Raw genomic sequence first — 69,622 nt, forward strand, 5'->3', positions numbered from 1 at the left:
CTATGTCTTCTTTAAAAAAAAATTTATTTACTTATTATAGCGGGGAGGGGCAGTGCGAGAGGAAGAAAAATTCTCAAGTGGACTCCAGGTGCCCCTGAAGAAACTATGTCTTCTTTCTCTGGCTGCTTCTAATATTTTTTCTCTTTATTTTGGTTCTAAATACTTTTATTATGATATGTCTAAGCGTGGTGTTCTTTGTATAAATCCTGCTTTGATTTTGTAGGGTTAATGAATATGTAGAATAATATCTTTCATTGGTTTGAGATAATACTTGGCCATTATCTCTTCAAGTTCTGATTTAGCCTATTTATCTCTTTCCTTTTTTTTTTAGGAACTCATACTATGTATGTCTCTATATCTTCAGTCTCTAACTTCATTTCTGATTTTTCTATCCTTTTTCTCTTAATGCTTCACTCTGAATATTTTCTACTGATCTGTATTCTAGTTCACAAATTTTCTCTTTAGCTATTTCTAATCTGTAAAATTCATTCATTGAGTTCCTAATTTTAGTCATTGTAGTTATAAAAAGTTACATATTATTCTCTGTATTACTTACACATTTCTGCTAAAATTTTTTTTATAATAATATTTTTTATTATGTTATTCACCATACAGTACATCCCTGGTTTTTGATGTAAAGTTCGATGATTCATTAGTTGTGTACAACACCCAGTTAACCGTGCAATACATGCCCTCCTTACTACCCATCACCATTTCTGCTAAATTCTTAGTCTCATCTTTTGTCCTTTAAATTTAAATTCAATTAGCCAACATATAGTATATTACTAGTTTTTGATATAATGTTCAATGATTCATTAGTTGTGTGTGTGTTAACTCCAAAATCTGCAACCTCTTTGGGTTTTCCTATTTTTTGTTATTTTAATTCATATTGCAGGAACTCCTCAATTTTTGAATTGTGTGCCTGGCAGTATATACATAAAACTTTTGTGGATAACACTGAGGTATAGCATAATGTGTCTTCCTCTTGAGATATATTTATTTTTGCAAGGTGTCAGAGACACTAGCACTCAGATCGCATCTTAATACAATTTCAGTGATTGAAATGGTCAGAAGCTGAGCTGCCTACCCAGTCCTTATTTAACTCACTCTTATGGTGCATCTGCCTGGTTCCTAGTAACCAACCACTGTCAGCATTAGCTTTATAAGACATAAAAAAACCCTCACTGCTTAGCCACCTGGCCTCTCAGACTTCTTCTTCAAAATTGGCTTATGTCTCAAGGGAAAAAGAAGCTCTCAGTAATGAAATCCCTGGGCCTCTGTGTTTATCTTGAATTTTGTTTAGTAATTCTTTACTAAATCATTAACTCTCTTATACCTTGAATTGGATTTAGTTTTTGTTGTAGATTATCTTTTCTTAACAGTCTTCAGCAGGAAGTTTAGCTTGACCTACTTATTCTGCCAATATTGGAGCTGTAATTCTCCTGGTGAGGACTGAGGCTCATGCCACCCCACAGAAATGGAAACCTCTCCACGGTCTACTTTCAAGATTTTGTGCTGGAGGGATTTGAGGGTGGCCTGGAGACCCAGGCCCTGCTCTTTGCTGTGTTCCTGGCCCTGTACATGGTGACTGTGCTGGGGAACGTCACCATGATCATGGTTATCACCCTGGATGCCCACCTGCACTCCCCAATGTACTTCTTCCTCAAGAACCTCTCCTTCCTGGATCTGTGCTACTCATCTGTCATAGCCCCCAATGCCCTGGCCAACTTTTTCTCCCCATCCAAGGTCATCACCTTTGCAGGCTGTGTCACCCAGTTATTCTTTTTCTCCCTACTGGTCACCACTGAAGGGCTCCTCCTGGGTGTCATGGCCTATGACCGCTTCATGGCCATCTGCAGCCCCTTGCGCTACCCCATCACCATGTGCCATTCTGCCTGCATTCGCCTGGTTCTAGGCACCTACTGTGGAGGCTGCCTCAACTCTGTTGTGCAGACAAGCTTCACATTCCACCTCCCATTCTGCAGCTCCAACCACATCAACCATTTCTTCTGCGATGTTCCCCCCCTGCTCCAGCTTGCCTGTGGCAACACAGCCATCAATGAACTTCTCTTGTTTGGCATCTGTGGGCTCATCATTGTGGGTGTGACATTTGTGGTCCTTGTCTCCTATGGCTACATCACAGTGACCATCCTGAGGATGCACTCAGTAACTGGGAGACGCAAGGTCTTCTCCACCTGTGGCTCCCACATGGCTGCAGTGACTCTCTTTATGGGGACTGTCTTTGTCATGTATGCCCAGCCAGGAGCAATTGAGTCCATGGAGCAGGGCAAGGTGGTCTCTATCTTCTACACGCTGGTCATCCCAATGCTCAATCCCCTCATCTACAGTCTGCGAAACAAGGATGTGAAGAAGGCCCTGTGGAGGCTGGGCCAGAAACACACAACCATGTGAAGGATGTGCTGGAGGCAGACAATGTGTTCTGCAGGCTGGATGGAGGCCTCAGAGAGACACTGAACTGTGAGGACCCCCTCAAACCTCTTTCACTTCCAGATGGAACTGAATATGTTAAGAAACTCATTCATTTACTCTTTCAATCAATGTTGCTTGAAAGCATTTAATGGACCAGATGCTTACTAAGTGGGAAATGCATACACAAATAAGGATGTTCTTCACCCAAAACTCTAAATGTTCAGAGAAGGAGCAATGACTTGAATCACATGAAGACTAGGCAGAGCCATCACTGGGCATCAAGGCAGGGGTGAGTCTTCTGCCTATGACTCATCACGGTTCTCTGGGCCATCCATGAGATTCAGTGGGAGAGAAGTCAGATGTTTGTGCACCTTCATCAAACTTGGAAGGAAAAAATGTCTGTAAACACAGTACCTCCACCCTCCTGTCCTCCAGATGCGGGGCCTTGCTCTCTCCTGTTGGCCAGACATGAGCATTTACCTCTCATAAATGGGCTGCCATCTTCAATACCATTGCCAGAGAGATCTGTTTAAAATAATAACGTAATACATGGCCAAGGCATTCCCCATGGTGGGTTTGGTGTCATTAGGAATAGGCTTGGCTGGAGCGGTTCGGGTCTGATGGTAGGGCCTCTCTCACAGAGGAGTCAGGTTGGTGGTCTGAGACAAATGCATTGGTTTCATTCAGGGGAAGGAGCTCCCTTGGGCTCTGCTTCATGACACCGAGGGCATGGAAGACACTGTTACTAGGAAAGATGACCCAGAGCTCCAGCTGTGACATCCACCTTCCTAGTCACAGAATGGGAGACATGAAGTATAAACATATAATTTCTATGCATCTACAGAAAATATATCAAATCATATGCACTCAGGGAGATCACCACTACCCAAGTCAAGAAAGAAACCTACCCAGTTTCTACAATACCCCTGCCTCCTTCTACTCATTGCCCTGCGAGGTTAACACCTATCCTCCCTCTAACACACCAGATTAGTTTTCTAATTTTGCCTGATGTGAACTTCCTATGAATAGAACCACACAATTTTTCTTCTTTTGCTTTTTTTTTGTGTGCTAATATTCTCTCTGTGAGGTTAATCCTTGTGATGGTATATCATAGCAGTTCTTTAAATTTCATTACTATATAAATTTCATTAAATGAAGACACCTTAATTTATCCATCTTACTGTTGATGAACACTTGGGCTGTTTCCAGTTATTGTCTTTCAAAATAATGCTATTATGAAATACATTTATTGATTTGTTTATTCATTTATTGCTGTGAATTAATTCCTTTGGGCATTCTCAGGAGTGGAATTGTTCATTTTTTTGGCAAACTCAAGTTTTCCAAATATGTTACAGCAATCTTTGTTCCCAAATATAGTGCCTCAGAGTTCCTGTTGCTGCACAATCATCACAAACAAGCCATGTTGTCTATCATATCAATTTTAGTCATTCTGGTGGGTAGACAGCCACATATCATTGTGGCTTTCATTTTCATTTTTCCAATGGCCAATGGGCTGACCAGATTTTCATATATTCAGAAGCTATTTGGATGCCCTTTTGGGGAAGTATATATGTTTTTCTCAGTTTTTCTACTATATTGTTTTTCTTTTTCATATTGACTGTAGAAATTTTGTCTATATTCTGGATATGAGCCCTTCACCAGTTATAGGATTTGCAAATATCTTCTCCCTCTTTGTGGCTTCCACATCTGCACTTGTATTGATTTAAGACTTTTTCTATTAACGGAGGTTCTTAAATTTACTAAGTAAAGTTAGTTTATCAGTCATTTCCTTCATGGATACTTCATTCTGCAGCATGTTTAAAGAACCACTGTCCATACTAGGTCCAAAAGATATTTCTCTTTTTAAAAAATTTTTTTATTATGTTATGTTAGTCACCATACAGTACATCATTAGTTTTTGATGTAGTGTTCCATGATTCGTTGCTTGCATATAACATCCAGTGCTCCATGCAATACATGCCCTCCTTAATACCCATCACTGGGCTAGCCTGTCCCTCCACCCTCCTCCCCTCTAAAACCCTCAGTTTGTTTCCCAGAGTTCATAGTCTCTCATGGTTCATCTCTCCCTCTGATCCCCCCCCTTTTATTTTTCCCTTCCTTCTCCTAATGTCCTCCATGCTATTCCTTATGTTCCACAAATAAGTGAAACCATATGAGAATTATCTTTCTCTGACTGACTTACTTCACTTAGCATAATCTCCTCCAGTTCCATCTATGTTGATGCAAATGTTGGTTAATCATCCTTTCTGATGGCTGAGTAATATTCCATGTATCCCAATGTTCATAGCAACAATATTCACAATAGCCAAACTGTGGAAGGAGATGAGCTATCTTCAAACAGATGAATGGATAAAGAAGATGTGGTCTATATATACAATAGAATATCACTCAGCCATCAGAAAGGATGAATACCTACCATTTACATAGACATGGATGGAACTGGAGGGGATTAGGCTAAGTGAAATAAGTCAATCAGAGAAAGACAATTATCATATGGTTTCACTCATATGTGGAATTAAGGAATAGCACAAAGCACAATAGGGGAAGGGAGAGAAAAATGAGTGAGAAGAAATAAGAGAGGGAGACAAACCATGAGAGACTCTTGACTCCAGGAAATAAACTGAGAGTTGCAGATAGGTGGGTGGGCGGATAGCATAACTGGTGATGGGCATTAAGGAGGGCACATGATGTGATGAGCACTGGGGTGTTATACGCAAGTAATGAATCATTGAATACTACATCAAAAACTAATAATGTACTATATGTTGGCTAATCGAATTTAAATTTAAGAAAAGAAAAAGAAAAGGCAGTAAAAGAGTAGAAGACAAAAACAAGAACAAAGAACAAGGGGAACAACAGAAAACAGTAACAAATATGGTAAATATTAGTCCAAACATATCAATAATCACTTTGAATGTCAATGGTCTAAATGCACCAATTAAATTATATAGATTGTCAGAATTATCAAAAAACAAAACCCAATTATATGCTGTCTATAAAAATCCCACTTAAAATATAGATTAAAATTAAATGAATGGAGAAGGAGAATCTAGGCTAACACTAACCAAAAGAAAGCAGGAGTAGCTGTATTCATTTCAGACACAGCTGACTTCATAGTAAGGGAAGTTATCAAGGATGAAGACAGACATTACACAATAATAAAGGGGTCAGTTCTCTAAGAAGACACAACAATCTTTAATGTGTATGCAACAAACAGGAGAGCATCAAATTGCATGAGGCAAAAATTGGTAGAACTGCCAGGAGAAACAGATGAATCCATTATTATTATAGTTGGAGACTTCAATTTTTAAAAGATTTTATTTTATTATTTATTTGAGAGAGAGAGTGTACGAGTGGGGAGGTAGGAACAGAGAGAGAAGTAGACTCCCCACTGAGCAGGGAGCCCAATGTGGGACTTGATGCAGGGCTCAATTCCAGGATCCTGGGATCATGACCTGAGCCGAAGGCAGACACTTAACTGACTAAGCCACCCAGGCGTCCCTATAGTTGGAGACCTTAACACCTCTCTAATAGAAATGGACATATTCAACTGGCAGAAAATTAGTAAGGACATGGTTGAACTCAACAATGCTATCAGTCTATTGGATATAACATACATCTATAGATTACTTCATCCAGCACCAGTAGAAAGCACATTGTTCTCAAAATTGCTTGGAACATTCACCAAGATAGATTACATTCTGGGCTATAAAACACACTTAACAAATTTAAAATAATAGAAATCACACAATGTCTACTCTCAGCCCCCAGTGGAATAAACTAGAAATCAATAACAAAGATAGCTAAAAATCCCAAAATACATGGATCTTAAACACACTTCTAAATAACACAAGGCTTAAAGAAGAAATCTCAAAATAAATTTAAATATATTTTGAACTAAGTGAAAATGAAAACACAACTCACCAGAATTTGTGGGGTGCACAGAAAGTACTGCTCAGGGGGGAAATTTAAAGAATTGAATGCATATATTAATGTAAAAGAAAGATCTACAGTCAATCATCTAAGGTTCCATCTTAGAAAAAATAGGGGGGGGGGGAAAGCACTAATTATATCCAAACTAAACAGGAGGAAAAAATAATAAAAATTAGAGCAGAAATTAATTAAGAATAGAAAAACAGTAGAGGAAATCAATGAAACCAAAAACTGTCACTTTTAAAAGATCAACGAAATTGATAAGCCTCTAACCAGACTAAGAAAAACAGAGAGAACAAAAATTATTAACATCAGAAGAGACAAAGAAGAAATCACTACAGATCCATGGACTTTAAAAGGATAGTAAAAGAAAACTAAAACAACTTGATATCCAATAAGTTGGTAACCTAAATGAAATGGACCAAATTCTTGAAAAACAATTTGCCAAAACTCACACATGAAGAAACTGACAATCTGGACATGCCTGTATCTTTTAATGAAATTGAAAGCAATAATTGATAACCTTACAAAACAGAAAGCATCAATCCCCAGATGCTGATGAATTCTACCAAACATTTAAAGAATAAACTGTACCAATTCTCTACAATCTCTCTCAGAGGGATACTTCCCAATTCATTGTATGAGGCCAGAATACCCTAATACCAAAACCAGATGAAGACATCACAAAAAAAGTACAGACCAATATCTCATCTGTCATGAACAAAGATACGAAAATCCTCAACAAAATATTAGCAAATTGATTCTACAATGTAAAAAATAATTACACACCACAACCAAGTGGGATTTATCCCACGTATGCACGGTTAATGAAACATTTTAAGTCAAATAATATAATACAACAAATCAACAGGCTAAAGAAGGAAAGTCATGTAATCGTATTGATAGGTGTAGAAAAAACATTTTTCATAATCCAACATCCATTTATGATAAAAAAAACTATCAGTAAATTAGAAATGAAAGGGACTTCCTCAACCTGACAGGGACTGTCTAAAAGAAACCTAAGCTAACATCATACTTAATGGTGTGAAATGTGAAGCCTTCCCACTCGGATCAGGAGCAAGACAAGGATACCCCCTCTCACTACTCCTTTTCAAAATCATGCTGGAGTCGTAGCAAACTCAATAAGGTGGGGAGAAAAAAGGAAACAAAAGACATCCTGATTGGGAAGGAAGAAATAAAACTTTGTTCACAGATGACACAACGATCCCTACAAAAGCCCAAAGAATCAACAACAAAAAACTCTTGGCACTAATAAGCAATTACAGCAAGGTTGCAGGATATAAGGTTAATACTTAAAAGAAAATCTCTTTCCTGTATGTCAGCAATAAACAAGTGAAATTTGAAACTGAACACACGATACTGTTTACATTATCACTGCTTACATTATCACCCCCCACAAAAAGAAATACTCAGGTATATATTTAACAAAACATGTACAAAATATATATGAGGAAAACTACAAACTTCTGATGAAAGAAAACAAAGGAGAACTAGATGAATGGAGGGATATTCCATATTCATGGATAGGAAGACTCACTATTGTCAAGATGTCAGTTTTTTCCAACTTGGTCTATAGATTCAATACAATTCCAATCAAAATCACAGCAAGTTATTTTGTGGATAATAACAAACCAATTCTAAATTTTCTGGTAAAAGACTCAGAGAAAACAACAAAATATCAAAGGAGAAAAACAAAGTTGGAGGACTAATACTACCTGCCTTCAAGACTTCCTATATAGCTACAGTGATAAAGACAAAATAGTCTGATTATTTGATACTACTTTCAAATATAGAAATCAATTGTTGGACAAACTAGACATTGTTGTGAAAACAGAAAATGATCCTCAACTCTTGCCTTTACTGTGCATAAATATTAATTTGAAATGGATCATAGATGTAAAACAATATAACTTCTAGAAAAAAATAGGAGAAAATTTTCACAACCTTGCAGTAGGCAAAGATTGCAAAACCCAAAAATACTAACCAAATAAAGGAAAAAAACATAGACTCCACCAAAATTTAAAATTTCTGCTCCTCCAAAGACACTGGTAAGAAGGGCAAGCCGCAGAGGGGGGGAAGATATTTTTATCATACATACCTGGCAAAGGACTTGTAGACTTGTATGCAAACTATATAAAGAACTCTCAAAAATGGGGCACCTGGGTGGCTCAGTTGGTTAAGCGTCTGTCTTGGGCTCAAGTCATGATCCCGGGGTCCTGGGATCAAGCCCTGCATTGGGTTCTCCACTTGGTGGGGAGTCTGCTTCTCCCTCTCCCTCGGCCCGCCACTCCCCCTGCTTGTGCGCTCACTCTCTCTCTGTCAAATAAATAAATAAAATCTTTTAAAAAAAAAAAAGAACTCTCAAAAATCAATGATAAGACAACAAACACCCTCCAAAAACAGGGGGCCAAACATTTTAATAGATACTACACCAAAGAATATATACAAATGGCCAATAAACGAGTAAGATACTCACCATCATAAGTCATAAAGGAAACAGAAATCAAGACCACAACGTGATGGTTACTATTACACATTCACTTTCAGGGCTTTAAGTAAAATTCTGACAATGTTAAATGCTGGAGAGCGTGCGGAATCCCTGGAACTGTACATCACCACTGGAGACGTACACTTACACAACCACCTTGGAAAAGCATTTACCAGATTCTTGTAAAGCCAAACATACGTTTCCAATATGACCTCCACAGTTCTACTCCTAAATATATAACCAAGAGAAATGGAAACACATCTGCAAAAAGACTTGTACATAATGCCAATGCCAACTTTATTCACAGTACCCAAAAACTGAAAACAATTCAAACGTCTGTTGTAGGTGCATAGCTAAAAAGTTACGGCATATCCATACAATGGCATCGTATTCAGCAATAAGGAATGAACTGCTGATATATGGATCAGCACGGATGAGTCTTGAAAATGTCATCTCAGCGAAATATACTAGATGCAAGAGAGTATGACTGTGTTTGTATGAGATGCTAGAATTGCACAACGTATTTACAGAAAGCAGGTCAGACGTTGCAGGTGGAGGGGTCTGACTACAGAGAAGTAGGAGGGGATGTTTTGGGTTTGGGGATAATGGAAATGTATCTTGAATGTGTTAGGAGTTATATGGATACATACATTTGCCAAAACGTCACCTGTACTCTTAAAATGGGTACCTCGAACTACATGTAAACTATATGGCAACAAGTTTGCTTACAAAGAAAGAACCTCTTGAAAATTCTTGTTTTTGCCTGGTGACTAGAACAAGGACAGCTTCTTTTCTTATTTAGGTGAATACAGACATCTGGAGCAGGGCAAAATTATAAATCTGTTTGCTTTCTTTCTCTTTCCTTAAATGTCCACATCTCTCCATAGAACACAGTTCTAGGATTCAACAAGTTCCTTGCATTTTGCTTCTAGGGGTGAGCGGCAAAGGTGCCCAGACCCAGATATGGTTGGACGACCATCCTTCCTCTGATCTGCAATCGAGGGCAATGCCCTTGGTCAGCAAGCAGCTCTCGGAACAGAAGCACAGGCAGAGGCGAATTCCATTGATAAAGTGGTCCTTCCTGCCCCAGTGATTTCATGCCAGACAAGCAAGGACCCACACGTGTTCCTGGTTAACAGTCCCTAAGAATGGATTCAAAACAGCATGGCCTTCCAAAGCAAACTGTGATGATGAAAGCTCCCTCTTATTTAGCGTGCGTGGGGCTCCGGCTCAGGTCTTACCTCCGTTGTGCAATCCGTACAACCACTCTGCAAGGTAGGTGTTATTTTTCCCTTTTAAAAACTCTCTTTGTTATGAACTGAATTGATTCCCCCAAAGTTCACAGGTTGAAGCCCAGCACCCCCACATGACTGTTTTTGGAGACGGGGCCTCTGAGGATACGGCTGAAGTTAAATGAGGTCTAAGGGTGGGTCCCCAGTCCCATAGGCCTGGTGTCCTTATGGGAGGAGGAGGAGACACCAGGCACTCACGGGGACGAGGCCACATGAGGACACAAGGAGACAGCCATCTGCACGCCTACGAGAGCGGTCTCAGCAGAAACCCTGTCCTGGCAGCACCCTGGTCTTGGACGTCCTGCCTCCAGACTGTGAGAAGAGAGGTTCCTGCTGCCGAAGCCGCCCGGCGTGCGGTGTCTGCCATGGCCGCCCAAGCAGGGTAGTAACACTGCCTGTTAAAAAAATTACTGAGGGGTGACTGACGTATAATCAAGTGCACAGACCTAAGTGTTCAGTTTGATGGGTACTGACAATTAAATGCAACCATGTAACGACCAGCTGCAGACAAGGAAGAAAATTCCATCCCCACCAAAATGTCACCTTTCACTCCCAGTCGACCCCACCCCTGCGTCTAACCTGCGCCCTCCTGTATGAGCTTTGTCTGCACCCGGACTTCACATACATGAAGTCCTGATTACGGGCTCCTCTGCGTCTGGCTGCTTTCTCTCAGCACCATGCTGCTGTCCGCCTGCGTTCTCACTGTGGGGCGCGCCCCGCCGCTGAGCGCACTTGGGTCAGCATCCCGCGTGGGGCCACGGTGTGGAATACTCCTGCACAAGCCTCTCTGTTCCGTTTGGTGCACACAGTCCTCATCTCTCTTAGGCAAACGCTGAAGGTGCAGCTTGCAGACAGATGGTCTGTAGGCGAGATGCAGGCTTAGCCTTCTACGGCACTGCCAAGCCACTGCCCAGACTGGCAGGCTGGATCGCCCACCAGCAGAGTCCTGCCTCCGGACCCTGCACACACCCAGGCCACTCTCCTCTCCCTCTCCTGATGTTCCCTCTCCTACTCACCTTGAGGACCCTGATATCTTCAGTTGTCATTTTAGACTGTGGCCATTGAAGCAAGTGTGAGATCCCATCCCGTCACCATCACCCTGACTGACGACGGCGAGCATCTTTTTAGGTGGCCACTGGTCATTTGCATACCTCCTTTTATAAATGTTCTGTTCCCATGTTTCATTAGGTTGTTCATGGTTTTATTGCTGATTTGTAGAAGCTCTTTATGTATTTTGAACACGAGTCCTTTGTCAGTTAAATGTACTGTTAATATTCCTCAGTCAGCAGCTTGATTATTCCTCAATGGCATCTTCTGTCAAGCAGAAATACTTAATTTTGTCTTGAGCTAGACGTCTCTCTAGATGGGAAACAGAGGCAGGGAAGTTTTTCCCAAGGTCACACATCTCAGAGCGTAGAACTGAGACCTGCACCTGAGTGCCCCGAGCATGGTCGCCGTGCCGGACATCTCCAGGACAAAGCCGGGCTCTTCCTGTCCTCAGAGGTCCTGTCTGGGTGAGTCATCACCCTGCTGAGCCTCGGTTTATTCATGCAAATGGCACACGCCCTGCCGCTCTGGAACATCCCAGGGAACTTAATGGTAGAATATAAATGCTGTGCTCCAAGTTGCCTTTCAGTGAATGCCATCCTGTGGGATTGTTAAGGTCATCAGCAAGACGCTAAGAAAAACTACAGCTAACTGTTCCAAATGTTGTTTTCACAGCAGGTCTGGTGGTTTTCCTGTCTCAGCAAAAGTTCTAGCAGGTTCTTTCAACATTTACTTAACTGCACTGGGCACAGTGGGGGACAGAATTCTGCCCTCCTAGTGACAGGATAAATTAAGTCTCAGCAAAACAAAATCTAAAGTTGAAAGAGTAAAAAGAAAAACCAAACAGAACAAAACCGACAACACGATCCAAAGAGTACAAGCTAGGACAGATCATCCCGAGCCCTACACAAGTCCCGTCCTGTAGGAAGCCTCCGTCTACCGACCCACAAGTGACCTTCCAATTGTGCAAATTCATCTCCGTCCTGCCACGGCATAGACGAAATCGCCGCTGGGCACAAAACCCTGCCGTGCGGGGCAGACCGCAGATGAAGGCCCAGGCGCCATGCCTGGCAGAGCCCGGCACACCCTCTTCCTCAGGCAGCTCCCACCCACCCGCAGGTCTCGGCCAGGCCCTGGCGCTGACAGCTTCTCCACGCTCTGGGGACTCAGCCTCGAAATCACTTAATGGTACTTGATCTTGAAGGCTGGACCTTCTTTCTCTGCTTCAGCTGGCGACCATGGAGCTAAAAAGTTGGAGTGCGCCCCAGCGTGGGGCAGATCCAGGAGACGGGAAGAAAGCCATCGGAGTGCTGCCCCCCACACCATCCGGGGCTCACCCCAGGGGCTCCCTCCAGAGTGGGGCCTATACCTGCCCCAGCACCTGCCCTCACACTGTTTTCACAGGCTCCTCCACCCTCTGTGACACACTCACACACACGCATGTGTGAGCATGTCCCAGCTGCATGATCACGGCCGCACTGAGATGGGTGCACGGGAGGCGTGTGGAACTGTATACACACATAGGTACACTCTGCACACACGACAAAAGGTAAATGCCATGTAGCAGATGAACAGGCATAAATGTGTCACTAACAGCACCCAGCTCTCTGCACCTCACCTTTCCCACACACACACACACTCTCACGGTCCACACCACTCACCCACGCCTGTGCACGCACACACACACACACACACACACAATGGAACATCACTCAGCCATACAAAAGAATGAGATCTTGCTATTTGCAATGACCTCGATGAAGCTAGAGGGTATTATGTTAAGTGAAACAAGTCAGAGAAAGACAACTACCCTATGATTTCACTTATTTATGTGAAATCCAAAAAAATAAATGAATAAACAAACAAAAAGCAGACTCAGACCCACAAATACAGAGAACAAGCTGGTGGTAGCTAGAGGGGTGGGGCGGGGCGGGCAGATGGGGAGGGGATGAAGAGGCACAAACTTCCGGTTACAGAATAGCGAGTCACGGGTGGAAAGTACGGTGTCGGGAGTGTGGCCAACGATACTGTCGTCACACTGCGTGGGGAGCGCTGACTCCTGGACAGAACCTCCGATCACTATGTCGTACGTCCGACACTGATAGCCTACATCAGCTATACTTCAAGTAAAAATGAAAGTTTCTTAAATGTTTGCCCGTCTAGTGGGCAAAGTGATGTCTTGCTGCCTTAGTTGACATCCTACCAGCTTTGGGAGACTTTGAGTACCTGTAACGATTTACTGCCACTGGCCGTTGGTTCTGTGAGTCGTCTTCTGGGTCCCGCGTGCCCATCATCGTCTGATGCGTGGCTTCATCTGCCATTTGGCACAAGTGCCCTACGTTGGTAGGTATCAGCACTTCGGCCCTTTGTCTGTGATGCACGGTTCCTGTGGCTCCTTCCAAATCCACCGTCTGTCCCCCGGCCTTGTCTGTGATCTCTGGGGAGAGAGAATGCAGCCGGAGTCCAGGACGCGGGTCTGGAGCCTCCCGAGAGCCGTGCGACCTGGGGCGAATCCGTGTGCTGCGAGCAGACGGTGACTCCAAGTACAGGAACTCAGGAGAGAGGGGGGAGCCGAGGACAGAGGACACAGCGCTCCTGCGGCCCACGAATGTGCTCACGGCACCGGTAGCTTGCATTGCCACATGCGCAGGGGGCTGTCCCAGGTGTGACTCGGGGTCACTCAGGCTCAGCACCCCCATTTCACAGGCTCAGGCACAGAGACTCCAGTTGTCCCAGGACCACCCAGGGGACGAGCAGCTCCAGGGAGCCTGGTGATGCCATCTGTGCTCCATGTGCCCCCGCCTCTGTCTCCTGACCAAGCAGTGCATGGAGCACGCGCTCCGGTCCCGTCCCCCATGGGCCGTGTGGCAGGCAGCCCCTGCACTGGGATGTGTTTGCACAATGCTCTGATCCCAAGGCACCCCAGGACACCAAGTCTAGGAGGTCACCTGGGGCTGATGTGAGGACCCCATCTCTTGCAGTCTTGGGCCTGCAGGGCTGGAAATCCTCAGGCCTGGAAGACCCGTGGCTGTGCTGTCAGCACAGCTGCTCGGTTACCTGTCCCTCCTGCCTGACGCCTGTTTCCTCTGTCGCGCATCTCACACACGGCTGGACTGGCCCCACCAACATCCGAGTCCACAGCCTTGCAGCTCAGCCTGGAGCCCCGCTGGCCACAGGGTCTGTCTTCTCTCTGGGCAGCCTCTGGGCCACGGTTCACCCCCCGTCTAATGATCTAATGAACTGGGTGGGGGTGGGCAGCAGGGAGGGTTGCCACATGGCCTGTTGCCCCCAGAGCAGGAATGGGGAGCTCTCTCCAAAGTGCAGGCATGCACCCTGGCACCAGGAATCCAAGGCCTAGAGTCTTACCCAGGCCCCTCGAAGCCTCTGGCCTGTCCCCAGGCAGGGTCAGTGCAGCCTGCACTTTCTGGAGGCAAGGGGACAGCAGTTTCCATTTGGCTAGGCCTGTGGGGTCCAGGTGATGTCTGGCCTGTCCCACCTCCAGGATTCTGGGTCAGGGGTCCGTCAGGGCAGCGTCTCTCTAGCCAGGCGTGACTTGAAGACCAACAGGAATCCAGGTTTCCCAGCACCACGTCCCAGCCTCTCCCCCGCCCTGTGTCTGGCTGTGCGCGTAGCCGTGCCCCTGCCTTGAGGTGTGCTGGGCCCCACGAGGTGTCGAGTGTGGACACTGGGCCAGGGCGCAGAACCTTTCCGGGCTGCTTTCCTTCCCTCTCCAGCAGGACCCAGGACTTGGCTATTTTCAAAGTCCCTTGCATATCAAACACACCATTATTTATTTAGATTTATTATCTTTACTGAAGTGTAGTTGACACGTGATATCACATTCGTTTCAGGTGCACAACGTAGCATCGCTACCATGTCACCAGACACCATCACAGGATCACCGACTGCTCCCCACGCTGCGCCCTTCACTCCCGCCTCCCCGCAGAGCTGCAAGCAGCACCTCCCCTCTGGCAGCAACCAGCGTGTCTTCCGTGTTTATAGGTCTGTGTCTTTTTGTTTCATCATTTATTTTGTGTTTTCGATTCCACATACAGGTGAAATCATATGGTATCCGTCTTTCTCTTATTTCACTTAGAGTAACACCCTCTAGGTCCACCCATGTTGTGGCAAATGGCCAGATCTCATCCTTTGTTACGGCGAGTAATATTCCATTGCACATGCATGTGTGTATGAGCGCGCGCGCACACACACACACACACCCCTTCCCTATCCACTCATTTGTTGATGGGCACCCAGCTGCTTCCATGTCTTTGCTATTGTAAATAATGCTGCAATAAACATGGACTGCATGTACCTTCAGATCAGTGTTTTTGTTTTCTTTTTTTTTTTAAAGATTTTATTTATTTATTTGACAGAGAGAGACAGCCAGCGAGAGAGGGAACACAAGCAGGGGGAGTGGGAGAGGAAGAAGCAGGCCCCCAGTGGAGGAGCCTGATGTGGGGCTCGATCCCGTAACGCCAGAATTACGCCCTGAGCCGAAGGCAGACGCTTAACGACTGAGCCACCCGGCACCCCAGTGTTTTCGTTTTCTTTGAGTAAATACCCAACAGTGGATCATTTCTCACAGAACTAGAACAAATATTACTAAAATCTGTGCAAGAGCTCAGAGGCCTGCCCCCTCCCTGGCGGTATCCAGGAGTCCAGATGAAGGCCACAGGCAGGTCTCTGCTCCAACGAAGGGCCAGGACCAAGGCTGCGTGGGGCGAACGCCGCCCCTGCCCAGGAGACACTGAGGGCTGGGAGAAGAGACGGTCCCTTCAGAGGCCCTGACTGCAGTCCTGCGAGAGTGTGAAACACGGACACAATCTTACTCTCCAGTTGCTTCCCAAGCCCTACGCCCACGTGGTTGGTCACAAGGGCTAGAAAGGGCTCCCTCTTGCTAGCATCCTCACATCCAAGAACAAGCAGCTTCGGATCCCGAGGATTCTGAAACAGTTACCGTTAGCACAAATTTCCCCAAAGACCCCACCACAGCCTTGGAGCAGTGGCCGTCCCTCAGATGCCTTCCCCTGTACAGAAAGGTGCTTCCCCAACTGCGGGGCTTTGAGTAGTCCCAGGGGACGGGACCAAGGGTGGGTGCGCCAACTGGAGGCCTTCTCAGGGACACAACCCCCAGGAGGGGGAACACCAGGACAGATAGAGCCAGCACCATCAGAACCCTGTTTCCACCTGGCCAAAGAAGCCTGTACAGAGGAAGCCAGGAGGCGGCCTTGTCCATGGTCCCTGAGCCCAGGGCAGCTGTCCTCCCCTCACCCGTCCTTCCAGCCTGCCAACAAATCCCTGCTCCCACTCTCCAGGTGCTGGGGCGTAAGCTCCCTCCTGTCCTCACTGAAGAGTCTCCTCCCTGCTCCCAGAGGTCTTCCTCACCCTCAGCCAGTTCTCCAAGGAGCCAGCAGCCATTCCAGCCCAGCTGTGCCTCACCTCCTCATGTCCCACAACTTGGCTGGCAGCCGGGCCTGGGGTCAACTGTGGCGTAACTTCCACAGCATTTTTAAATGTGGCAGAGATGGGCACATACGTCCCCGTGATCAAGGCAATTAGGTATAAGAAGTGAGAAAAAGTGTGTTTTTGTCACTATCAATGAAAATATATTACTAACAACAGAAAGAGTTTGCCAAAGGAGTCAGCACAGGCACAGAAATAAGCAGGAGCTGCCATCTGTCTCCTAACGCACCCGCCGCTCCCCCATGGGGATGGATCCAGGCGCAGCCGCATGAGCGAGGGAAGAGGTGCAAATTCTGTCTCTGGGCCTCACGGTCCCGAGGCCCAGGGTGCTCTACAGCTCAAGTGCTTAACCAGGTCTCACCGCATGCAACACACACGGGGATTACCATTCCCAGAGCTGCCTGGACCAGAGCAGTCTGGAATTCTAAGGCTCACACAGAGCCCTGTGGGGTCCTCACGCCAACTCCTCACCGGGGCCCACGGTGCCATCGAGCTCCTGTGCTCGGTTCCCCTCCCTTCACCTCAAGTCACTCGCTCCTGCTGAAAAGCAGAGATCCAAGAACCAAGAGGCACCTCAGGGACCAAGGGCCTTGTTGGCCAGCAAGGAATGGAGGCCCAAGAAGTGAGGCGTTTGGGCAGGGCCCACAGCTCCTCGTGACACGCAACAGAGGGGCCGCTGTGGGGCTGAGCCAGGGCCAGCCCTAAAACAGCGCAGCACAAGCCTCACGGGACTCTGTTGCGAACCTTAACAGACGAGGACTGTAGGGTAACCGCCGAAGAACTCACCCCAATACCTGGTGATCCCCACAGACACCTGTGGGCCTGTTCTGAGGAACCCACTTAGGAAATGGTAAAAACTGCTCGTGAGAAAGCTAAACCTGAGAAAGCCACTCTCAGAACGCAGACAGCGTGCAGCCTGCCTGTGGGGAAGCCTGTCGTTCTGAGTCTCTGACACAGAGGCAGCCCTGAGTCCCGGCCCAGGCCGAGCCTCAGAGGAAGGGGCCTCCGACACCACAGAGCACGTCTGTCCCGTCACCGGGCAGTGACCCTGTTCTCGCTCCGGCTCAGGGAAGCGTGCCTGACTAGTTCTCCCAGGGCCTGGGCTGTCGTGCCCTCAGGACAGGAGCACCGTCTCAGCCACAGACTGCAAACCCGCACGCCACTCACAAGATCACAGCAGAGGTGACGTCACCTCCGGTTTCAGACTTCACGTGTCTTCAGGCCATCAGGGTGAGGCTATTCAGCACATTCTCCCAGGGGGAGGTCGGCATGGGCCCTGCTTAACTCTAAAATATGGGGACTGCAGCAGTCCTGTGTCGTGGGCGTTTCCTGGTCAAAGAAACACTCTTCGCTTTGAGATCAACATGAAATAGGAATCTTAATTTTTATAGCCATTATCTATTGCTGAGCTGGGCCAGGTAGAAAGACAAAAACACCTTTTAATCCCCTCCACGTTACATTCCCTCTGGAATGGCCCAACATGCATTCTCACGAGAAAGGCACCTCTGTCAGGGTCACTGTCTAGCTGTCCTGAGTCTCAGAGCCTCAGGTCTCGGGACGGCAGCTGCTCTGGGGCTTAGGCAGGCGATGTGAGGCCCAACGGTGGTGGGGGAAACGTGCCACGCACACCTGCCCACCACAGTAAGGTCTTAACAGAGTGCCACGAGGAGGGCCCCCCGCATGCCTCACACTGCTCACTGACCTAACACGAACACCACTTCGCAGGCTGTGAGCCTCACAATTACTCAATACGCGTTCAGGAAAAAAGCACATGGCGTATTTATAAGCTGACAAATGTGTTTCATTCACTAAGTCAACACACACACGCACCCACACGTACGCACAGGGGCTTTTAGGGATTGTAACATTTGCTCAAAAATCCAAGAATTAAAATTACCCTGCAAATGATGGCATCGCTTTTTAATTGAAGGACATAAGTTGGTCACATTCAGAGATCAGCGGGCCTCATGCAGATAGTTAAAACCATCCTTCTCTTCCTTGGTTAACAATCTCCTAATTTCAAGTAACGTCCACGAGTTCTTTAGGACCATCTGAAATTGTCCCCTGAGGCGCTCTGCCACACCACCTCGCAACAGGCAAGACCACACGCGCGGTTGGACGGCGTCTCACTGGATATCATCATCATCAAACAGGTCTTCAAAATCTATGTAAACGAACAAAACCGCGTATTAACGGGGCACAAGGTAAACAACCAAGAAAATAACTTCAAAAAGAATTACAGTCATTCAAAATAGAGAAAGAGCAGGAAATGGTCTAAATAAAGGACTCTTCCCATGACAGACACGATTTTATCCAGCAGTTTGTATCATCCAAGAGGACAGTGGCGTAGAAGACATCTTTATTCTTCCATTTAGGTGACAACCTTAAGAAAATGCATGGAGGTGGAGGCGAGGCGGAGGTGAGGCAGCCAGAAATCCCAGGAAAGCATGAGAATGCGGGGGCCAGGCAGGAGGAAGGTGCTAGAAGAGCAGGGCCATGCAAGAACGGCTGTCTTTAAGGGAGTCCAACCCATGGTCATGCTTGAGAGACAGTCCGAGCCCCTCCCACTAGAAGAAGGGCCACACCCTCACAGCGTGCTATTTACTGCGATGGATGGCAGTCAGGGTCACTGTGCCCTTCTGTTTACTTGTCTATGGGTTTCCTAAACCGTCTACCACGGGCATGCCCCGCTCTCACGATGGGGAAAGGAAAACTGAGGGTCCTCTCAGTCCCACGAGTTCAAACTGTGCAGGATAAACAGTGAGCTAGAAGGAGGTGAGTGGGAGGCCCTGGTGGCGTCTCCGCATGCCAGCTGTCACAGACCATCTGGGAGGGTGGTGTCCTAACCACCTCTGCTCAGCACTGACGTGGGTGGTCCCACCGCAGCAGGGCTGGCCTGTGCTCCTACAGCTCTGTGCACTTTCTCCTCCCCCAGCCCCTAGCCCCAGCTAACTCCTCACACCCCCGCCCCCGACACTGCCCCTGATGTGCTCCTAGAAATAAAACCACCCACCTCTGCCAGGGCTCTCGTCACAGCTGTCCCTGCATGCTGCCTTGTCTAACACTCCCCTACTTTATCAAACACAGTGAGTGAAGACAGCAAGCCTTGTTCATGGTCTGAACCCCAGTGCCCGGGGGGACCAGAGGTCAGAAGCTCTGCTCCATGAACAAGAAGGACTCAGGAGAAACTCTATCCAAAGCACTCGTGGCTTTCTCACAGTAAGTGGCTTTCTGAACACATGGGGCTGCCACAACCTGATGGGGCAGCACGTGCTGTGTGAACTCTGTCGGTGGGCAGACCAATGCAGCACCAAGTTCCTCTGCGTTCTTTCCCTTTCCAGCCCTGACCCAGAGGGAGGAAGGCCCCACACTGCTTATGTTGCTCACACTCCCTCGGCAGGGCAGCCCAGGTGCCTCCCAGATACCCTTTTGGCAGGGCTATTAGGGCTATTTTCAGAAACCACATGAACTTGAACACTGGAACACAGCCAACAGTCTGTAAACCCAGAGGACGCGTGGGACCTTGAAGGAGATCATCACATGTGGGAGCGGGTTGGGTGGTGTTAGACATCGCCCTGCCCTGCCCAAGGTGAGGACCCAAGAGGACCCCACGTGAGTGAGGGCTTTCACAGGGTGGCTCCGGAGACCTTAGAGAAAGGCTGAGAAAGGCTTTCCCCATCCTCAAGGCCGGTGGCAGTCCGGATGTCGCCTCAGGGGAGCAGCCAGGCTCCCTGGAAGATGGCACCTAATTAAGCAGCCTGGCTTCTCTTTTTAGGCAACAACTTGCCGAAAAGATGCCACATAAAATAATATGGATTTGGGCTCCAGGGAGATTTGGTGCGTCAAACCAGTGTGGCCCGCTAGTGTCCCAGCTGCCACTAACTAGTGATAGTTCTCTGTAGTGGCAGGCACCTTGGACGAAAGGAGGATGACAAAGGGAGTCTCCTAACAACACCTGTCTTGTGTTCCCGCTCATGATTTGAACCTTTAGTAAGAATATAATCTGTAGGAACAAGGCCTCGGGAAATCAGAAGACAGCAGGAGAAACAGCCCTGTGGCACGTGGGACGGTGTCGCACAGTTGGTTTTTCACTGCTTACTGTCCATGTTCTTGGGAAGCAGCACAGAAGCTCTTCAATACAAACGAGTCCCGCTTTCAGAGAAAGGGCGGGGAAAGGTGGTTGTCACTGCGGAGGGGGCCAAGAGACCAGAACCCAGCGGCACACAGGGAAGGAAGGAAAACCAGCCGTCTCCTGACAGCAGAGATGAGAAAGCCGGACGGGGTTCCTACACCCATGTCTCAGGTCACGAGCAACAGACCAGCCTCTGCAACAGGTTCAGGGGCCAAAAGCACGGCCACAGCTCAAGCTCAACTACTGGAAGGCAAGACTGGGAGCAATTTTACACTGTTCTGTCTTGTGACACACAGCGCTGATGCCGGTGCTAACAGCCGTGTTGTCGTTCTGTACAAACCACACTGCATCTGGCCTTTCCTGTTCCATGACCCCAGTCAGTCATGGCACAAAGTACTCCACTGTTTAACACACACACAAGAAACACTCAGATTCAAACTGGAATCCCCATTCCCAGCATCCTTACCATTAAAAAAGTCTGCATGAACTGCCTTCTCATTGGCTGCCAAGTCCATCAGGAGCCCCGTGCTGCCTCCTGCCTGGGAAGGGAAAGGTGACGTGGTGTCAGTGCTCTTCTCCGGGAGAACAGGGACAGCGCCTTACAGGGCCCACTCCACTCTGTGGCAGAGGAAGGCAAGGGATGGAAAGGCGCCCAGGCTGGAGTCAAAATTTAATTTGACAAAATTCAGGCAAACGAAGTGGGTGGGAGAGGCAGCATTCCAAGGAATTATTCTGAAGATCTCCTTGGGTCTTACCTTCCTCGATTCCTCCTGTTTTTTAAACAGAATCCTGCTGTTGCCCCAACCACCACCACTTCTCTGTAAACCTTGAGCAGAGGTTCTGATTCCCTAGAAGAGGCTACCACAGAAGCCCCAAACATGTGCAAAACTGTGCTGATGACTTCCCTACTCTGCATTGCCCCCTGCTCCTTCTGAGAATGACACCATTTCCCTTGGGAAACTGACCTGCTGACCCCGGGTTCTGCTGCAGGTGGCATTACAGCACCCCCCACTGCAGCAGTTTACGGTGGCAGTAAAACCACCGCCAGGCAATCTGATGCGTCCAGCATTTGGGGTGTCTGTGGAGCCACCCAGGGATGGTCAGAGCAGAGACCTCTGCCCACAGGTCCCTGCTGCTGCCCTGATCCCCGACTTTCCAAGGCTGTCTGCTCTGACCTTTCCTGGCTCTGGAGTAGCTGAGCATCTCCCATGTTCCTTTTCCTGGCTGCTCTCAGTAGTCCAAACCCGAGAGAAAAGTCCAGGATTCTCAGACTTCTCTCTTCTCAACCTGCCTCCCTTCCCCATGATCACAGCAAGCCATGCAGAAGCCACCGCTCGCTACTATGTTTAGTCTGTCCCTACTTCCATCCGCAGGTGCTGCCTTCATTCAGACCCTCCTCAAGGCCCCTGGAAGCAGTAATCCACTCTTTCCCCTCCAAACCCAGTCCCCAAACTCTCAGAGTGACCTGCCGGGAAGCTTTCTGCCCCCCACCGCAATGCCCTCCAGCGATTCCACACTGCCTCCGACAGTGACTTTAACAAAGAACGGAGAAACCGGGGAGAAGCTGGGGTTTGCCTGTCAGGAGTGGGGTGCAGAGAGACCACCTGTCCCAGAACAGCTACAGGCCACTTCATGCTCCACCCCTGACAACTTTTCCAGCTGCAATCTCTCCCCAGGCTCAGACACCTTACAGCCTGCTGTTGAACTGCAGGACCTGCCCTTCCCTTCAAGGCTCCACTCCTTCCAGGCCTTCTTCCTGCAGCCCGTCTCCTTAGCAAACACCAGCATGCCCTTCAGCATTCACCTACAGTCAGCAAGCCTGTGCTGGGCCACCCCAAAGCCAGGAGGGTGCTTCTATCAGGCACCTCCAACATTCCACGCAATCCGCCTCTCTCTGTCATACCCTAATCTCAGCGAGCACAGAGACAAGGTCTGTCCCCCTAAGCTTTGAGAAAGAGAAAATGAGGCCCTGACATTAGGCAGCGGACCTGACACCCAGAACTGGGCTGGGGTTCCACCAGCTCACAGAACACCTACATCGGCCGAGATCACCCCGTGGTCACGAAACAGTGAGACAAAAACGCGAGACCACCTGCTAGCCCTGCATAATCGCCTGAGAGACCGGGGTCACTGTGCAAAGCACGCACCTGCCAAACACGCCCCCCCCACCCCCACCCAGCTCCCTGTGCCGAAGGCCGCTTCCAGCCTCGCTCTAGCGGTGCCTCCCTCCGCATAAAACCTATTTCAGGACCCCGGCAGCACGCAGTCCGCAGCAAAGCCCACCCTCTTCCCCACGTCGCCGAGCAGAGGCTCAAGCGCCAGCCTGTCATCCGTCGCGCTCCCCGGGGGCCACGTCCCGGCCCCCCGCCCGCGGGCTGGAGGGCGCCACTGACTCGCCCGCCCCGGCCCGCCTCGGCCCGCCTCACCTCGTCCAGGTCCACGTAAGGCCCGGCGCCCTCGGGGAACATCTCGTCCACCGCCGGCTTCATCTCTCCTGCGGCGCCTCCCGCGTCCCCGGCCCACTTCCGGCCCGCCTGACGCGTCTTCCGGTGCGCGCCCGGCCGTGGTGCATCTAGACGCCGGAGGACCGCCGACTCTATGGTTTCTCCTGGCACCCGGGTCGGCCACTTCCCGGCCTCCCGCTCGCCCGTCCGCGCTCGGGGGAAGCTGCTCGGGGACTCGGGGTGGCCCGCGGCCACAGACAGCTACGCAGAAGGGCCCCAAAGATGCCCGTTCCAGAATGTGCGTGGTCGGAAAGAGCCTGGTGGTGGCCGCAGCGGCGGGGCGGGGGGCGGGCCACATGGGGGAGGGGGTCAGGAGTACAGACTTCCAGCTGCAAAGTGAATGTCTCCGGAAAAAAGATTAAAATAAAATAAAATAGTCTGGGGGATGAGAAGCACAGCCGGGGGACCGTAGCGGATGGCACTGTAATAGTCTTGTACGGGGACAGGTTGTGCGCACTTGTCAGCGCCGTGTTGCACGCCGGAGACTAACAGGGTATTGGAGGTCAACGGGGCTTCATAGAGGAGAACGGGAATGGTCAACGGAGTGAGAGGCAACCCACGGAAGGGGAGGAGAGATTTGCAGGTTGCACACATAGTACCTGTCTGTAAACACACACACATACGCGCACAGTAAAGGATTACTATCCAGACTACAGAGAGAACTCCTAAAACTCAAGGACAACAAATCCCACTCCAAAGGCAAGTGACTTGAATACCTTTCTCTGGAGTAGATGTACGAATGGCAGAGCAGCCCGTGCAAGGAGGCTCAACACCACTGAGCATTAGGGAAATGCAAATCAAAGCCAGCTCACTCCTCAGAACAGGCACCATTTAAAAACCCAGAGGACAGCAAGTACTGGAGAGGGTGGGGGGAAGTAGAAACACTTGCACGCGGCTGGTGGGAATGTGGGGAACAGGATGGGGGTGCCTCAAGCATTAAACTTAGAACTACCCCACGAGCCAGCAGTGCCGCTCTGGGTACACACCCAGAGGAGGTGGAAACAGGGTCTTCGTGAGATATTTGCACCCCCGTGTTCAGGGCACCGTTATCCCCAAGAGCTCAAGTGCGGAAGCTCAGTGGATGAGCAAGATGTGTTCTACAGTCCGTAAAATGGAATTCCATTCAGCCAGAGAAGGAAGGTAATTCTGACAGGTGCTTCAACATGGAGGAAGCCTGCGGACATTATTGTGAGTGAAATGAGCTGTCCCACAAATCCTGTAAGACTCCACTGACATGAGGTCCCTACAGTGGTCAGATTCACAGAGACAGCAGAAGGGTGAGCACCAGGGGCTGGGGAGGGGTGGGGAGTCAGTGTTTCATGGGGACAGAGATTCAGTGGGGGAAGATGAGAAAGTTCTAGAGATGATGGTGGGGATGGGTGCACAACAGTGTGAATGTGCTTAGTGTCACTTGGAAATAGTTACAGTGGAAAATTTTATGTTATATGTATTTTATCATAATTATTTAAAAATATGTGAATGAGAGAAGGGGATAGGAGGGAGGGGGAAGGAAGGAGAGGGGAGGAAGGGAGGGGGAGCGTGAGATACTTGAGCTAGACTTTTGGAAGTAGGTAGTCTTGGGCTGGACTGTGTGAAGTGGAGGTTGGGGGGCAGAGCAGGGAGACAGGGAATGAGCCCAGATTGAGGGGGACCGTGGCCCATGTGGGCAGTGCAGGGCTCAGGGAGAGGGGAGGAGAGGCTGAGAGTGTGAGTGAGCCTACGGTGTCATGGTGACAGGATCACCATGAAGTACCCCAGCACAAGTCAGACCAGGGAAGCCATGACTCCGCGGCCACCAATAGGCTTCTCTTCTGAGTGGTTAGTAAACATGGGGGGCCCCATTCCCAGGCACCGCGGCAACGATGAGAAGGTGGTGGCCATGGTGGTGCTTGCCCCTGATGAGGAGCTCAGTGGGGCAGCATTGGAGGGGAGGGGCTGAGGGCGTGGGGCAGGAAGTGGAGGGTCCCCCACGGGCTCTGCCCGCAGGGGTGGAGGACTCAGGAGGGTGTGCCCAGAGGAGAACTGAGCCCGTTGGGTGCTGAGGTGAGCAGGGAGGGCTGCGCCAGATCTGAGTCCTGACCACAGAGTGGGATGCCCCAGGGGCGGCCGGCGCAGCAGGTAGGGGGTCAGCTGAGGGTGGCTCGGGTGGGGGGATTCTTCCTCTGAGAAGAGAAGGGCAGAAGGGAGGCCTTTTAAGAACAGAAACGCAGCTGCGTGTCCTGGGGAGGCTGCAGGCTGCTGATGCCCGAGAGGCAGGAGAGAGGAGAGGGTCGGGCCGGGCGGCTCGGGGTCTTCCCTGGAGCAGGGGCTGCATTTGGGTCCCCCCCGAGCAGCCTGCAGGGAGGCGGCCTGGGCCGTTCTGTAACACGCACCCCAACAGGAGGCGTAACAGTCTGAGGGGACTAGGACCGTGCACACGTGCGAACTGACAGGCAAGTGAAGAACACGGAAATCCCGCGGTAAAGCGTGCCATTTGTCTGGTATGTTTGGTTGAGCCCAGTTGTCCCCAGTGGGAACCTGAAGACCCATCCTCTCCCCTGGCTATCCTGTGAATGCGGACTTGCGTGTTGTTGAGGTGAATTTACGGAAACCAAATTCACACCAGCTCAGGGTGGAGAAAGAAAGAGATGAAGAGGTAGTGACTTTTCCTAAAGCCACTGGCTTGGCCTCCTCTGCACAATGTCACCTGGGGCACGGGCAGCCGTGGCAAGAAGTGTGGCTGGAGTGAGAGGGACAGCTACGGGAGGCGAGGGGCCCGCTGCCCTGGGCACCTCCGACCTTCCAGCACCCTCCCCCCCCCAGGTGGCTGTGCCCTGTCCCAGGAGCGTTTCCTCCCCTTTGCAGCCATGAGAAGCCTCATAACCATCTCCCTGCCGCATGAGATAGCTCGCCTGGCCCACCCCAAAGGCCAGCCTCTGACCCACCGACGTGCCCACAGCCCCAAACCCATTTCCCATCACGCACTTCCACCCAAACATAATGTGTACAACTACTAGCATCTATATTTAAAACAGTGTTTCCCATTACTTTATTTTAAAAGAAAAACTGGTTGTAGCTCATTAAAGCAATTTCTTGTCATCTGATGGGCGTTGACGACAGGGTCCGCAGCTTGTAAGCTTGGATGCGTGCCCGTGGGAGCTCACCACCCGCAGAGCAGCTGGGCAGTGCCAGAGGGTGGGCCCAGCGACACTGTGCAAGTGGCCTGCCAGTCCTTCCCTCGCTCCAGAGCACCCAGGGCAGGTAGCCCCGTTCCTCCCGCAGCCCCTCAGCCTGCCGGCTGGTGCCCAGGTTTGGGGGTTCTTCCCCGTACAGACAGGCCCTGGCCCTTCCTCACAGGCTGGGCTCCTGCTGCCCTGGTGTGAACTGCCCTCAGGAGTGCACTGCGGGGAGCAGGGGACAGGCAGGGCCCCCAGCCCAGGGGGCCACAGGGGGGTCTGGCTGCTGCCCTCCTCAGTGGCTGAGGGCAGGGACTTTGGGGTGTGGCTGCCTGGATCTGGGTCCGTCAGTAAGTCAGGCAGTGTCCTGGTGTCTGTTTGCCTCAGTTTCCCCCCTGCCTTCCGGGGATCTTGCAGCACCCCCTCCGAGAGGCTGTGAGCTTAGGTAAGAGGGTGACACGTAAAGCAGAGTCCTGACTCAGGGCCGTGGTTCATTTGTCAAGTAGGGAAGGAAACGTGGCTGGACCGGAGATTTTCTTGGAAGAAAACCAGAAGCATTTGCGCGTGTTAAGTCAGGAATTTATTGAGCAGGAGGCTAGGGATCTGGGCTGCTGCTCAGTCCTGCTGATAGGGGACATGGAAGCCCAGCGTGGTCCCCAGCGGGAAGTGCGCGAAGAAGGTGCGGGCCATCTCCTCAAGCTGGGGGTAGGCCCCCAGGGTCTGGAAGTACTGCACATAGTTCCAGAAGTCAGAGGTGGAGAAAGGCCAGTAGGGCATGGCGGGCGGCTCCGCATAGGGGTCTGAAAGACACAACAACCTGCCTCAGTGGCTGTCCCCACCTGTCCTGCCCTGAGGCTGCCCCTCACGATGCCTCAGGGCAGGTGGATGGTGCCCAGCAGGGCCGTGGCCCTGAAAGGGCCCTCCCAGCTGGGAACCGGGACCTGGGCCACCGCTGGGTCCTCCGTGGAAGTATCCAGGAGCCTTGTCATCTGCGTGATGACTTGGGTCTGCCTCTTGGGACTCCTGGTCTGGGGGGACAGTTCAGGGAGAGAAGAAGGGAGAGGAGGAGGAGGAGAGGGAGGGAAGGAGGGAGAGAGGGGGAATCTGGCCCCTGTCCTGGAGATGGTGAGGTTGTGGGGGCATCCTGGTGGGATTTCAGAGACCGCAGCCCCAAGCCCTGGAGTCCAGACGCCACTGCATGGTGATGGGACTCGGGTAGAAGGACCATGGGGTGAGTCCTGGCTGAGGGTGAGAATGGCAAGCCTCAGGGGCTCAGGAGTCCCTCCTGCGCTGTGTATCCCCAGGTGCTGGAGGGCAGGGCCGAGGGAAGAGGCTCCTGTCCCTCTGCCTGCAGAGCTTGTCCTTGAGCTGACCCAGGGCCCCTACTTCATTTGCTCAGGATCAGAAGCCAGCTCACACCGGCTCCCTCTTCCAACCCCATCCCACCCAAACACACACAAGAAAAGAACCAGAGGGCAATACAGTACCTCCCTCCTCCTGCACTGGCTTGGCCCCTGCAGACAAAGAGAAGAGCAGTCACGCCGGAGAGCCCCCCAGGGCAGGACCGCCCCCAAGCAGACAGGGAGACAGCAGGAGGGACAGAGCCACCACTTACCCGCCAGAGGTCCCAGCAGGAGGCAGAGGGCCACCCCTTGCACCCAGCAGGGCTTCATCTCCCCCAGGCACACCCTCCGTCAGCTGACAAAGGTCCTGTCCACCTGCCGCAGGAGGGACCCAGAGGTGGGACCAGCCACCCGTCAGGGCCCCAGCCTCTCCCCCTCCCCATCCCACACCCCGGGCAACTCCCTAGAAAACAGCTCTGGGGAAACACAAGCTCCGAGGGTTTTCAGAGCAGTTTTGGTTTCAGTGGCTTCAGACGTCATCCTGAGGCTACACCCCACCTGTCAGCTGGCTGTTCCTAATGGGAGCTGCGACCCTGCGTCTGCCCCTCCGGAGGTTGCTCCCCGCACTCAGCCCTGCAGCCCTGCAGCGGGAGGGGCCTCTGCTGCCAGCCCAGCCCGCGGCTCCTCTTTATAAAAGGCCGGGGGGCAAGGAGGCGGCGTCACCATCCTGAGCCTTGAGCCGTCAAACTGAATCTTTCATCCCTGACCCGGGGACCGAGGGCTCCTGCGACCTTGCTGGCGGCAGGATCGTGAGCGTCCACGTGTGGGAATCTGATCCAAGGAGCAAACTGGGAGGAAAACACCTCTGCACAGGCCACGACTGGGGTTTTTAGGACTGAATTCACCACCGGTGCTCAAAATAAACACAATTTCCTCTCCACCGGGGGAGAAAGATGTTCCAAGTCTGACGCTGGGGCTGAGATGCCCCCTTATAGGAACAAGGTAATTGCAGAGCTGCCACTGGGGGGCCCTTGGGGAGCCACGAGCAGCCACAGATCAGCACCCTGCCGACAGGACACCGCTGGGCAGAGGCCATGCAGGAAGTGTGGGCGTCCAGCCCCACCTCACATCTGCACACCAGAGCCTCCCTGCTTGTGCGCGGGGATTAAGCCTGTCATCAGCAAGGCAGCTGCCCCAGCCCCTGGGACGCCATGGACGACACCTAGGGGCTCTGTGGGTCAGCTCTGATTAAACCTCAGGGCTGTGGCTGAAGAGACGGCCATGCCTCGTGGCCCTGCCACTGAATCCACACAGGGCACAGCACGTCGTCTGGCTGGCGCGCCGAGTGGCAGAGAGCAGGTCTTACGTGACAGTTCCAAACAATACACACCTGTCTCCCCAAGCCTTTGGGCACCTGCCTGGGCCGGGGACCGAAAGGGCTGGCATCTCAGCCTCGTGCATGGGCAAGTTTTGCACAAACACAAACGGCTAGAGCCACTCCTTGTCTCGCCGCGAGTCCGGAGTCTCTGCCAAGTGGGCCCAGGCCGACACCGCGTATCCTCTCCAGCTGAGCTGCCCCAGTATGTTCCCTGGGCTTCCGGTGACACCAGTGATCATATGCGGGGACCCGCGGGGACGCACTGTGTGCCTCACCTTCTAAGTCACATGTGAGCCTCAGGGTCTGCTCACAGATGTGGAATCAGAGTCACAGCGGGGGGGGCGGGTCCCGAGGAGAATCAGCAGCCCCCCGCAGATGACTGCTTTGGGGGGGACTACAGGTTCTCCAGGCAAGGGGGACTAACCCACCAGAGGGGGAGGACGGGCGCTTCTCCTGGCAAAAGACACTCCACAGAATTAGGGGCTTGGGTCCCCACCTTCCTCAGAATCTCCCCACATGTCCCCGTTCAAGTGACAAGACTCATTCTTGCCCAGCGATACCCTGCCCTTCAGAAAAAATGGTTCAAGAGACCAGACTCGCCTTGGGATGCAACCACCCACCGGATTAGACCTGGGGTGTTATTTTCAGAAATCTGGACTCCGTGCCCGCAGGAGGTAATGAATGCCCATGCTGCTGGCCCCCAGAGCACACTCGGGGTCTCGGGGCGTGGGTGGGGTCCCGACCTGGGGCAGTGTCAGGATCACCGGAAGGCATGTGTAGCGTGCAGGTGGCGGGGCTCCGCCTCTCAGAGGCCTGCCTCAGAGCTCAGGGCGGGCCTGGGACTCTGCATATCTGACATGTTCCCAAGGGTGCTCCTCAGGTTCAGGGCCAGGCTGTGGGAGCCGCTGTCTAAAGCAGAGGTCCTTAACCCCGACTGCACATCAGAACCACCTGCGGAGCTGGTCAAGAGCCGGGATTTCGGCCCCCAGTCTCCAAAGGCAGGATGCTACTGTAACGGGTCCAGGTAGGGCCCAGGTCCCCTGCTCCCCCAACCCCTGCCCCTGCCCTGCACAGGATTCTTCCTGTGGGTGCATGGGAGGTCTCCAAAGGTCCCACCTGCCTGCAGGTCCCAAGATGGGCCTTGGCGGACACAGTGGACAAAGGTCTGCCTCCAGGCTAACTCGGCAGAGAGCAGGGGCAGCTGTGGCCTCTGCCAGCAGTGCGAGGAGGGAGAAACCCAGGTGGCTGGCTTGGGAGCCTTCTGTACTCTGCTGCTTCACCTGAGCCAGGTGAAGCCTAGGGCAGCTCCGGCCCAGCCAGCACAGCAGACACTCCCGTTAGGAGGCCTTGGGGCGCCCTCTGCCGTCTGACTCAGGAACACACCAAGCGTGGCCTCTCGCTAAGGTCACTGAGAGGGCAGACACCCCGGTGGGGGCCCCTGAGGACGAGCCCCCAACCCACCTCAGGTCTCCTGGAAGGACGGGCAGGACGCCTTGGGTCACAGCCCTTCCAGCTGTCCCAACACAAACCTTGTTCATTATGAAGTCTTAAAGCCAGAGATCCTCACACACTTGGCTTCCCTGCCTGTGCCTTCTGGATGTTTCTCTTCCCTGAACTCGCCTGCAGCCACCGTCAGCTCAGCTCCCATCCACGGCTTCCGTTTGCTTCTGGAAGTGTCCCCATGGCTCAGCCGGTCCAGCCTGGGAACCTCAGCCCTGACTGCAGGCTGCCCCCCAGCTCCCTTCTGGCCAGGCCCCCTTTGGGTCCCTGGAGTGTGCACACTGCTCCAGCCCTGGGGCCTCCTCCATCCCTGCCCCTCCCGAGCCTGGGAACTTTGCGCCCTCTGGAACCTCTGCCATCACCAGAGCATGGTCAGTCACCCTGTCCCATGGCCTCGGTCCCAGTAAGTGACACAGTCCTTCGGCTTAGCTATGTGTCCCAGCCTATGAGGTAGGGTTTGGTGTCCCGTGGGTAGGGTTTGGTGACAGGGCTGATGGGCTGAACACACGGAGGGTCAGGGCCCCCCGGGTCACCCATTTAGCATTAGAGCTGCTCACTCAGCTGTCTGGGCGTGCGGGCCAGCGTGCGGCCGTGTGCGCTGTTCTTCCCGTCTCCTCGACAAGCACGTGTGCCTCTGGCCTGTCAGGTGAGGGGACGCCTCTCACGCTCACAAATTGTGTTCCCAAATCTACAGTTTCTGACTGTTGTTGTCATTTAAGAAAAGGATTTAAACATCATAAAATCTAATGAACGCGGAGAGTTTTGTAGATGAAAACAAAGTTGCCTTGGAAACGCCCACTCAAGGTGAACCTTCCTGGAAACTAGTGTCGGTGAGATGTGGCCGGGACGACGCTGAGATTGGAACCCACGGCCTAACAATCCCGAGGGAGCTGCCTTCAGATCCCGTGTCTGAGGAAACCCAAACCTGGAGTCACGGCCGGCGTCTCCGGCAGCCGGCTCCAGGGGGCGCCATCCACGCCGGAATCCGAGCAGCCCGCCAAGGATGCACGGGCAGAAGGATGGGCGGACGGTCAAAGAAGGAACAGTGTAGAATTGAAAGCTAATATGTGTAAGGCCCATTCAATTCTTTTAAAAACTCATCTTTTCCTTTAGCTGATTTGTGAGAACTCCTGACCACGTCCCGGTTTGGTCGGTGAGAGGTCCAAGGAGACCCTGGCCCGGGGTGGTGTGAGGCCCAGCAGTGGGGACCCGATTCCAGGGTGGGCGACCCCATACTATAAAAGCATTCACTGACTGTTTGAAATTCTCATCTAACTGGGCGACCCGCATTTTTATCTGCGAGGTCTGGTGATCCTGTGCGCCCTGCCTGGCTCTGGTCATGGGCTGGCAGCGAGAAGGGGCTCCAGCCCTGCGGTGGGGCATGTCTTTTCTAAGATGTTTTCTCCTGGAGCTGTCGGGTTCTAGCCATGACACGGGTGGGCAGTGGGCTGCAGCCCTGAACCCCCTTCCCCCCCTTCCCCCCGGTCAGCGGGGCTCCTGGCTCAGCACACCCAGTCTCCACAGCAGGCCCAGCGGGGTCTACACTTGTGAGATGCAGAGAGAACTTGATGCAGCCAGAGAGGTGGGGCAGACCACTCCGGGCAGAGCCCCCCGCTTTCAGGCCTGGGGCCAGGGATGGGGACATGGGGGGCAGTGCCGCAAAGGCCCATGACTCGGAGCAGAGAGGCACTGGCGTTGCATGTGAGCGGCCATAGGTGCCCGGACCCCACAGCATGCCCGCGCTGGATGCTCTGTGCCCCCAGACCCCAAAGTTCCTAGCACCAGGGTCTTCTTTCTGGAAATGCACCCTGAGAAGTCAGCCCGGGGCCTCAGCACCAAGGTGGTGTAAGAATTCTGCCCGAGGTCATAGGTGTGATCCTGGCTGGGTGGGAGGACAGAGACCTGGAGAGAGAGGCCACAGTCCCACCTGGGAGGGCAGCCGGAGATGCATGTGGGGGCTCCCCGTTCATCCTCCTCCTTCCGGGGTACTGAGAGCTTGCCAGGGTCACACCCCAACACCCCAAGACTTAATCGGTGTCACCTTAGTGTGTGTGCTCGTGGAAGTGGTCTGCAGGAGCCGGGGTGGAGGACTGGACGGGCTGTGAGCAGAAGGGGAAAGTTATAACGCGGCTGTGTTGTCCTGGCACAGCTGTGGGCAGGTGGTGGCCACCTGGGGCTCGTCTGAGACTTCAGACCAGGACAAGAAGTGCTTATCTGTTGCTTTGTGTCTCTGTTGGCCAGGGTTTGGCCCATGGGGGTGAACTCCCCCACGGCAGGTGGGGCACCTGCTGGGCCCCTGCAGGCACCCAGCGTTGGGGTCTCAGAGAAGTGTGGAGGGTGTGGGAGGCGGGCTCTGCAGAGCAGGTGAGGCCTGGGAGCTCGTCCTGTGGCTGACGCTGCTCTGCGGGGCCGGAGGGCAGAGGGGGCCTTGGAGCCGCCCCAGGACCATGTACTCCCCAGTCTTCCCATCCCAGGTGTCCCCAAAAGGCACGGAGCAGCCCTGGGGACTGCACTTGTGACAAAGGCCAACCACAGCCATCCGTGAGAATGCAGTGAGCCAAGGAGGGGATCCACTCCCTGTATTGTCTGATAAAACACGGAGATGCCCACTCAGATGATCCCACCTCTGGGGGTGTTCTCCCATCCAGGAACCCGTGTCACTTGCTAAGGGCCTGGCGTCATCATAGTTCACATCTCCGAGAGGATGCTCTGTGCCAGGCCCCTCCATGGACCATCCACCGAAAACCTCGCTCCTGCTGAGCTCAGAGTTGTTCTACCCTCTCCATTTATGGAGGAGGGAACAGAGGCTTTCCAAGTTAGGGACCTGCTGGAGCCAACAGCAGACCGTGGAGCCCAGGGACAGGCCCCTGCGTGGAGGGTCGGACCCCCTCCCTCCCTCCATCCCACACCGTGAGCCGTGAGCCCGTGTGCACACCCTTGGCAGAGTCTTGTTCGGAAGGCGTGGCCGGCCTGAGCTTCACATTGCCAATTCACCCCCAGGCATCCTGGGGTCTTCCCAGGGCCGTCCTGGGAGGCACGCGCTGCTGGGTGCTACTGCAGACCCGCGGCAGGGGCTTGAGGGCCCCCTGGCCAGGGGTCTGCTCACCAGAAAGCCCAAAGGGCCTCTGAACTCCTGGCTCTTGGGAAACAACCCAGGGACTGGTTGAGATTGACCGCGGCACTGGACAGCAGCTTGCTGGAATGTTGCTCAGGCTGACGTTGGTCCAGCTCTGGGCTCTGGGTCCTGAGGGCCGGAGGCTGCGAGAGCCAGGTGGGCACACAGGGCCACCGTCCAGACGTGGACACAGGCAGGGGCAGGAGTCCGGTGGCAGAAGGCTTGGGAGAAAACGCCACAACAGTGTGCTTCCGGGTTCTGGGCCTGCGGTTCCAAATCTGGTTCCGTGAGCGGCACGTAAAGGCAGGGAGGCCACCTTGCACACGTGGGTGGGCTCCGTCGTGGGCACTTCTCCCTTAGGGATCCCAGATGCCCATCTGAGCCTGAAAGGCTCACTGGAGAATCTACTTAATGTTAATGCAGGTAAAACCCATTCCCTTGAACACCAAACCACCCCCTCATGTCCCCAGAAATACAACAGGAAAGGACTAACAGTGGACAGCAGTTGGGTTTTTGGCCTGGTGGGAGTGGGTCTGAGTTTCTTCTAGGCCTGGAGGACTGTGGGGTCTGAGGTGGCTGTGGGGGCTGTGGGAGGATGTGGGAGGATTTGGGGACTGTGGGGTCTGTAGGGCACTGTGGGGGACTGTGGGGTCTGTGGGAGGATGTGGGGTCTGTCGGGGGATGTGGGGAGTTGTGGGGTCTGTGGGAGGATGTGGGGTCTGTGGGGGCTGTGGGGGGCTGTGGGGGCTGTGGGAGGATGTGGGGTCTGTGGGAGGATGTGGGGTCTGTGGGGGCTGTGGGGGGCTGTGGGGGCTGTGGGGGCTGTGGGGGGCTGTGGGAGCTGTGGGGAGCTGTGGGGACTGTGTGGGTCTGAGGGGAGTTGTAGGGACTATCAGGGGCTGTGGGGACCATGTTGGCCTTGGGGGTTTGGGGACAGGCTGGGGGGTTGTCCAGAGGAGGAAAGGGACCCGGGGGTCTGGAGGAGGAGACTGAGCTCTGACCTCCAGGCTGGAAAGTGTGACCCCCACCAGGGTGACAGTGGGGTCACAGCGGTGTCGCAATGTCAGGGTTTCAGAGTCTGCTTCTCTAGAACTTTGTCTGGAGATGCAAGAGAGGAGAGCGTGCCAGGCTCTGACACAGAGCTCACTCACTGGCCCGTGCACAGGCCTGGTCCCACCCAGCTGTCAGAGCGGGACGTTCCTAGCGCCCAGACATTCTCCTGCATTAGTGCCTCTGCTTTTGATGATGAAAACATACGCCCAGGGCAGACCCTTCTTTAGTTGGGCCGGTCCGTGTTTCTGCATCCAGGGGCACTCAGTCTCTTCTGGCCTCTCAACTCCTGGCTGACAGCAACCTGCTCCACAATCCCCTGGACTCCCCCATGGGAAAGGGGGGGCTGGCAGGTGAGGTCATGGAGGCAGCACGTGAGGCTCGGGGTGGGGGGCATGCACAGGGCATGCTGGGGTCCCTGCCTCCCGGGATCCAGGACCTCGGAGGGAGGCAGGTGTCCTGTGTCACGCAGGCCCACCGTGAGGCTCTAGGGGCCCTCACATACTGGTCCTGCTTCATCACCAGAAAACAGAGGCTGGGAGGGTGAGAAGCCCGAGGATGAGAGCTCTGTCCTGAGCCTCACTAGCCCTCTGCTACCCTGGAAGGTGACGGCCTGCTTAGACTCAAGCGCACCCAGCTCTCCCGACACCCCACAAGCACAATCATTGGCCCCCAACAAAACACTCATCGGCCCTTTTCCAGTTCAGGATCTTGGGCTGGGCTCGGCTCCCCAGGGCATCTCGTGCTGGCTCCTGGCGTCCAGCGGGCAAGTGACAAAAGGCAGGCTCCTTCCAGCCGCTGGCACCAGGGCTCCATCCTTGAAAGCTGCACCTCTCTCTAAGACCCAAGAAGAGCCAAGAGATCCTTGTACTGGGGACTCTCCCAAAGGCACAGCCTGTGAGGCCTGGGCATTGACTTCCTCCAAACTTCGATATGGCTGTGTGGGGAGGAACGGGAAGTGAAAGCAGTGGGAAACAGCAATATTCAGCAGATAATGTCTAAATGTAAAGGAACAGGCGTGTATTAGTTCCTAGACCAGTGAAGTGGGTCATCCCAAAGTCTTTGGGCCCAAAACAACAGACCCGCAACTAAAAAATATTTATCACCCCCCCCATTTGAGTGGGTTAGGAATCCAGGCTCAGGACAGCGGGGCCTTCCGACTCTAGGTCCCTCACAGGGTGTCAGCCGAGGCTGCCATCTCCTGAAGGCCTCCCTGGGGAAGGATCGACCTCACTCACAGCACTGTTGCCAGGACTCAGATCCCTAACGGCCATGCTGAAGGCCTCCCTCTGGTCCTTGTCACAAGGGCCTCTACACAGGATAGCTCACACTGCAGCTGCTGCGTTCCCTCAGAGGGAAGGTTCTGGCTCCAGCAAGAGCACAAGAGAGGGCGAGCACACGGAGGTCTTTCTGTAACCTGATCTTAGAAGCGCATCCCATTACGATGGCCATACTGTCTCTATTAGAATCCGTCACTAGGTGCCTCGCACACTCAAGGGGAGGGAATGGTACCAGGGCAGGCGCACCAAGAGTGGGGAGTCATTGGGGACCGTTTCAGAGGCTGCCCACAACACGGCTGTTATCAGACAAGGTTCTCCAGAGAAACAGAATCAACAGCATGTGAATATAGAGAGAAAGGGAGAGAGATTTATTTGAAGGAATTGGTTAAGGTGATTGTGAGGCCTTGCGAGGCTGAAATCTGGAGGGCAGGCCGGAGAAGCAGGGAAGAACTGAGGTGTCAGCTTGAGTCCGAAGGCCACAAGGAGGCAGGATTCCCTCTTCCTCTGTCTTTCCTCTTCAATCCTTCCACTGATTGGGTGAGGCCCCATCCGCATGATGGAAGGCCGTCTGCTTTCATTTTAACAATTCCTTCATGGTGACATCTAGATTGGTGTTTGACAAACACCTGGGAACTATAGGCCAGTCAAGGTGGTGACACACAGAATTACTCATGACAAGGCATAAACCTATTCTTTGGAAATATGCAGGGTGAAGAGCAGAACAGCTAATAGAGGTGAACATGATAGCTGCTGAGAGGTAAAGCCGGGAGTTGGGGAGGGACAGACTGGCAGAATTTCTCTCCGTAAGTGGGGCCTGGGGCAGGATGCAAGGAAGCCTGTCTGGCCTGTTGCTGAGTGAGGTCAGTGTGATGCTAGGGTCCCCTCCAAAGCCCTCGCCTGGGCAGGGCACGGGTGGGGAGATGAGAGTCTGGGGAATATGCACTTTACAGGGACACTTGTCGAGGGGGAGGAAGGACTGCGGAGGGGGGTGGATTCTGTGCCACCTTACACCATGAGGGGGAGACTGTTGTGTAGGAGTGGCTGACTTGCTCGGTCTGCCCCCAGCACCTGTACACTGTCCACTCTTGGGGGGTGTGCCTGGTGTCCGTGGGCGGAGAGATGCAGTGATGGTGACTGGAGGGAGTGGACGTGACTTTCAAGATGTCTGCAAGGTGGCTTTGCTTCAGTGGGAGGATGTGAGCGGAGGCTGGCCACCACGGAGGAGGGGGCAGTGGAGGGGTTCCCATTCTGGAAGAAGTTGGGAGAGACCACCCAAGGCCAAGGGCCGACTCTGTGCTCACTGAGATGGGGTGATGGGGCAGTGCCCACCAGCGGGGTCCTGCCAGCAGCTGGGGCTGCCGACTGCACTTCCCCCTGCGGCTGGGGAGGGGTCCTGCCAGCCACACACCCCAGGGGATGGCGGAATCTCCTCCCCCACACCCGAGCAGGTGGCTGTCTTTGTGAGGCTTCAGGCGGGCAGGGGATTCCGGGACCCGCCATGTTGAGGCCCCTCGTCGCAGGAGAGGGACCCGGGCTGAGCTACTTTCTCTACGGTCTGAAATAGAGCCATTGTTTACCCCTATTCATTGCCACATAAAAGCCGGATTTATGGGAACCGGGGCTCAGCGTGTTTCTCAGCCTGGCTGAGGCGTCTGGGCAGCATGGCCCCATCCCGCCGCCATCGGGGGCTCCTCGGGCTCTCTTGCCTTTGAGGGGCTCTGCTGGGAGCTGGGCACCAGCCATCCTGCTCCCCCTGGCGGGCCGCCCACCTGGCCTCCTCCCTCTGCCTTTTGGGATCTTTCTTCCCTGATGTCGGTGGAAATAGGTTGATGAAAGTGCAAGCTCCTGTTTCACTTCTAGCTCGTTGTCCTAGATTCGTTGACTCATCTCAGAAGCAGGTATTGTGAGCCCGGGATGTGGGGGGCTGGGGGGCTCATGCTGGGCCAAGAACAGCATCTCGGAATTAAAGGGCTGGAGATGCCTTTGAAACACACGCTAAACCTGTCTCCTTGGATGGCTGTGACCTCGAAAGCAGAGCTCCCCTCCTGCTTTGCTCACAGGGAGATGTCCGCCTCTCCCTCCACACGCAGGCCAAAGAATGGGTACACACTGCAAATAAAGAAATATTTTTAAAGTGAGAAAAAGAAAAAAAGACGATACCCCACCCCCTACCCTCCATCTCCTTTCTCCGAGCAAACGCTCAGGGTTAACAGCCTGGCGTGGCCAGACCGTCTCAGCATCTCTGCCCCCCCAGCCAGGCTCTGGGCGCACCCCTGGGGCTGTTGATGTGTGTCGTGCTACGGACACGGACTCCGGCCACAGGCGTTCACACGCAAACGCACTGAACGATACATTTGGGCGTCTGCCAGGTCTCTCCATGTCAGAGTCGCTTACCCTTCCCAGCGGCTGATCGCACTGGGCCATGGAGCTTCCCGCCTCGGCACTGTGGATGTCGGGTGGGGTCCTGCTCCCCAGCGGGGCCATCCTGCGTGCTGTGGGGTGGCTAGCAGCATCCCTGGCCTCCATCCCCCAGGTCCCAGGCAAGACCACCCAGCATGTCTCCAGATGTCCCACGTCCCTGGGGGCAAACTCGTGGGAGGTGAGACTCTTGCTCTGCGGACGCCCAAAGCCGCGTGTCCTTAGCAGTCGTTTGACCAACAGTCTGGGGCCTCGGCACTCTACGTGGAGATGTCGGAAACATCGTGAACTGGATCTTACACCCGTGGTTTTACTTTATATGACCGGCTGCCCAGTGGGACTCACTACAAGGCAGGCTGCTGGAGCTCCTAACGAGGAATTGCGTGGACCCGCTCTAGAGCTCTGGGGCTCCGGGCTGTGCTCATACTGTCACGCGGCTCCGTAACTATTACACAAACCAAACCAAACCGTGATACTTTACCAGCAAGCTAAGCCCATTGTCTTTGCTCTGCTGCCCATGGCCGAGTGCTGGGCGGGCGGTGGGCGCTCAGGGACTGGGTGGGGGGTCTTCAGTGAGGGTCTGTGGGACTCGCTTAGGAGGTCTGCAGTCACTTCCAGGCAGAGATAAATTGCCATCAGTGCTGTCCTCGGATGGGGAAGAGCTTGAAGGATCAGCCGGCCACCACCGTGCTGGTTCAGCCTGGATAGTGACAGAAGGGGACAGGAGGTCGTGTCACAGGAAGGCGCCCCGCAGGGCCTGGTACCAGAAGTATGAGACAGCAGAGGCAGAGACGCAAGGCTGGACATGCAGAAAGCCAGAAGCTACTCCGGAAAATGGTTGGAGGTGGCGGATGCCCTCCTCACAGCTGTGCCGGCAAAACGCAAGCTGTCCCCACCGCGGGCCAGGGTCACCACTACCTTCCTGTGCCAGCTTGACCGGGTCAAAGATGCCCGGAGAACGGGGAACATTATTTCTGGGTGTGTCTGCGAGGGTGTCTGGAGGAGATGAGCCAGGATAACCTTCCCTCTCACGAGTTGAAACTTAATCCCACCTGCAAAGATCCCCTTGGCAAGTAACCTCATAGTCTCGGGTTCTGGGGTCAAGGGCAGACGTTGCTGGAGCTCTGGTTCTGCCCACCGATGGCCCAACTCTGCGCGGTGGCTGCCACTAACTGGAGCATGATTCAGACGCACATGCAGCAAGAGGCCTCCCGATGGTTGGCATTCCGGGACCTCGGCACAGTCCGCTGTCTCAGGGACACTGGGGACACGTCTGGACAGGAGGGTGCCCGAGACGCTGGAGATGGCGCTGGCTCTTCCTGCTGGAGGGCGACGTGGGAACACCGGCCACCCCAGGGGAGTCAGCCCTCTGCCAGGGCTGCTTCCTCTCCACCCCTCCCTGCCCCTGGCTGGTGGCTGGCGGCTGGCGGCTGGCAGCCGGGCCTCCAGGTGGGGTCCGTTCCAGTGTCACAAAGTCCCTCACATGCCGCAGGGGTGGTTGCTCAGGGCCCACAGGCAGCGTCCTTGGGTAGATCTTCCACAGAAAGGTCTCCCAAGCAGCTGACATGCACAGCTTCCTCCCTGGAGTTGATGCATCCCCGGGGGGCTCAGCGTGCCTGCTCTTCCAGGCCCCCACCCCATGCCCTTTGCCTGCAGGTGTCCCAGCCTGGGTCTCGCGCCCTCACTGCAGGCAGGCAGGTGAATGGAGGCAAGTGCCCCGCTCCTGAGATCTGTGCCAAGTAGGTGATTGTGGGACGGCCCAGCTGGCCTCTGTGGGGTGCAAACGAGGTGCTGAGGTCCTCTTGGCCCTTGGTGGGGGGGGGCATATGGACGAGGACCGCGGCCTTGGTTGGGAAAGTGCTGGGTCAGCTCAGAGGGGTCCTGTGTTTGGCGGTGGGACTGTGCCAGCCTGTAGGTTTCCGGGGGAAGGATGAGAAGAGCAGGGCCTGCTGGGGGAGAATCCTGAGGAAGCCGGGAGGAGAGGCAGGAGAGAAGGTTCAGGCAGGTGCAGGTGGTGGGAGACCCGGGGGCTTCTCCACAAGTCAGTCCTGATCCCAGATGCCACCTGACCAAAGGGCTGAGTTCCTTCCCCGAGCAAGCTCTCAGGGCCTTCCTATGTGTGTGCAGCGGGCAGCTTTCTCTGGAGCACTTTCCTGCCCGAATTCTTTCCCGACATGGGCAACGTTCTCAAGGTGCCTGCCGGGGCTCGGGGCTCGGGACTCGGGGCTCAGGCCATTCTCGGTAGTAATGAGCATCTCCCACAGTGACCTGTGGAGGAGCCCAGCCCAAGGCAACCTGCTCCCAGCAGCGGACTCTGCTGCTTCTTCCTCTCTGGGAGGGAGGGTGACCAGGTTCCTGCAGCCACCTTCTCCTGGGAGCCTCCCCGGCCTCCCTGACTCTCAGGGACTCATGTCCAGACATTCTCGTCCTGCAGCTCTGCCCCTTCCCTCCTACCTCCCCCACGTGCCTCCTAAATTCTTGCGACTTAGGACCCCTGCAGACCCCAGGGGTGGCCCTGGTCTTCCACGGTGCCACGTCACGCCGCTCCCTGGGATCCATGGCCACATGGAGCTGTCTGCCAGGAAGACCGCTCCTCCTCTGACAGTCAACTCCAGCTTTCTCCTCTGTGAGGCCCCCACCTGCCCCCCCATGAGATCTGCAGCCACTTAGCATTAACATGAGCCCGACTGGCTTAGGGCTTCTCGAGTGAGGCAGGAACACTGATTCTACACCGACCTAAATCAATGAGTTCATGGAAAGTCTGATGAGAAATGGGTACGTGCACTGTTCTAAAGAATCTTCCACAAAACACATACTGATTACACAGGACATTTCATAGTTACAGAGTCACATAGTAACGCAGTATCTTTACAGTTTGGAAACCTGGTGGACAGCAACTCAACCAAGCAACTGAAGCGGATACCATCCGTGATGAGCCAACCAGGTAGGAAGGCCAGAGCCCGCCGTGAGCTGCCTGCCCTGCGCAGTGCCTGGACCCAGCATCCCGGAGGGAGCACAGACAAGCCCACATGGAGGGGCGGCTATGAAGTGACGGGCCGGGGGGCCTGGCCAGTGTCAAGGTCATCAAAGCCAAGGGAAGATGAGAAACTCATCCAGGTGGAAGGAGACTCGGGAGACGGGACCGCTGAATGTGACATGTGATTTTTGACTGGGTCCTTTGGCTGTAGAGACATTTTAGGGACAGGAGCAAACTGAACTGTGGAAATTTGGGAGGCAGCAACGTGCCAATATGAATGTCCTGGCTGGGGTGGCTCCCATGGGCATGAGCCATTCTGAGGGGACTCGGGGCTCGGCCCACGTCCGACCCCTTCCTCTAGGCTCACAGCTCCTGCAGGGTCCCAGGAAGGGCGTCGGGGAAGGGGTGTGGGGAGGGGGCTGTGTGATGGCACGTGCCAACACACTGATACACAGAACCAGGGTAGGAGGCGCCAAGGGCTGGTGAGGAAATGCAGTGTTTTCTCTAAAGCTACAGAAAAAGTGAACCAGGAGCCTGGACCCCAAGTCAGGGGCTGGGTTCCTGACTGCTGTGTCCCAACTGTGTGGCCAGAGGTAGCCCTGGGCTGACCCCTCCTGCTCCACCATTCCGGAGCCTTCTGCCACAGCCTCTGCACTGAGCTCTGGTTCAGAAGCTTATCTCCTATGGCTCTGGGCAGCTAACGGGCAGAACCAGGCTAACGGAGCCGTCTCCGAGCGCCCTGAGTGTGGACAAATGCTGTCTTGGTGCAATTGCTCTCCCTGCCCTAGCCCAGTGGGTGGGAGATGCCCATAAATCCATGAAGCAGGGGGCCTGTGGCAGGGATGGATCCCTGTTAATGGCCCCAGGGGGCTTCACGAGTACATGTCGCTTCAGGCGGCAGAGCCTGGGGTAGCCAAGTAGGAGGAGAGCAATGATTCCTCGAGTCGGTGCTGTTGTTTTAAGATTTATTTATTTATTTATTTATTTATTTATTTATTTATTTAAGAAAGAGGGAGGAGGGGCAGAGGGAGAGGGAGACAATCTCAAGAGGATACCACGCTGAGCTTGGAGCCCGATGTGGGGCTCAGTCCCATGATCCTGAGGTCATGACCTGAGCCAAAATCAAGAGTCAGACACTTAATGGACTGAGCCACCCAGGTGCCTCTCCAGTTGATGCTTCTAAAACCAGTGCCACCAAATTGAATAATTTCTTGCTTTTCTCAATTCGTGACTTTGAGCCTCAAAACTGCACCACCTTTGGCAAGGACAGCCAGCAGGCCTGTGACACACGACCTCTCCCTTCCTTCCCAGAGCAGCTCCCCTCTTGGACATGATCCGGGCAGCTCCCCTGATGGGATCGGGGGTGGATGCTGGGCTGGTGGGGCCCTGAGAGTCCCTGGCCCAGTCAGGGTGCAGCAGGAGCTGATCTCGGTGGGATCGGCAGCGGCCAGCAGGCAGGGCAGGGTCTCACTGGCAGCTCGTGGTCGGGGCATGAGCGCCTCACCAGACACGTGGCCCAAGTCAGAGTTGGAGCCCACCTCCCTCCATTTGTCAACGGTGAGATCTCAGGCAGGTTCTGACCACCCTGAGCCTGTCTTCACCTGCACCCAGGTGGGGATGCCTGGTTCACTATGTGCCCCTTAGAAAGGAGAGCGAGGAGGAATTGGGCAGAGCTTGGAACCTGCTGTTGTAAGAAAGAGAGACCCTTCCGGAGGAACTTGGGAGCAAAGGACATTTGCTGGAGGAGCTCAGGGGTCCTGATGGTCCCCAGTATCTGCAGGAGGGCCCTCAGCCAGCCCTCGTGGGGACTGAACATTTACCTGGCCGATGCCACCTCTGCCTCCCTCCCTCCCCTCCTCTCCCCAGTCCCCTGGCCTCCATCCTTCTGTGTCTGCCCTCTCTCCTCTCTGAGGCCTGCCACCCCCACCCCGGCTTTGTCTCTGCCCTCTGGCCACCAGGTTTGGACACGACTGTGACTAGTCCTGGTGGTGGAGGCTCCACGTGACCTCCCGGCTCCAGACTCAAGCTCAGCTGACCTGCCTGGGTCGCTGCATATCCTGGAGAGACTCTGATGCTCCCCTGGGTCATGAAGCTATGGACACGGGGACGGAGTTACCCAGACTGGGAGGAGGGTCACTGGTGCTCTCCTGGGGCCTCGGGCGCACCCATCACCTCCCTGGCCTGGGGCTCTAGCTTGTACACAGAAGGCTTGGGCACAACGGCCTGGAAATAGGGTGCCCTCTCTCGCTGTCGAGGAAGCATCAGCATTGGGGCCCTCTGCTTGGCGAGTCCACCGAATGCCTCCAGGGCTGACGACTGGGGAGCCCCCTCCCACACTCTGTTCTTCGTCTGTCTGTCCCAGCACTGAGACCAGTCCTGCCAGGTGCTGGCTTGTCACGTGCCCGTGACTCGTGGTCACAGGAGGACACATGGGATGTGGTTGTCTCAGTTGGCACAGGAAGGGTGACTGTGCATCCCGAGGCCTCCTGCGTGTGTCGGTTCCTAGCCCCCGTCACTTTCAAAGGCACGCTGGCACACCACGTGGTGCTGAATCCTCTGGTGTCCGAGGCCCTGCCGTCGGGCCGCGGAATTCAATCTTGATGACCAGGTGAGGGTCTCTTTGGAGAAGCCAGGAGCCCCCGCCATTCATCCACACCCTCCCCTTCCTAGTGTGCGGGGTTGGAATGTCCGCCCTCCTCGAATCAAGCGCGGCTTCCAGAGGACCCGGGGGCTCCGAGCTGTGTCAGCAGAAGCGTCTGCCACGGAGCCGTGTGTCTCTTCTCGGCTCTGAGCACGAATGCAGGGAGTTGACAGAGAATTTCCGAAGAGACAGAATGCTGCGTTTTCTTTAGTCTCAAGTGGCAAGGGGTTAAAAATGTGATTATAGGGTTGTTTGTTAAATTGAGATTTATTTTGCTGCTTTATTCCATCAGCATTATTGAGTGGAGTGAGAATTTGGTTTTCAAGGCGATGTGGAAGCTTATGTAATGAGGTTAATCATGAAAAAGGCGAATCGGTTTCTCACATATTTTCTTTTACTTAGTTTTGGCTGAAAGATTAAAGATGGGCCTCTGATCAAATTCTGTGTTGGCTGTGCTTGGGTGTTCGGTGGTAGGTCCAATCAAATATCCGTCTTCCTTCGGGTCATTAGAAGAAAATGATGCTACCAGGTGATGGTGTATGAGGTCAGGAGTCCTCTTTACCCCGCAAAGCCTGAGCGCTACGGGCGACTGTCCTCTACAAATCCCGCGCTGCGGCTGGATCCGCCCGGGGTGGTGTGCAGGGGACCGACTGACATAGACTCAGATGCTGGGTCTCTTTCTGATGGAAAGCTTCCAGAAAAGGACGAGCAAGGCCGTTCTTCTATTTTGCAAGCAGTAACCATGTTGGATCCTCAGCGTTATTTTTGGGTCTTAAATAATACCTGTTTTGGGCCTTTCTGTGATAAGTCCTCCCGTCACAGAGTCGGCTTTATGTCATCTGTTGGCTGCTCACGGCTCGCGGGGGTTCCCGGAGTGCCGAGCGCTGGAGACACCGTGAGGAACAGCGCTCCTCTGGGACATTGAGCACGAAGAGCCTGCTGAGTGGACGGTGGCAGGCATCCGTTTCTAGATGCCTACCAAATTCACACACACACAGCAGCTCATACCGTCCCATTTGTCATCTCCCGTTTCTGTAGGTCACAGTGCAGGCACAGCTCGACGGGGCTGTCGGCTCAGGGTTTCGCCAGATTGTAACCACGGGGTCAGCTGGGCTGTGTTCCCACCTGCGGAAGGGAAGGCCATTCTTCCAACTCACACAGGTTGTTGGCGGGATTTGTTTCCTGCGGCTGGAGAATTCGCGGTGCCGCCTCTCCAAGGCCAGGAGGAGCACGTCTCCCTGCAGTCGGCTGAGACCTGAGTCTTCCAGCACAGTCACCGGAGTGACCATCCTGCCACGCTTGCCGTACAGTACTGGTAGAAGCAAGTCACACTTTCAGCCACACTCAAGGGGAGGGGATCCTTGCAAGGGTATAACTCACTGGGGTCACTTCAGGTTTCAGACACACAGTAAGGGAGGTAGTTCCAGCTGGGGGGGGGCAGGGGGCAGCCAGGATTTGACAGCAGCCAGGAGGACACAGAGAGGGCCAGAAGCTTGCGAGGCGATGGTCAGTAAGGCTGAGAACTTGAGCGTGCTGCGGTGAGGAATTTTGACTTCATTTCATAAACAGCATGAGCCCATCATTTTTTCTGAACTTTTTTTTTAAACACTAATATAAAGATAGGCAGACAATGGGATTCGGCCAGAAACCTGACGTTCCTAAAGTTATGGACCCTCAAAAGTGTGAGGCCACCTCCGCCCCCACCTCCACTTGTGCCCATGGAGTCCAGCTGGCCCAAAGTGGCCCGAGTCGTTCCCACCATTGTCCAGAACTGGCCACGGTCTCGCAGGAGTCATGTGCAGCAGTACCTACGGCCTCAAATGACTTCCCCAGGTCACCCAGACCTCAGGAAAGTGAACGTGCCGGCCCTTCGGGATGGGGCTCTTCTGTTTACCCGCGTGAGGCTTCCACGGTAGACTGTCAAGCATCCGCACCACGGAAGTGTTTAGGGTCCTAGAGCTTCCCGGAGCTCCCCGTCTCACCAGGGTTGACTGCCCTGTTCTCTCTGCTCCCCTGGACAGGCCCGGCTTACAAGGACAGCTTCCATGAAGCAAAACGTTCCTGCCGCAGAGAGATGCCCTTGGATGAGGTCTCTGTCATGGTTGCTCTTTTCTCCTGGGCTCCCAGTGGAAAGGGAAGAGACGTTTTTCCTGATCCCAAGCTTATCTTGCCCACACGTTTGTCCACTGGCTCACCAAATGCAAACTCGTGCTTGCCAAGAGGAAGAGAATGCATACCAAATGGGAGCTTTAGAGGAAACTGAGATGATTTCAATACTTATTTTCCAAGCATTCTTAAAAATAACAAAGAGGTTTTAGAAACAAAACCCAGAATCTTCGAGGTCTTCATTTATTCCTACAAGCTGCCTACTTGGAATATTTAGAAGGTCCAATCGTTTCCTTCCTTCATTTCGTTTGTGTCCCACCCACCCGCCAAAACAGAAATACAGTTATTATTCAGTGACGATAAATATGTCCTTGAGGAAAAATGTTCACACTTTACGGAAGTGCGTAACGTAAAATAGTGCAAGTCCTCGCAGTCCCACAGTCTAGGTAAGTGTATGAAAATTGATAAACGGAAACCTCATTGAGAACAGCGTGGTTGGGATGGACTTAGCAAGGGACAGAGTTTTCAGAATTAAGGTCAGAGGGTGAATGGAGGACAGACCACATGGGGTCTTAAAGGCAACTTTTTACCTATGATGAACTGCACGTATTTAGAGTACAACTTGATAAACTTCGACACATGTATAATTGAAAAGATCGTCACCATAATCGAAATACAAACATATCCACCACCAGAAACCTTTCTTGTGCCCCTCATAACCCTGTACGCCTTCCTTCCTACCCCTCTCTGCCTGGTACAGACCTTTTATTTTTCTTTTCAAATTGAGATCTGATTGTTCCAGGATCATTTTTGAAAACTTTCATTTCACCAGTGAATTATCTTTGTACTTTTGTAGAAAGTCAGCTTCCCGTGGGGGGGGGTCTCTTTCTGGACACTTCTGTTTCGATGATCTAGCTGTATCTTCTCGCCAACTGTGCACTGTCTTGGTTACTGCAGCTTTATAGTAAGTCTTGAAACCACATGACGCTAGTCCTCTGACTCTCTCTCTCTCACTTTTTTTTTTATTTTGATTATAAGCATTACCTTAAGATTTTATTTATTTATTTGGGAGAAAGAGTGAGAACAAGAGTGAACGAGTGAGTGGGGGGAGGGGCAGAGGGCCAAGCAGACTCCCCGTTGAACAGGGAGCCCAATGAGGGACTCGATCTCACAACCCTGAGATCACGACCTGAGCCAAGATCAAGAGTCAGACGCTCAACCGACTGAGCCACCCAGGGGCCCCTGACTCTCTTCTTTTTCAAGTTGTTTTGGTTATTCTACTTCCGTTATGTTTCCAGAAGGATTTCAGAATCAATGTGTCCTGTTTGCTTCAACAGACCCTCCCCGGGATTGGGACTGCATTTATAATATACATTAAAATGAGGAGAATTGAGGCCTTGGCCACACTGAGCCTTGCGGCCCATGAACATGGAACATCAATCCAATTTTTTGTTCCTCACTTTTTCTCGGTGATGCTTTGTGGTTTTTGTGCACCGTCAGATCTGTCCCTAAATATTTCGTATGTTTGGTACTATTATAAACAGTGTTCTTTAATTTCGACTTCCACTTGTGTCTTTCCGGGATGTAAAGATAGAGTTTGTCTCGATACGTTGACCTTGTAGCCTGCAACTTTGCTAGACTCCGTGGTTAACTCTGGCAAGTTTTTTGTGGACGCTGTTGGGTTTTCCTACAGAGATGATTAGGCTATCTCCAGACAGTCCAACTTCCTTTCCAGTCTAGATCCCTTTACTCTCTTTTGTGACTTACTTTACTGACCAGACCTTCCAGGGCCATGTTGGCTAGAAGGAGTGAGAGCAGGGGTCCTCGCCTTGTTTCTGATCCTACACAGGAAGGTTTCAGCTTTTCACTATCAAGAAATGTCGGCAGTGGGTTTTTCACAGATGCCTTTTATTGGGCTGAAGACTCTCTGTTTTATTACTGATTTCCTCAGAGTTTTATATTGGGAGTGGATGTTGGGTTTTGTCAGATATATTTTTAGCATCAGCTGAGGTCATCTGTATAAACATTTTCCTTTTAGTTTACTGTTACTTTTCAAATGTTTCACCAACCTAACATGCCTGGGGGCTGCCACACTGAGTCATGGAGAGTTCATTCTTTTTATGTGTGATGGGACCTAATTGGCTAAAATTTGGTTAAGGGTAGTAATGGCTACACTCACGAGAGACACTGATCTGTAGTCTTCCAATGTCTTCGCTGTTGGAGGCAAGGTAATGGCTTCATCGACGAGCAGGGAAATCTGTCCTCTCTTTCAAGTTTCTGGAAGAGTTTGCGTAGGGAATTATTATTTCTTCCTTTCACGTTGGGTTGATGCATCCGTGAAGCCATCTGGGCCTGGAGTTTTATCGGTGGGAAGGCTTTCGACTATAAATTCAATTTTTTTTAATGGATATACGGTCATTAAGATATATGTTTCTGCTTGAGTGAACCTTGGTCATTTCAAAAAAATTATTCATTTTATCTAAAGTGTCAGATTTATTAACACAAAGTTGTTCATAATATAACCTTAAAATCCTTTTATATCCACAGAGTCTGTCCTGTCAGCTCCTCGTTCCTGACACCAGGCATGGGTGTTTTGCCTCTTCTCTCCTGGTCTGTCTGACCAGAGACTCAGCGCTTCTAGTAAGAACTAGCTTTTGGTTTCATGGATTGTCTCAAATGTTTTCTGTCTTCCAGGCTATTGATTTTCGCTGTCATCTTGGCTATTTCCTTCTTCTGTTTACACTGGATTCGTCCACTCCTCTCGCTCGAGTTGTTTCAGGTGGAAGCCGAGGTCATTGGCGTGTGACCGGCCGTCTTCTCTGACAGGCGCGCAGAGCCGGGAAGCGCGGCTGGGGGGGGCGGATCCCTGCAATCCTGACGCGCTCTATTTTCATTTTCGTTTAGTTCAGTTTTTTTTCTTGTCTTCTTCGTGCCTTCCTTCCTCTTAGAAGCCCGGGTTCCTGAGAAGAGTGTTACTTACTTCCCAAACATGTGTGGGTTTTCCAGCTGTCCTGCTCTTGATTTCTGCGTCAAGTCCATTTTGCTTGGAAGCATGCTCTGTATTCCCCGAGTCTTCTTAGGTTTATTGAGCCTATTTTTCGGTCCATAATATGGTCTGTCTTGGTTCAAAAGTACACTTGAGAAAGTGCACATTCTGCTGTTTCGGGTGGAGTGTTCTATGAACGTCGGGTAAGCCCGGGTGTCAGAGCGGTGCCCAAGTCTGCTGTGTCCTTACAGGTTTTCTGTCTACTGGCTTTTTCATTACAGAGAGCGGGCAGTATTAATGCCTACTACACACGTCCTCTTTTCCCCTATTTTACATAATGCTGCACTGAACGTGATGGTACATTTGCTTGCAGCCTGGGGTCTGTTTCTTCCAGAAAGCTGTGCCACTCTGTTTCTGCCAACAGTGTTGAGCACGCCTGTGTCCCCAGCCTCTCTTACTCTGAGGTCACATGTCTGGTCTCCACCTTCCCGTGGTGTCCCAGATCGCGTGTCCCTGAACGGCGGCCTCTCGTGTGGAGGGGCCCGAACGTCGGGCTGAGTGCCCTGCTCTTGGCTTCCTTAGAGGCTGCCTCACCTAGAGACAGGGTCTCCCCTCGTGACCTGGCCCAGCCTCCCCTCAGCGCCGTCCCCACCCGCATCTGTCTCTGAAGCCCAGTACCCCCCTTCCACTCAGGGAGAGAGACTTTCCAGCGGCAGGGGCTTCTGTTGGACCCCATGGACGGCCGTCTCCCCGTCCTGCGGGGCTCACCGATCCTCACCCGCGCTCCACCCCTCCTCCTCCCTCACTCCCCTGTGGTGGCAGCGTGGTTTCCGCATCCTTCTGTGAATCCAGTACTCGACGCACTGTCCGTGTCCAGGACGCTCTAAAGAAGTCGCGGGCTGGACATGGAGGACGAGAACGGGAGGCACCCGCTGCCCAGGGGAGGAAGGGACACCCAGGGGAGGAGGGGACCACCCTAGCCCCTTCCCTGCATGTTCACACCCAACAAACCACATGCTCCCCCACTGGTCACAGAGACGGGACCCCTGGCCACTTCAGCCGCACAACTGACCCCCTTTCACATAGAGGTGTGAAACAGTGGCCTTCCAGCGTTCACCCAGAGTCACCCGTGGGGGCTGGACACCACAGGCACTGACGTCCCCTCATCTCCCCATCACACAGCTGTGAGAAAAGGCAGGGGACGTTCATGTGTTTGGGGCGGTCTTCCTCAGCCTGCTGATGGTCACAAGTGGCCCCGCTCTTGGGACCCGTCGGCCCGTTCCTTGGGACCACTCAGCCCCTGAGGCGGCGCTTGAGTAAGTGTCCGAGAAGATGTCCACTCTCCTCTGGGAGAGCCTTGAGGAGGGCGAGGCAGCCATGGTGGCTGTGGAAGCTGCGTGTGGGAGGGAGTCTGGACGGCCGTGTGCGCTGAGGGGAGCAGTCGGCCCCACTGAGCCAGGAGAATGGGCCGCCAGACAGGGGCGGTCACTCCCGGGGGCCCAGATGACTTTGTCATCTCTGTTCTCCACAGAGCTCTTCAGGGGACACAGTGACGTGCGAGGGGAGCGCGTGTGGATTCCCCCATCCTCTTCGGCCCCTTAGGGTAGCTCTGTGTGCCCAGCGTCTTCCCCGGGGCCAGCTCCTCTGCCTGTCATCCCTGTGACCTTGGGAAGGTCATCCTAGCTCCCTGAGCCTCGGGCTCCTTGCATATCCAGTGGCTGCCTTCCCTGTCTGCTTGATGCCAGCTCTCTTGGGGGACTCACTCGGAAGTGCTAGGTCGGCTGGAGCGCGCGTGTGCACGCACACACACGTGCACGTGGGCATTTCTGCCACCACACTGCGCCCCATGCTCCACCATAAGTGGGCCCCCCACCGAAGCCCTGAGCTGCTGTCACGTGTGGGTGTGGATCTCAGGTCTTCCTTGGAGAAGGCGCTGGCAGAGGAGGGTATGGGGACAGAAGGGTCTGCTGGGGCATCTCCTGGGAGGAGGGCCAGGCCTGGGCTTGAGCGGCCCTAAGGGAGCAGGTGCCGTACCCCATGAAGTTGAGACTCCTTTTTTTTCTCCAATATCTGGGACCTCCCTGCAAACTGCGTTTTTACCAGTGTACCATTTTAAATAGATTCATACGTGTGGTGTAGACAAGCAGTTGGGTCTGCTATTCCAGCACAGGCTTGGGGCCTCTGGTTTGTGCTGACTCTGGCTGGCCGGCCCAAGGCCCCGAGGAGGACGCTCAGGACCCCGGGGCCTGATGGGCTCTGGGAGGGTGCAGATGCGTTTCTCCCTCTCAGCGCCGGCCGAGGGCACCGCCTCTGTGTCCACATGCCCGTGCTGGAATGTCACCAGCCCGGCCCACGTGTCTTACACTGCCAAGTGTCAGCCAGCTGCTGCAGGCCGGGAGCGCGGAGGCTCTTGGAAAATGCTGGAAAGCGTGATCTGTTTCCGTTCCTCGCTCCTCAGGGATACAGCACACCTGAGGGCCAACAACCACTCCATCCCGTCCTTCTGCCATTCTCCTAGCTCCACACCATCACCCAGCCCCTGCCCCCAACCCACCCCCCAACCCCGCACCCTTCTGCCAGGCCAACCTTTCCAGAGTGTGTCCTGGCCACTTCTGGCAGCTGGGCACCTGGGCTCCACCACTGCCCCTCACTACTGGATTCTGCTCTCCATAGGCTGCTTCTGCCCTAGGCAACTGGGCCCATCCTCCTCCCCTCTGCATTCTGGTACATTCCAAACCCAAACTCTTCCTCGGCAAGTGACAGCCCGGGCATCGGACGCTGGGGCTTCAGAAGAGATCCATCCGATCGGGCAGACACAGTTTCCAAACCAAGAGGAACCTGAGGGCAAGCCGAGGCAGCAGGCAGGCTGGGAGCGTGGGGCATGGGGCTCAAATGGAAGGGCATCGGATCAGCTGGGTCAAGGGGTTGGGGAGGAAGGGGTGGACAGGAGGGAACGGGCATCGGGCCCACCACAGGAGCCGTGGGCCTGGCGAGCAGTGGCTCAGGACCCCTGTGGGATCATGTCTGAGTGGGGAGTAAGCTGTGCCGTGGGCTGGTGGCCGGCAGCCACGTTCCCTGTCATCCGTGTGTCCCTGCTGTGTTTTTACAGGTTTAATTAAGTCTCTCCAGGACCTTGGACTTGTCAAGCGCTCTTCAAGATGACCGAGCAGGGTTTCCCCAGCGGATGCTGTGCTGATTAAAAAGAAAATTGAAAATCTTCACACCTCTGCCCCGCTGTAATGAGGAGTGTTAGTCCTGCAAGTCTCTGGGTTGGAATTTCTCCAAAGCCTCTCAAGTCAAAACGCCTTTCCAGGCAGCAGGTGACCATGGTGACGGAAGGGAGGGGACGTCCTTAGTGAGAGCCTAGGTGCTGACAGGGGAGGGGCCTTGAGCTCCCTGTCCATCTCCCTCGGGCCCCTCAAAGGCACCCAGGGCCCTAGAGTCTGCTGCACTGAGGGGGAATGCCACAGCTCCAAAGGCCGTCTTAGGATGGCCCGGTGACCCCCTAAATTCACAGCCTGGGTGACCTCTCCCTGTGAGCAGTGAGGGCCCAAAGTCGCCTCTAAGCAGAAGAATGCACAGCATTGGGACGCTGTTCTGAGGTTAAGTGTGAAAGATCCCAGCTACTGTCTTGCTCACCCTCTTTAGCTCCCCCGAAAGCCACCTGCTGTGCCACGAGCTGTCTGTGGGGGGGCTCCGACCAAGGTGACAAGGAACAGAGTCCTTCCGAGGACCCAAGGACCGCGTGACTGAGCGTGAAGGGGCGTTCTCCCACTCAAGCCTTCAGGCCAGACCTCGAGCCAGAGTCCGGACTCTCGACCCACAGAGACAGGGATACTAAGTGCTTATTGTTTTAAGCTGCTAAGTTTGGGACAATTGGTCCTGCGTAGACAAGTAGGTTTTGTGACCTCGAGATGGGGCAGGGTGCCAGGGAACCCGCCCCCCGAACCTGAACCTGGGTCTGCATGCCCCTCTTCCAGCTCCCAGGATGGGGCAGGGTGCCAGGGACTCCACCCACCCCCAGCCCCCGGGGCCTATGTGCCCTTCCTCCAGCTCCCGGGATGGGGCAGGTTGCCAGGGATCCACCCCCCGCCTCTAGGCCTGTGTGGCCCTCCCCCAGCTCCCAGGATGGGGCAGGGTGCCAAGGAGCCCCTAACCACCCCCCGAACCCTCGGCCTGCATGCCCCTCCCCCAGCTTCCAGGATGGGGCAGGGTGCCAGGGACCCCCGCCCCCTGCTCCTGGGCCTGCGTGCCCCTCCTTCAGCTCCCGGGATGGGGCACGGTGCCAGGGAGCCCCCACCCCACCACTTCCCCCCTCCCCTGGGCCTGCGTGCCCCTCCCCCAGCTCCAGGTGCTTCTGCCTCTAGCAGCCCGGGCTGTGTCTCTGCCTCACAGATGGCCCTGGGGCCGTGAGCCCATCCTAGTTCTCACACCGTGTGCCCTGGCAGCCGGAGTGCAGAGTTCACACCCCAGGGAAGACCACCCAGGGCAGGAGTCTAGGTGTGATGACAATCAGGGACTGTAACCTGGGGACCAGGCCAGGTGGGGCTTTACCAAAATCATGCCCCTGCTTAGTTTCTCATCCTTCCCCATCCTGTGCCCCCACCCCAGCTATGGCCCCAGACCGATCAGTCTCTGGCTCAGAATCCTCTCTGGGTCTGGGGTCTTCTTCGGGGAGGACAGGAGCTGAGAAAGTGGGAAGGCGGCAGGAGCACCTTCGGTGTGACCAGGGAGTGGGGACCTGCATGAAGGTTTGGGCATGGCGGCCATGGCCAGGCATCTGACCCACCGCAGGCCGGGGGGGTTGAGGTCACAGCAAGGACTCCGAGACCCGGTCCTAGATGATGGGGCTCCTAAATGGAGAGGGTGTTGCCTGCTGACCTGGCTGGGCCAGAAGGCACCTGGCACCCTGCTCGCGGCCCACACAGCCTGCTGCCTGTCGAGTCCACTGAGATAGGGGCAGCCTGGGTGCCAGCCCCTTGCATCCGTCTCCCCTGGGACCCTCGGACCTGCTGATCAGCACTGTGAGCATGAACCAAAATAAAACCGGCCCTGGACCCAGCCCAGCTCTCATTCCTACACATCCTGAAACCCAGAGAGACCGCAGATTGAGCGCCATGCATGGCAGGCCGCCTGGGGTAGAGAAGGGGAAGTGGAAATGTGGGGTGTGAGGGGAGTGGGGTGGGGTGGGGGAGAAGGAGACGGCAGGAATGTAGTCACACAGGCTGTGGCCTGATGGCCTGACCCGTTGGGCTCTGGGGTCCCCCCTCAAAGTCTGGAAGGAAGCCGGGTTGGGGATTGCAGGGGTTGCAGTGGGAGGGGGCCTCTGCTAGGGGTGGGTGAGGCTGTGAGGAGGGTCTTAGTCTCTGTCAGCCCTTCTGTCTGCCCTCCACAGAGCGCCTCCCCCAGAGGGACCTAGAACAGCCACTGGATAGAGTCCCTGCCCTACTATCAGCCCCCAGGGCCGCCCGCTGCCCCCTGCCCCCTGCAGAATGGCTACCTGACTTTGGTGGCCCGGGAATCCCCTCATTCCCCAGGCCTGCCTGCCACAGGCACGTGCTGGATCCCCGTGTTTGTGCGTCTCAGGCCACGAGGTTCCTAGGAACAACCATAAGGAGAAATAGTGGCACTTCGTGAAGGAGAGAACGATGCGGGGACACAACGATGTCTGAGAAACACACAGGGACGCGTCCTGCTCCAGGTTAGAGCAACAAAGTGAATTCAAATATCAATCCTTTCCTAAATTAAGTAATAGATTTTTAACAAAATTCTCCTCTAATCCCAGTGAACTTTCAGATGGACTTCAAAGCGATGTTGAAAAGCATAAGCAAGCTTGTATATGATTATTGTTGTAAAGCAGTAGTTACATTTATTTTTAAAGATTTTATTTATTTATTTGAGAGAGAGAGAGAGACAGTGTGCACGGGAGGGGAGAGCGTCAGGGGGAGAGTCAGAGGGGGAAGCAGACTCCCCGCTGAGCAGGGAGCCCGATGCGGGGCTCGATCCAGGACCCTGGGATCATGACCTGAGCCGAAGGCAGACGCTCCACCGACCCAGCCCCCAGGCACGCCGGTATTTAGATTTCTGGAAAGGAAGTGTCACGAGGAGCGGCCAGTCCGGGCAGACGTTACAGCGTGGCAGCGATGCAGCCGTCAGCTTCGCGATCGCGGCGTCAAGTGAACTGTGAGGTCAGCGGGACACAACACATGTAGACCCCTAACCTGTTGCACCTGGAAACCTCATTTCTGATAGGGCAAGTGTCCTAGAAGCAGAGCCCGGTGGTGGGTGGGTGGGTTCTTGGGGTTCTCAGGAGGCGGGGCGTGAGGGAAGCAGCGGCGGGGGAAGAGCTGAACCGAGCAGGTCAGCCCCGGCCCCACGGGAGCGCCCGAGTCTGTACGGCTCTGCTGAGCCAGAGCTGGTGCCGGCCCGAGGCAGGGCCGACCCGCCAAAGCTTCACGCCAGCTAGTCACTGACCGTGGTGGGTCCTCGGGGACCAGCTGGCTTCTGTGTGGCCTGGGGCGGTTCTCCAGGGAAGGGGTAGCCGTGGACAGCAGCCAGCGTGGACGGCAGCCAGGGGGTCGGTGACGGGGTCGGAGCCCGGCCGGCAGCAGCTACTGCGGTCTGCATCCCCGCTACAGGGACAGAGCTCATTCCTCATGATGCTCGCGTCATCCTCCCTCGCAAAGCGTCTATTCGAGTATTTTGCCAGTTTTCCCACTGGGTTGTCTGGCTATTTGCTCCTGATTTGCTCTATATATGTCCTCTGGCATTATACGCATTGCAAACGGCTTCTCTGGAGCTTTGGCTTCTTGCTGACTTTCCGTGCTATATAGACTGGCTCAGCCTTACTTGCAAGAGCCAGGCCCTTCTTACCGGAAGTCAGGGAGGGCTGGAGCGCCTTGTCTCCTCAGCCTCTGCCTGAGCAAACACCTTCCACCAGCACGTGCACTCGAAAATTATGAAACCTGATAAAATCAGAAGGGAGAACGTGTTTTTGACAATTTCCCGCTGGATAATCAGAGTCCAAGTACCTCAGTGTGGGCAGACCGAGTCAGGACGGAAGGGCTCCTACTAGAACTGGGATTCGCACTCAGCGTCTCGCCTCCCGGAAACACTGAGTGCAACAGTTACAATTTAGGGGATTTGAACGTTTTTGTGGGCTAGACATTTATGTGGGTATTAATTTGATAAATTTTGGAGGTTATTCACATCCCCTCTGATTTTCTGCTTTAAAAATAGCTGGTGGAGGAGGGAAGCTCCCACTTCACCGTGCGTTCACTGGCACATATCCGGAGCCGGGAGCGCCCGGCCGTCCTCTTAGCCGGGCCTCCGCCTGCTCCCGCCTGCGCTGCTCTCTGATCTGTGCCCGCAGCCCGTAGGCCACACCCCCTCCGGAGCCTGCCCCTCGCTGGCCACAGTGACCACAGAGGTGGGCGCAGAGCAACCCCTCCCCAAGCCGGCCGTCCCCAGCACTCTCACTAGACCGTAAGCAAGAAGGGCCAGAGCACATCCAATCCCCATCACAGATGCCAAAGCCCTGACCCAGGGCACGTGTGTTCTCCTGATCAGTCTGTGGCCAGCCCTGGGGTCATGTTCTGGTGGCTCCTGCAGCTCTGAGAGCCGTGGCACGTTCTGACTTTACATTTGTGTAACTAGAGGACCCTGACCAGAGCAGCAGGGGACACCGTGAGGGGCCAGGCGCCCCCAGAGTCACCACCCCCTGGGGAGGCCTTCCCTGTCCTGTCTCAGCAGTGAGCTTACATAACGATAATTCATTCCGGTAAGTTCCATTAATTTCCCTGGACCTGGTCTTCACTCCCGCCATCATCCATTCTGGGTGCTGACAGTTGGCAAGGGTTTACTGCTGGACTTCAATAATACGATACGGGGTCCATACTCCACCTGGGAAGGTGTCTTCACCTCCTGCCTCTCATGGAAGTTTTGCCTCCTCGAGCGTGGCGGTGGGCTCGCCTGCGTGCCCGCACACCCTCTGACACTCTCCCGCCCCTGGTGAGTGTCGGCCCCTGGGTTAGCACATGGTGCACAGTGGAGGTGATGGGGACCCTACTAGGTCAGGGACAGCAGCTGCAGTCATGGGCACCCTGTCTCCAGATCTCTCGTCCTGGGAGAAGCCAGCTGCCACGCTGGGCTCCACGTAAAAGCCCACGTGCTGGAGAAGTGGGGGAGCCTCTGGCCAACAGCCCTCGAGGCCTCGAGTAACGCATGAGTGAGCTGGGACTTGGACCCTCCCCACCGGCCCTTCAGATGGGAGGCAGAGACCCTGGTCCAGCCGCGCTCAGACTCCTGGACACGGAGACGGTGAGCTAATGCATTCATAGTTTCCAGCGGCTAAATTTGGGGGTCAATTTGTCACACAGCCATTGATTGCTAATACAGTTATCAAATAGCATCGAACATCTTCTGAACATCCGTTAAAAATACCACTTTTCTCTCTTTATGCCATCAGTGTAACAAAGTTTCTCCTCGTATTTCCTGGGCTGGAAACTAGGTCATCGTGGATATACTTTAGGCCCCTAACGGCCCACTACCACCTCCCCTGCCTCCATCCTCGTTGTCTGTGGTCATGTGGGCCACACGGCATCTGGCGGCCATGCCTCACGGCCAGATCTGTCGCTCGGCCACCCCAACAGCACGGAGAGGCCTACGCGCATGCTGGGGAAAGGGAAGGACCCAGGTAGTGGGGCTGATGAAGATTCCCCAGCAGCCCTGCCTCAGTCTCCCCGCCCCCAGCCCCCAGCAGCCACCATCACTCAGCGCAGAGGCCAGGCGGGCGCTGCCCTATCCATTTCCAGCTGCCTTTCCGCCTAGAGCTGAGGGCACCACCTCCCTCCACACGCGGCTTGGGCCTCCCATGCCCGCTGGGGTTCCGTCACCCAGGGAATTAACCCCGCCTTTGCGGTCCATGTTGTGGTCGCAACACGAATGTCCCGCGGGGCTTGAGCCACGGGTCCAGCGATGCCCGCAAGGCTTCTCTGGCGCAGGGGTCCTGGTTCTGTTGGCTCATTTTCCTGTTGCACAAGTGCTCTGACCTGCCTTCCGCCCAGAGGAAGGGACACACGGGGAGGTGTGTTGTTTCCATGTTCTGGTCATGCTGGAGCCATCTGTCCTCCGGTCCCTGCAGGGCAGCCAACCTGGGTGGCCGAAGCGCCGGGCATTCCCCGCCTGGTGGCGGCGCTCCAGGGCCCTGCGCTTCGCACCTGCTGCACTCTGGGTGGACCCCGCTCGTGGCGGTCGTCCCAGAGCCTCCCCCTCTGGTGGCGGTCCTCCCAGAGTCTCCCGAGGAACACGCAGGGGACGGTTTCTGTCACCCTGACGCTCCTTATCCACATGGTCTAATGCATTTTAAATACTTTCCTTCTAGACTTGTCATGTTATATTGGTTTGTGTTTTCTAACAAATTTTTCACTTCACTGTCTCTGTTTCAACTTCTTCATGTCTGTTACCTCACTGAATTTTAAAAATGCAGTGGAATTTGTGTTTTAAAATCATTTTCTGGCCTTGTTATGCTGAGGAAAGACTTTCCCTCCCTTCCCTTATGTTACATAACATTGTTTTTATGTATTTTAAAGATACATAAACCTTTCATCCCTCTGAAATTAATTTTTGTGAGGTAGCAAAAATTGTATTTACTTCTTCAAGCATAACATACAGTCAGTAAACATCTGAAAAGATTTTCATCTCACTAATAATTTTAAAACTGAAGCTGAAGTCGTGAGCGGATGTTTGCCGCCTCCCTGAGCGGCTGTCTGACAGAGATGGGCGTCCACGGTCACCGGCAGAGCAGGGGCCCCACGCGCTTCCGCACTGCTGATGGAAACCCAGCCCGACAACGTCCATCAAACCTGAATTTATGCATGCTTTTGACCCAGCAATGGCACCTCCAGAAATCTGTCTGCATAACTCTCACACAAGAATACAAAGATGCTCATTGTGGCGTTATTTTTTATTCTAAATAAATAAAACCAGGCCAAGTGTCTATCAAAATGGAGTTGGTTAAATAAACCAGTGCACATCCCTAATTTAACATGGCCCTTAAAACAGACGGAAATATATGTGCATGTGTTTGCATATGTAAATTAGTATGTTGTGTGTATGCAAACACCCATAACTATGCATATGCTGTATGAATTATATATGGTTTGTCTATCATACAAATCTATATAGAACTTATATCTATGTTTATCAACGTGGAAAATCATCCAAGGTACCTTCTATGCACAAGTGAAAACGTTAATAGGATAGTGTTAATAATATAATCCTGGTCTTGAGATAATTATATTTTCATATATTCTGTGCAAAGGCTTTGAAAGGACAGCAACCTCTGGTGAGATTCCCACGGATCCTTCTCTACTCTTTTCCTGACATTTTCTGAACCTGTGACTTTGTAAAAATGACAATGAACAAGCATTATTTTATAAATGAAAGCAGTACAGCTATTTCTCACAGGACCCGTTCCATTGTGAACAGGAGCGACCATGGCGGACCCCAAGGAAGGAGCTTTCTCTCCTCAGAGAGACACTGCGCCCCGGCAGCAAGAGAAATGCCAGCCAGAATGGTGCCATCGGTCAAGCTGTGCTGGGTCCCCCGGCCTTTCCAGAGGGACCTCCGTCTGTCTGTCCCTGGGCGTCTTCGAACAGAAGGCTGAGAGTGAAGCCACCAGTGTTCACTGGCACCATTTATTTTGCATCCAGCCCACACCAGGCCACGTCTGTCCATGGTCCCACATCTGTCCATGGTCCCTCATCTGTCTACGGTCCTCTGTCTATGGTCCCACATCTGTCCACAATCCCACATCTGTCCATGGTCCCACATCTGTCCACGGTCACATGTCTCTCCCCAGTCCCACATCTCTCCATGGTCCCATGTCTGTCCATGGTCCCCCATCTGCCTATGGTCCTCTGTCTATGGTCCCACATCTGTCCATGGTCCCACATCCGTCCACGGCCCCTTATCTGTCCATGGTCTCACGTCTGTCCACGGCACCCCATCCATGCACAGCCCCATGATCTCATCTGCCCTCACTGAAGCCTCTGAGGAAGAGGTGGACCTCTGCCTTCCATGACCCTTTTCCGGCAGCTGGCACCATGCAGGGCGGGACCCGGGACACCCAGATGACCAGGACACCAGAGGGGCGGAATGGAGGGACAGGCCCGGTTACCAGGGTGCAGTGAGGATACCAGGGTACTGTGGGCCTGTGCTGGGAAACGGCAGGCTTTCTGGGAAAGACAGTGGCTGAGGAAAAGCTGGGGTGGACAGTGGGCAGGATCTAGGCAGAGGACACCCTGACAGTGACCAGGGGGCCTTCGGCTCCCCACCCATGGGTGACTGAACCCCCACCCTGTGCAGGGCTGGTGCTGAATGCCGGGGTCCTCACCCCACGCAGGGCACGTGTGACCATCGGGAAATGGAGGTACAGGACTCGCCCTGCTCCCGGAATATGTGTGCTGAGCTCCAAGGAGGGCCGGACGCCTGCCTGGGCTGCCCTGGGTAGGCCGCCACAGGTGAGGAGCGTCCTGCCTGAGCACAGAGGAGGCGGGGAGCACAGAGTACCCCTGGCCCTGGCAGACGGTGAGCCCTCTGCCGGGTGCCAGGGGTCAGGATGGTGGTGGCTCCCCCCAGAGAGCGCGGTGCCAGGCAGTCCATGAGGATGCGAGGATGGCTGTCGAAGGAAACACAGGAGGGAAGGGTGTGGGGAGGAGGTGAGAACGGGAGCAACGTGTCGGGGAATCTTACTAATCACACCATGCGCTGCTATTAATTACATTAAAACTGAACTGGCAGCCGCTCAAGCCGAGAGCCTGCATTTGGCGCCTCTGCCGGCATCCTGACAGGAGCCGCCCCAGGATTCTCCTGTCCTCCGTCCTTCCTGTCCCAGCTCGCTGGCCCCGCCTGCGTCTCCTCACGCCCCCAGGGCTGCTGGTCCAAAAAGCAAGGTCGGAAACCTGCCTGTTCCACGTCTGGCCAGCACTCCAGACACCAGCTCGAGCCCTGCACGAGAAGGGACAGGAACCTGCCCTCCCCTGGGACAGCCGCTGGGGGGGCGCCAGGACCGGACCGTTCTGTCGTTCCGCCGTCTGCAGCAGGTCAGCCTCATGGCCAGCCCGGGGCCTGGGAACTGGCTTGTGCTCTGGGCAGCACAGATCCTGGGATTTTCTCTGCACCACAGGCCAGGACCCCCGCCCTGCTGCTGCCATACGTTCTCTGTCCTCCCGGCCGGCCGGCTGCTCTTCCCGCCGCAGGATGGTACTGGCCTTGAGTGAGCAAGTGGCAGGTGAAACCCAGGGTTTCACTGATCTCACTGTCCTGGGTTCAGGTGTGGTCGGCACTCTCTCGTGCGCAAGACTCAGGCCTGTGGGCCTCAGGTCTGGGTGGACGTCTGAGGACCCTGCCCGCAGGGGTGCTGATTGGAAACCCAGTCCTCGGTGCCCCATCCTCCAGGCCTCTGGTCTGGGCCCCCACACTCACCCCGCCCCCGCCCCTGCCCCCAGCAGACTCCCCTGTGTGGTGACAGGTGTCCCGTCTCCGTCTGAGCTCAGGCCAGCTTCCAACTCCTAAGCACGCGGGGCCTGAGCACATTCAGGTGGGATCAGCTCCCTGCAGACCCTTCCCAGACAGAAACAAACAGAACTCCCTTCCCGGGCCTCCCTCAGGCGGGTGGGGCCCCCAGCCTCCCCGCTCCCTGACCTAGGCACCTGTCAGCAACCCTCCAGTCCTCTGCCTCTTGGCCTGGAGCTGCCAGGGGGTCGAGGCTCCCAGAGGGATGGCCCTGGACCCACCCCTCTGGCCAGGCCTGATGCACACCTGCTCTCACCTACAGCTGCCTTCGCTCACCTCTCCTCTCCTGTCTTTTTTTTTTTTTTAAAGATTTTATTTATTTATTTGACAGAGATAGAGACAGCCAGCGAGAGAGGGAACACAAGCAGGGGGAGTGGGAGAGGAAGAAGCAGGCTCATGGCGGAGGAGCCTGATGTGGGGCTCGATCCCCTAATGCTGGGATCACGCCCTGAGCTGAAGGCAGACACTTGACCGTTGTGCCACCCAGGCGCCCCTACTCTCCTGTCTTTTATGTAGAAACGCAGTCATTCACATGTCCCGCTCCGCGCTGTCCAAGGCGGCACCACTGCCTCAGGACAGAACACGAGCCCCTGAGCAAGGTGTGTTATTCTTGCCCTTTCTTCTGGAAGCCTACAGCTGGCCGGCTGCCCTGCTACCAGCCCGCCTCACAGGTCCCACCTGCTGTCCCCTAGTAGGTGTGGGGTGCGGGGGCAGGTGGAGCTGAGGGTGACTAGCACAGCCAGCCCTAGTGGTGGATACAGAGCTCCCGCCACACCACGTGGTAGATGCCGCCCCTCCGAGGCTATCCAAAACCAAAGCTGGCGTGGCCTCCTGCTCCAGAGGGAAGGGGCTTTCTTACTTGGCGGTGTGGGTGTGAGGTGTGCGGACGGGGCCGTCCCCTCTCCTGGGCTGCTGCTGCCCTGGCTGCCACACTGCAGAGAGAGAGGAGGAAAGGAGGGAGGGGGACGGTGGGGGCGACCACATCCACACCACAGCCCCCTGGACACCTGTGTGCAGGGGCAGGCTCGGCGGTGTCTTCCTTCTCTCTCATGCGAACGACACAGAAGCCGCCCAAAAGAACACCCCAGGCCGTAACTACAGCGCTGGTAATCACATCTGGCCCCAGCACCCGCCGTGGCCCCTCCTGGAGGACCTGCTGCGGGCAGAGCCCCGGGCAGGGTCAGAGATGGGGCTTCTGTGTCTGTCCGCACGCACCCCTCTGCACTGAGCCCGGGGAACGTGGCAGGGGTGTGGCTGGGGAGGGAGCCCAAGCCAGCAGGAGCCAGCTGTTGTCCCACCGGGGTGAGGGGAGCGTCCAGGCATCGTTCCCAGCATAGACTGACCCCCGGGGGACTCCGCTGGTGGGCCTTAAAATAAAAACGTGCACCCTTTATAGGGATAAATCTACCATCCAAAATGCGGACTCTCCACACTGCATCGGGAAGTGAATGCTCTGCTGTGGCTGTTTAAAACAAAGCCACTCGGAGGGAGTAGGTGGACCGGTGCCCCAAACGCAGCAGGCCAGGCAGACCACCCTCCAGCGCAGGAGAAAGGGCAGGGCCGGGGTGGCCATTCCAGCCTAATTCGCACTGAAAGAAGGCAAGCATCCAACGGGATAAAAAGGTCACTTTATAAGACCAAGGTTATAATCCACTTCAAAGCGATTATTCATCAACAAAATGGGACAAATAAATGGCACCATGTGTAGAAACAGCTGGAAACGATACGAAATCCAATAGGAGAGGGAGGCATGTGTCAGTCCTCAACAGATCGAGCAGATTCAAATATGATTAGGAACTTAGAATCCGAGCATAACGAAATTGATAAGAGAATAAGGTTACTGGTGTGTGTTGAGTACGAACCCTACGTACAGAATACACGCTCCTTCAAGTTCTCGGGAAAGCTTCGCGGGAATCAACCCCGCGTTGCCCCGTGGGGCGTAAACATCTTCCGTCGCGAACCTCACCGCGACGACCCCGTCCGTCATGCTCCCCAATACACGGGTGCCTAGTAACTGATTTATAAATTGCAATTCATGGTGTGGGATAGAAAAGCGTCCTGCGTGCCGTCCGTCATAGGACACACACGGGAGCGGACACGCAGGAGGCCGTAACAGCACCGTGCGTAAGCAGGAGAGCCGTCCCTCCTCCCTCCCGAGTGATGCAGGCACCTGCCGGGACCCACGTGCCTTCCGGGGTCATGTCACAGATGGGACCTCAGCAGACCCCCAAGCCAGAAACCAGGAAGATCGCACGCCTGCATCACAGTGAAGAAACGAGGACACGTAAGAAATCGCTGGCAAAATTAGGACCAGTCAACAAAAACAAAGTCAAAATCGGGAAGAGCACTTCGAAGCTTAAGCATGTTTTTTCAGACCAACACGGGGTCAACAGAGCAAGAAACTGCGGAAGGGCTCGTAGACGCGGGTTACAAAACCCGGCCCGAGAAAGCCCCCCCCGGGGATGCCGCAGCCAGAGTCACCCGTTACAGACATACCTGTGAGTGAAAGAATAGCAGATAAAGTGGAACCTCTGACTCAAAAATTTAGAAACAGAGCAGCAAAATAAACCGAGAAAACCGAAGAGAAACGAGCTGAAGTGACAAAACCAGGAAGTGGTGAATTAGGGACACACGTGAGACCTGGTCACCATGTCCGGGTGCTAATTCTGTGAAACAACTAGTAAAATAGACAAGCCACGTTTTAAATTTTGCGGCCAGCATGACATGACTGAAGGCCGCCAAGCGCATTAGAGAAATGAGAAGCTGCAGGCGTTTGATAGAGACCTCGCGAGGAGAACGTCAGGGAGCAGGGTTTACTAGCACGCTGGAGAGCACGGGACGCCACATCACTCGCTCAGATGGCAAGGATGCTTCCGTACTAAGAACTCTATTACTTTTACACATTAAGGGTAAACAGGGAAAGCACGTGCTCGTTGCAGCGCTGTGGATGGCAGCGAAACGCTGGACGTGAACCAAATACCCATCAAAGGTGGGGCGGATTAATAAATCATGGCATCCTCACAACGGCCCCGCTGTATGAGCCCGTCTAAAGGAATCGGACGAAACTGTACATCCTGTAGGGAGAGAACGGAGCGTAAATTATTAAGTGAAAAGAGAAAGCAGAAAAGCGGTATATTATTATACAAGTGCATGAAACATAAATACGGAAAAACACTTTACGTATTTATATATAAATAGGATCTATAATTCATGTATAAATTGTGTATGTATAATTCACAACCAATTGATACACAATACAAGACGCGATGTCCCTGCACAATTTATATATCAGTACGTGTGCTTCTCCCTGATACGTTCCAGGCCCCCACAGCCTGGGAATACGGAAGAAAGCCACAGTTACGGCTCTTCCCCAAACGACCGTGCGGCCCCCAGCCCCGCACGGGGCTTGTGCCCTGACAAGCTGCCCTCCGCCCTTCCCCCCGGCCATCCCGGGCCCCCCTGCCAGTGCTGTGGATTAAGTTCCTGGCCTCTGAGAGGGGCATGGCTCCTTCGGTGGTGGTGGTGGTGGGGGGTGTCTCTGGTCTTGTCTGGAAGGTCAGTCCCAGTCCGCGGTCTCTGCACCTGTCTGAAGGGCTGCCTTGCAGGGCGCCCCCTGGAGGTGGAAACTGGGTGCTGCTGCCCAGCATGGCCCAGGTCCCTGATTCTAGGCCCCCCAGGATGCTGCTTCCCTCCTCATCTGCCTCAGTGGACAGGGCAACACACACACCATCCCTGGGGCCACCCGAGGCCTAGCCCGAGTCCTCGTGGGCCCAGAGAAGGAGGAAGTTTGTCGATGGGTTGCAAGGTGTTGGTGGGGCCCCTCAGATCCTGCTTCCACCTGGACCTGTGTCCGTGTGAGTAAGCAAGGCCACTCCCGCTTCCAGCACCCCCAGAGCCACGCCCCACCCAGCTAGGGACATGATGACGGTTCCCGTAGAGGCGCCTCCCCACCCTCTGTTCATCGGTGCTTTCCAGTTCTTCCCCTAAAATGTATCCCTGCCCTGGGTGACCATCAGCCCCCCTCCAGGGAACGTCCTCCTGGGACGTCACCAGCTGGGAGACAAGCCCTTGTTCCAGGAGAGTGTGGAGGCCACTGCCACCTTTTACGTCGTAGATAATTCTAGAACAGGGCCTGTGTGGGGAGTGCAGGCAGTCCTGCGGGTCTGGCATTTAGAGAAACAGGGAGCCTATGACTGGGGCGCCGCACCTCTGGGCATACGGGGTGCCTATCGGGCAAGTGCCCCATGGCTACACCTGCAGCCAGGTCCGTCCCGGTAGTCCCTGTATGCCCACCGCTAAATTCCTGGCCGGGGAGGTGTCTGCGGGTGTTTCTGGAGAAGCTGCTGCTTCTGCCTGGTCCTGCACCTGCAGCAGCCCCCCTCCACCTGCACAGGTGTGGTGGCTGCTCCCTCGACCCTCCCCCGTCCAGCTCGGAAGGTGCTTCTGGGTCTCCCACAGCGGCTGCTCCCAACTGTTTCCACTGGGCATTCCCTTGGCAGGTAGGCCAGGGACACTCACGGCCCCCTTGGCCCAGAGGCACCTGAGCCCCCAAGGGACCCCACCATCCTGGCTGCCTCCACGCCACTGAAGGCTAAACTGAGCAGGACGGGCCCTGCCTGGCAGAGCTGTGGCCCTGGGCAGTGCCGAGGAGAGAGGAGGCAGCCCTGAGAGGTGGGAGGAGGGTGAGCGCTGAGGGGGGGGCGGGAGTCCCCGCCAAGGGCAAGCAGACCCTGCAGGCAGCCAGGGGTTATAAAACAGCACTTAAGATCTTAATCATTAATATGCACACACGAAAGCCTGAAATCCATCAGTGGCCCGGTATCCTCTATCCTCGAGGCCAAAGGAATCACACTTGAATATTGCTGCTTTCCATCTGAATTGCTCCCTGACGAGCAGATTACAAACGGCCTCCAGGAACAGGGGAGAGCTCGCCCTCTGTGCTTGCCCTTCCGTGATCCACCCGGCCCCAGCCTGGCTTTCATGAGCGCACGGCAAGCAACCAAGACGCAGGACTTTGTGCCGCAGCATGTGTGAACCATGATTCCTATTCGTGTAATTCCAACCGTGGTGATTTCTGTTTTCTATTTGTTGTATGCCGTTCCAATACGTGCTGGTCTGAGCCGTGATGGCGGTGCTGTCCCTCCTGCCCGGAAACTGCCATGTGGCCTTCTGGCGGCGTCAGAGTGGGGCTGCTGCCTGGGCCGCGTGCACTCAGGGCCCTGGCGTCCCAGCGCTGGCACAGGCCTGCCCCTGGGCTCGGCCCTGGCCCCGAGTCTGCTCTCCGTGCGGAGCCCCTGAAGGATGCTGGGGCATCCTTGCCTCACTGCCTCCGCCCCTGGCAGGCAGTGCCCACAGGCCCGGGAGGTGAGCATCACCTGTCCTCAGCAGGCACCTGGTGCCCCACACCCCATCTCACAGCCACCGGGAAAGGTCCCCTTCGCAGAAACCCACGCAGGTTGGCGGGGGCGAATCTGCTGCACAGAGACAGACCGTCCCAGACCCGCTCCCAAAGCCCCTCACCCGGACGCCCCAGCGCAGCCCTCCCCGATCTTCTTCTGGGTCCTACTGCTCCCACGCGGCCCCTGAGTCTGTGTGAGATCTGCCATCGGGGCTGAGGCATCGCACAGAGCCCTCCCAGCCGGGGCTCAGTGCTTGGTGCCGCGCACTGGGCGAGCCCTGACAACTGGCCTCCATGCTCAGCCTAACTGTGCGTCCCTGTGAGGGTCCCCGTGTCCCCACCCGGCCTCCCCTCCCCAGCACCCCGCTCCTCGGGTGCCCGCCGCCTACCCTGTCCCCTCACCTCCCTGGGGCCGTAGCAGGGAGCCGAGTGAGAGGCCAGCATGATGGGGGCCGTGTGGGTGCTCAGCGCCCCAGGGTGGTGTCCCAGAGCAGAGGGGTGGGACCCAGACAGGCTGCCGAGGTGGGGGGACACAGGCGCAGTGAGAGTGGACTTAGCAGCGAAGCAAAGTAGGAGATCTCTCTGAAGATCAAGCCTCATGGCCGATGCCTGGAGGTCAAGCCCACGGGCACCACCTGTGCAGACCCCAGAAACGGCCGTGGAGGGAGCCTGTCTCCACACCAGGCAGGATGGCCTCCCCCACGCCCAGACGGCCTAGCCAGGGCCAGCGTGGTCTTCTCCAGCCCATGCCACCGGCCTGATGCCACCACCTCCTGGAAGGCGTGTTCCCATCATGTGGCCCCAGGGGACCTGACATTCCCTTCCAGGCATACTCCTCCGTGCCCCACCCCACACACACCAGCCTCTCCTCTTCCCCAGAAACCTGAATCCACGGGGAAGTGCAAGTAGGCCCCGCAGGGTCACCTCCCCCTCCCCCAGCCCAGCAGGGCCACAGGCAGGGCCACGGGCACAGCCTGGGGGGCACCAGGAAGCAGGGGGAGAGCACCCAGGCCCTGGACGAGGCATGGTCCCCCCACCAGCTGCCCGGCCACCCTCTGCAGCTCCATGGGGACCCCCCACAGTTCTGCCCTGCAGGGTCTGTCCTTGCTCGCATGGTGACCTCTGCAAGCAGTATTCCTGACAGGCTGACAGCGATGCCCTGGGCGCCCCCGCCTTGCCTGCGGATGCTCTCCGTCTCCGTGAGTGACAGGTGGGCCTGTGCTCCTGTCTCATGCATGGCATTTCTGGTGACCCTGCTGAAGCAGGACAGGCGGGGCTCAGCTCAGCAAGGGAGGAGCATTCCCATCCTCCCCGTGGTGGGCAACGGGCAAGAGTCCGGGCAGGAGGGTCCTCCACAGAGTAACTGTGGCTGTGCCCATGGCCCTGCCTGTGGCCCTGCTGGGCTGGGGGAGGGGGAGGTGACCCTGCGGGGCCTATTTGCACCTCCCCGTGGATTCAGGTTTCTGGGGAAGAGGAGAGGCTGGTGTGGGTGGGGTGGGGCACGGAGGAGTATGCCTGGAAGGGAATGTCAGGTCCCCTGGGGCCACATGGAGCTTGGCCACTGAGTCTCCCTCCGAATGAACGAATGAACGAATGAACGACCCTCCCCACCACCCATCCCCAAAGCCAGAAGAGCAAATGTCGCAGCACATTCGAGCTTTGTCTTAGTCGGTTGCGCTCTGCTCTCTCACTCACATGTTGAGTGACTCGTAACAGCAGCCTTGCCCCCCTGCACTGGGGTCCTGCCCCCGGGGTCCTGCCTGGCAAGGAGAGGGAGGCTGCTCCCACCTCTGTGTCCAAGCACCCCGCTTCCAGCCGGGGGCTCTGAGGTAGAGGAGCTCTCATCCTTGACCCTTTAGGCCCGGCCTGAGACGCGTGGAGCAGCTCCCGGACAGAGCGCCGGCTGGCCTCCCGGGACGAGGTTGTAGCAACCAGGCGGACCAGTTGATGGCTGCAAGTCGTTGGCGGGCTTCCTGACAGAAGCCTGGGGTATACAGAGGGGCGGGAAGGGGGTCAGCATCCAAACATCCAGATCGGCCCCCAACACAGGGATCGCGAGGATGCTGGGGGCGTGCGGAAGGGTCCTTGCAGGTGCTCCTGGAGCCAGGCCCCTAGTAGCTCTGAGCCTCCAGACCCCACTCCCTGGAGCTAAGGGCTCCCTGCTCCCCGTTCCTGCACCAGCCCAGCTTTAGGGGTGCCCAGGACTCCCTGCCTCGTCATAGGTCTGATTCACCTTGATGACCCCGAGCCCCACTGCGGAGTCAGGAGAGCAGAGAATGCTGCCTGGGTCATGGTCAAAGTGAGTGCAAGGGCACCCCAGTGTGGACAGGCACGTTTCCCTCGTGGCCTTCCGCAGGGTGTCTCA

General features: G+C 54.6%; 3 protein-coding genes across 4 annotated transcripts; 1 reads left to right on the forward strand and 2 right to left on the reverse strand.

Annotated features, from left to right (window-relative positions):
• The first annotated feature begins 1,461 nt into the window (after positions 1-1,461).
• LOC123790107 (olfactory receptor 9S13-like) lies at positions 1,462-2,412 on the forward strand. The gene has a single exon (XM_045794202.2). The coding sequence runs from the start codon at positions 1,462-1,464 to the stop codon at positions 2,410-2,412; it is 951 nt and encodes a 316-aa protein (XP_045650158.2).
• A 16,191-nt stretch (positions 2,413-18,603) lies between these two features.
• COPS9 (COP9 signalosome subunit 9) lies at positions 18,604-23,411 on the reverse strand. Its single transcript, XM_045793963.2, has 3 exons — positions 23,257-23,411; positions 21,297-21,369; positions 18,604-18,862 (listed from the first exon to the last, which is right to left on the reverse strand). The coding sequence occupies exons 1-3, from the start codon at positions 23,317-23,319 to the stop codon at positions 18,825-18,827; spliced, it is 174 nt and encodes a 57-aa protein (XP_045649919.1). The 5' UTR covers positions 23,320-23,411; the 3' UTR covers positions 18,604-18,824.
• A 3,451-nt stretch (positions 23,412-26,862) lies between these two features.
• On the reverse strand, positions 26,863-28,482 carry OTOS (otospiralin). 2 transcript variants are annotated; one of them, XM_045794200.2, is made up of 4 exons: positions 28,391-28,482; positions 28,105-28,207; positions 27,977-28,003; positions 26,868-27,289 (listed from the first exon to the last, which is right to left on the reverse strand). In XM_045794200.2, exons 2-4 carry the CDS (start codon positions 28,160-28,162, stop codon positions 27,105-27,107), a joined length of 270 nt encoding a protein of 89 aa, XP_045650156.1. In that variant the 5' UTR covers positions 28,163-28,207; positions 28,391-28,482; the 3' UTR covers positions 26,868-27,104. The 2 variants fall into 2 exon arrangements, with proteins under 2 accessions (XP_087724055.1, XP_045650156.1); XM_087867929.1 differs by lacking the exon at positions 27,977-28,003 and having other exon boundaries at positions 26,863-27,289.
• Between the last annotated feature and the right edge of the window lie 41,140 nt (positions 28,483-69,622).

Source organism: Ursus americanus, chromosome 1 (genome assembly GCF_024610735.1).
Source record: "Ursus americanus isolate L20-20 chromosome 1, mUrsAme1.1.p, whole genome shotgun sequence".
NCBI classification, from domain to species: domain Eukaryota; kingdom Metazoa; phylum Chordata; class Mammalia; order Carnivora; family Ursidae; genus Ursus; species Ursus americanus.

Excerpts from the sequence above, each read along its gene's own strand:
- OTOS (XM_045794200.2), bottom strand. The coding sequence starts at position 28,162 with ATGAAGCCCTGCTGGGTGCAAGGGGTGGCCCTCTGCCTCCTGCTGGGA. Across the intron at positions 28,004-28,104 it reads CCTGCTGGGACCTCTGGCGG|GGGCCAAGCCAGTGCAGGAG; the intron begins GTAAGTGGTGGC and ends CTTTGTCTGCAG. Across the intron at positions 27,290-27,976 it reads GCCAGTGCAGGAGGAGGGAG|ACCCCTATGCGGAGCCGCCC; the intron begins GTACTGTATTGC and ends TGTGTCTTTCAG.
- COPS9 (XM_045793963.2), bottom strand. The coding sequence starts at position 23,319 with ATGAAGCCGGCGGTGGACGAGATGTTCCCCGAGGGCGCCGGGCCTTAC. Across the intron at positions 21,370-23,256 it reads CTTACGTGGACCTGGACGAG|GCAGGAGGCAGCACGGGGCT; the intron begins GTGAGGCGGGCC and ends TTCCCTTCCCAG. Across the intron at positions 18,863-21,296 it reads TCATGCAGACTTTTTTAATG|ATTTTGAAGACCTGTTTGAT; the intron begins GTAAGGATGCTG and ends TCGTTTACATAG.
- LOC123790107 (XM_045794202.2), top strand. The coding sequence starts at position 1,462 with ATGCCACCCCACAGAAATGGAAACCTCTCCACGGTCTACTTTCAAGAT.